At 38.9% G+C, this 72,089-nt stretch overlaps 1 pseudogene; it reads right to left on the reverse strand.

Annotated features, from left to right (window-relative positions):
- Positions 1–32,879: 32,879 nt before the first annotated feature.
- On the reverse strand, positions 32,880–33,555 carry LOC149207810 (peroxidase 17 pseudogene; annotated as a pseudogene).
- Positions 33,556–72,089: the final 38,534 nt, after the last annotated feature.

Here is a 72,089-nt window from a genome sequence, read left to right on the forward strand (position 1 = left end):
GTGGAATTGATCTTCTGGCTATAAAGGATTGTGAATTATTAAAATCCACTGTAATTCTGAGCTCAATTGTAGACTGAATCTGTCTTTAGAATGTGTGGAAAGACAAGTGAGATCAGTTGTTAAGTATTTGTCATTACAGAGAAAAAAATACTACAGATCCATTGTGGGTCTTTCACCTCTGATTGTGGATTCTGTTGCATATGTTCTGTCTATGTAAGAAATACAATCGATGAGCCAGTGTAATTGACAGAATTCAATTATGAATTGAAGGAGTCCTTGTACCCAAGCCTCTGTAATTAAATCAAGCTCGTTGTTGAGCTACGAATGGTGTAAAGTTGTTGTGTTTCAATATTGCAACATTTTGAGATGGAGGTATTTATCCTTCAGCTCACCGTCCATCGTTTCAAGAGACTGAATGATTAGAATAATCTGGATTTGGTAATTTTTGTGTGGAATGCGATTCTAATCGCATTAAAGTTGCGTCAAAGGTAATCGAAGGTATGGGGATCACCTTTGTTCGGGATTGAAATCCTTATCACTATGATTGTTGGTTGAAATAGAAAGCAAACCTTTATGTTCATTATGTAAATACAAGTTTAATTTATGCTCTCTTTATTAACCAAGTTTGAGATGGCATTGAATGAGGATCATTGGATCGACATAAGTGCACTCAACTGCGTGTAAAGTCCTCATTGAATATAGGTAATTATGGATTGTGCCAAACTTATAATACCAGTGAATTGTGTGTGAGAAAAGCTGAAGTATGAGGATCAGAGTTGGGATTTTGTGTGGAAGAAAGGTAGAGCAACCATAGGTAGTGTTTACAATGCAAAGTTGTGTTGAGAAAAGTGGTTGTAAGCTTGGAAAGATCGGCGAATCCGTATCAACACCGAGTTGAACAACACCTTAATGATGGCATGATCTTAGCAAGAAGGTGAGATAGCAGATGAAGGGAAAACGTTAATCCACAACATAGCCAAGAAGGGAGTTCTATTTTTGAACCAATATTCTTGTTCATGTTTTGGAGTTTAGTTCCTGTTCCAACAGTTGTGTTTCCGCTCTGACTTTCAATGTTCTCACACATCTAGAAAGTCTGAAGTTAAACGAGCAAATGAGTATTGAGGAGCATTGGGTTGATATGCTTATGAGTTCACTTAATCACACCCAGGTATTTTGGAAAGCATAAAAAAAAAATTGAAATTAATCCTTCCATGTTAATTTTATGAACTGATTTTTAGGGGCAGTTTTATGGAATAGATTGGGATTTGAAGGACTTGAGTCTCTTTCTTGAGACTTGGGATGTAGCCTACTGTTTTCAAGTTACTAATTATAGGGGAATTGACATTGTAGGTCATCATAGACCCAATGGAATTGGAGGTAGAGGAGCTTCGCGATGGAGTTGAGGAGTTAGATGTTAAGGAGGGCAAGCCTATCACATAGCTCTCGGTGTATATCCCTCCGCAGAAAGGGAAAGCCAAGGTAACCATGGACCCATATTCAGGAAAATTCATGATCTCTACACTGCTATTACCAAAGGAGGTAGTTTTTGAAGGTGCGCTCTTAGCGCGCATCCCAGTGTTGAAGATGGAGGATTGGGATCTCGCTGACCATGAGAAATTCCCTCACTTGGCCACCAATAAATACATGACCAAGATTTATTATGAAGAAACTAGGGTCACAAGGCTGGAACCCATGAAATGGGTCAAAGGTGTCGAGCAGGCCAAATTATTGCATATGCTTTCTGTGACACACTTCGACCGGTCGATTATCAACATTGTTTGTGTGTGTGTGCTGCTTGTGTTGGTGCATGATGGGTGCTTATGGCTAGGTGAACCCATCCATATAACCAATATGCTTATCCATAGAATTACGAAGTTTCCCTATAAAGGGGCAGACCCAGCCAAGGAATTTGGAGGAAAGAGAAAAGAAAAGGAGTTAGTGGATCGAATGAAAACTGAATTTGGGTTGATCAAAAAGTTTCACAGATATTCTATCCGCTCAATTCAAGACCAAGTAGTGTAGTTTTCTGCCCAAATTTTATCCGGGAAGATAATAAGGAAATGTCGCACAGACAAGGTTCCAACGCCAATCATTTTGTTGGCTACAAAGTGCGCGAAGGGGTGCAGTACAACTAGGTGTAGTACCTATGCAATTAATTCCTAGCGAACTATTGTGAAGCATAGGAGGATAGCAAGGCATTTCACTATGCTTAGATCCTGTCACTAATTTTATTAGTAGCATGGTGATTTTTAGAGAATAGTTAGTTTCCTCCATAGGAAGAAGACTTACTAGAGGTAGCGAAGTTTGCTTCACTTTGGGTGATGAAGGATCCAAACAGGATTATGGAATCAAAAGGTTTTTCGATATTGGTTGAGATGGACCTATGCATAGTGATAAGTCAGTGGCCAAGGTTTTCTCCAAACTGCTTTAAGAAATTGTGGTCCTTCATGAAGTTTAAGGCCAAATTTCATAGTCTCTATCCGAGCAAGGTGAGACCCTAAGAAGATCTAGAACAAGTTTCCATACCTAGTTTTAGAATTAGATGTGTAGGAAATTGTGGGGAGTTAGCCAGTGGAGTGGCGACAACCCACAAATGTTGGTGCAGGTACCAGTCAGGGTGGAGAAAGATCTACTGTGTAGACGAAAATTGAAAAGAAATGAAAAGAAGCAGCATAGTTAATGGCATGGGCTGTTGGGCAGCGGATCCCCCCATAACATGTTTTTGGGGCTTGAAGCTCGAATTTTGGTCAAGTGTAATGTAAAGATCCCGTGAAATGTGGGCACAAAGCACAAAGTAAATGGTCAATTCAAAGGGTTGTTCGCCCTTGAAAATATAAATTAATATAGTGTAATGTCGGACTACCCATGGTCCGCGAACCATGAGATTGTATAAATAGAGCACGGTTCTAAGATAAGATAGATAGTTGTTGGGTGATGAATTATCTTTGGGTCCGTAAGTCTGAGTCTTGGGTGGTAGTAGTAGGAAGAGGGCCTGCAGCTGAGTGCGTAGAGGCCTAGTAGAGTCCGCAGCTGTGTGCGTGGACCCTTGCAGCTGAGTGCACAGGGAGGAGTTGGGATTATACTTGGACAGAGAATTAATAATAGATAAGTTGATTCTGAAATATTGTGTTTCTATGCTTCTGTTATATTTATGCATCTCTTTATAGCTTTATGATTCTACGCACTCGTTATGAAGGTTGAATGATTAACGAAAATATTGGGCCGACGCAATTAAGTTAAGATCTATAATAATATCATAGTAAGGATAAAGGATCTAGACAATACCTCTTCATGCTCTTTATAGAGCTGCGTGGAAACAGTTTCACAAGTTGCAAAGGATAGATGGTTGCGCGGAGCAGCGCAAGTCCATAGGATCAGTTCATGAACTTCCTAGATTTCATCAAGACATCACTAGGGTGTAGAAACCTGGTTCCAGCACCCTCCAATACTACCTCTAGTGAGACCTCAGTCTGCGTACCACGGACTGTTGCCGAAAGGGCTGGTAGTTTTGGGATTTGTTTAGCTAAATCACTTATGAACCTGGGTCAAGCCCTAACAAGCTAACAAATGGTTCCGGTGTTGGGACCGGGATCTACCTAAGGGATGTCTGATGTCATGCCATTGGAATCCAACAAAGGAGGAAATTGAAGAGTGGTTGGACAAGAAGATTCACAAGTTCGTGACACAAGAAAACAAAACTCCGCAGGTATCTGAGAAAAGGTGGCTGGATCACTATGAATATACAGAAATCCATGAGATGTTCTTCGTGTCCTTTCCTTCTTAACTGTATGAGTGGATTGCGAGGTTAGTCGACAGCCAGGGAAGGTGTAAGCTTGGCTAATCGATAGTGTGGACTCCAGAATTAGTGCGCAGACTAGAGGCATCAAATGATAAGATCGTGTGATCTGTGGACCATTGGCTTGACCCGATAATAGGGGGATTTATCATTGAGCTTTTGATAGACACAACCGTGAGCTACAATGAAGCAAAACAATGTTCTCTCAAGGGACCATGAGGTAAGTACATTAAATCTTTGAATACTTGGATTAAGATGCTATTATTGTTAGATGATCCAAAAATAATTTATTATCATAGGTTATAAAATTGAAATAAAATAATTATTTTAATTATGTGAAAGTGAGTTATGCGAATACATTAATGTTTGGAACGACGTGGAGCAGAAAGATCTACAAAGGTAGTAGGGAAGTAGGAAACAGTCCCTTAATTTCACCTTCATGAGAGAGCGAAGAAGAGCTTGCTCAGGTCTCTCCGAGAAGTGCGTTTAGTTTGATAAGGCAGCGCATTCTGTAGCTACCACCTCCACCCACGCCACCACTTGCTTCACCTCCTTCACCTCCATCTCCACCCACTCCAACCCCACCAACCCCACAGTTCAGCATGGCGAGCGCGATCAAGCTACCCATATTCAAAGGAGTAGGGAATGAGGATCCGGACCAGTTCTAGTTCCTGGTAAGAGTGGTGTGGGAAGCACAAGGGGTCACAGACGACAACATTAAGAATGCTACATTGATGAGAGTGTTGAAGGATCGCACATTGACATGGTATATCAAGCACTCTATTGACCACCCAAATGCAAGAATAGCAGAGATCCAGAATGCACTGAATAGAGAATTTAGCCAGATGAAATCAGAGACACAGTCAATCATTGGGTTCAAAGAGATCGTGATGCTTCTAGGTGAGACCCCCTAGGATATATATCAATGGATGAAGAGTACGATCCACAAGGCTAATATGATGCTCATGGATGCACAGCATCGCACATGGTTTGTGGCATCTCTAACACCACACCTGAGGACAACGCTGTCGCAACAGAAACTTTCTACCCAGGCCGAAGCGTTGGAAATGGTGATGAGGTTGCATGAGACATCGATATAGGATCCAGGGCTGGGAGTTTAACAAATCCACGTGCAACTATAGAATCTCTGCCTAGAAATGCAAAGCTTAAAGCAGGATAGGGCACCGCAGCCAAAGGCATGTGAGGAAGGTGGATTGGACCCCAGCCTATAGAATTCAGATAGACACGTGAGGCCTCGACTGAACCGCGGGGATGGCGCATGTTGAATTTCAGGGGCGAGGTCGAGGACGAGGAGGAATGGGGCTAGGAAGACGTCATGGACAGTTAATTTGTTACAGTTGCGGAGGACCAGGGCACTATGTTCGTGATTGTACCAACTCAATGAGAATATCTTGTTCATAATGTGCTCAATTCAATCATGAAGCAGTAGATTGTCCTACGTTGATTGCACAGATGTACGAGAAAGGGGTACTCCAGCCTCCTCTGAATCAGAATATCCAAATGATGAAATTTGAACCGCACGAAGAAGACCCAAAGAACATGATGCTTAGAACTAGTGCGACCACAGGGGAGGATAAGGGGAAGCAGCCCAAGGAAGATACATGGGTTCGCAAGGCTCCTACAAGGGAACTCGATTTTGACCTAGAATGCAGAAAGGAGACATTCATGGAAGCTAAGAAGAGCTTCGTGGAGGCCTCTACTTCAAGTAGTAAGGATCAATCACAGCCACTGATGGTTCCTTCTATGTTTACTACCTTTTTGGAGACATGCATGAAATTGTTGCATGATAATAAGGAAGTTAAGGGACGATACGAATTGATCACCAGGTGTGCAGTGTCAGGGGAACCGTGCATATTCAGGAAACTGGGAAAGCATACATTGTGAATCGGGAGGGAAATGAGAGTGATGACACATATTGGCGAATATGAAATGGATCAGGTAATCTTAGAACTGGGTTTGAACACGAATGTATTGTCAAAGCAGACATGGGAATGCATGGGTAAGACTATGTTACAGTGGTGCCCTATTCAATTACGAATGGCGAACCAATAGAAGATTTTTCCCATGGGGAGGTTGCAAGGGGCAATAGTTGATATCGAAGGTGCGAGTACACAGATGGACTTTGAAGTAATAGAGATTGTCGATGATAACAATCTGTATCTTGCATTGCTAGGAATAGACTAGGCCACTGACATGAATGGAGTCATCAACCTAAAGAAGCAAAATATGATATTCGAGAAAAAGTCCCTACGCGTACTAGTTCTGCTAGATCTAGCCAAAGAAGCATGCTACGCTGAACCTGTGCACAATAATGGAAGCGTCAATGAGCTGAATTATATCTACAAGATAACTACACGAGATCAGGATTGGGTGAATCCGACTGTAGAAGGAAGGATCTCATGGGAACGTGTAAGTTCCTGCACTCAGATTCAGACGAAGAGGACGAACGCTGGCACAATTGGTTGAACGAAGTGACAACACTGAATTGAAACATGATGATTAGATCACTGCATTGCGTAACAACCCAGGCCTGAGATCTACCAACATGTGATGGATTGATCGTGGTGGATGAATTCTTGAGCAAGTTTGAAAGTGAAGTACTAGAACAATAGCGGTTGGATGCATTGAAGTGCATGCTATACGTGACACCTCCGCACTGGTGGGCAACACATCAAGGAAATTTTTAAAATTGGCATGGATGTAGAAGGATGATGCACCTACGATTTGGGAAACCGCTACAGATATAAGATAAATATGATGGATGAGATGACCTGTGCATGCACCTCACGAAATGGACCAAGGCCTATGGGGAAGAACCTCAGCCTGAATGGGTGCACTTATTCTACCATACCCTAGATGTCATACCCATGAATTGGTATATTGAGATGGAACTCTAACATGGTACTGATGAATGGGATGTCTTGCATGAAGGATTTTTGTTAACATTCACATTTGATGACCGATGGTCGGATACTATTGATGATGCACTGTAAGCCATAAAATCCACCATCTTCAAAATACCACAAGAACCACAGCAAGTAGTTCAACCAACATGGGAAACCCAATTAAGCAGTGCCCTAGAATGTTATAATGTGCAAGTAGAGGAGGATGATGACGACCCCCGAAATATTAATATTGCAGAAATTGAAGGGTGTCGTGAAGTTCGAGGACCATCAATTGAGGATCCCGACATCGCTGCATCGCTAAAATCAAAGCAAGTAAACATTGGCACACATGTGGAGCTGAAGTACGTGATGCTTGGGGTCTATTGGGATGATGCTACAGTGGATAAGGTTGCCAAGTTACTCCACAAATATCAAGATTTTTTCCCGACCAAAATCACGGACTTAAAGCGGATCATTGATGACTTAGGGATGATGAAGATCACTCTGAAACCAGACGCAAAGCCAGTTAAATAGTGACCTTACCATTTGAATCAAAAGTATAAAGAAAAGGTCCACAACGAATTAGACAAAATTCTTGTAGCTGAATTATTGAACCAGTGGAAGACTCTGACTAGGTGAGTCCCATGGTAGTACAAGAGAAAAAACAGAAGGGCGAAATTAGAATATGTGTGGACCATAGGAAACTTAACGATGCCTGTGTTCACGATCCATTCCTGACACCATTTACAGATGAAGTATTGGAGAATGTTGGAAGTCAGGAAGCTAACTCATTCATGGATGGCTTCTCCGGGTACCATCAGATCAAGATCGCACCAGAATATAGAAGTAAGACAACCTTCACAACCGAATGGGGTTGTTTTCAATACACCGTTATGCCCTTTTGACTGAAGAACATGCAAGTGATATTTTCAAGCGTAGTGGTGGCCGCGTTCAAGGAATACATCCACAAGTTCTTGGAGGTCTATCTAGATGATTGGACTTTATTTGGGTTAGTTAAACACCATATAGCAAGATTACATTTGATGCTAGATACTTGTCGACAAAACCAGATTATGCTAAATCTTAAAAAGTGCACCTTCCTCATCCCCTGCTCGGCCATGTGGTCTACAAACAAGGCTTGATGGTGGATCCTCAAAGATTGTTGTTAGTCTCAATCTGGAAGTGCTGCGAAGTGTCAAAAAACTACACGCTACATTGGGGTACACTGGTTACTATAGAAATTTTATCAAGAGCTATGCACTAATAACGGTGCCAATGGAAAAACTATTGAAAAAGGACGCTACATATTGTTGGAATGATGATTGTAGGAAAGGTTTGGATGTTCTCAAGGAGAAAATGGCATCCACTCCCATCCTAGTCTCCCCAAAATGGGATGTAGAATTTCATGTACATGTTGATGCATTGTGTATTATGCTAGGAGCTGTACTTACGTAGGTAGACACAGAAGGTGTGGATCACCTGATTGCTTTTTTTAACTACTCTACTACTGAGCGCGAAGGGTTGGCAATGGTATACGGACTCCAGAAATATCGACACTATTTACTTGGTGGGAAATTAAAGATGTATACCGATCATTCCGCGTTGAAATACCTAGTGAACAAGCATGTGTTGGGGGGGCACATATGTATATGGATGTTACTGTTTCAAGAATATGACTTTGAAGTCATCATAAAGCCGAGATGCCTAAATGCAGGACCAGATCACTTATCATGAATTGAGACAAGCGAGGAGCCAAAAAATTTGGAAGAAGGACTACCTGATGCATAGCTCTTTGCAGTGCACATCGCGGATGGCCACTTCAAAGATATAATCTAGCTTTTAACCACAAGGACTGCACTGAAGGAATATTCAGTCTAGCAGAAGAAGGAATTGGTGGTGCGTGTAGTGGACTTTTCTATCATTGTAGGGCACCTATACAAAATGGGAAACGATGAGATATTGCGAAGATATGTACGTAAATTTGAACGACGACAGGTCCTCACGAAACCACATGGGGGGGCTGTAGGAGGACATTATGCACGACGAGTGACGGCATAGAAGATTCTTCACACAGGGCTATGGTGGCCAACCCTACATCAAGATTCAAAAGCACACTGTCAAGCCTGTGACAAATGTCAAAGGACTGGGAAACCATCACGAAGGGATGAGATGCCACTCAATCCATAGATGACACTGCAACCATTCGAAAAATGGGCAATCAACTTTGTGGGACCAATAAAACCTCAGGGAAAGACGGGTGCACACTACATCATTACTGCGAAAAAATACCTGATTTGATGGGTGGAAGCACAACCAGTTAAGGATTGCGCGGCCACTACAACTGCGAAATTTTTGTTTGACAACATATTGACATGGTTTGGTTGCCCGAAAATTTTAATGAGTGACCGCAGGATGCACTTCCTGAATGAAACCATCAGTGAACTCACCGAGGAATTCCAGGTGTATCATCAGCAAAGTACATCATACCATCCGCAAGCTAATGGGACAGTAGAAGCATTTAATCAAATTTTTGATACTGCGCTGACCAAAGTATGTAAAAGGCAATGAAATGACTAGGACCTATGCATACATGTTGTATTATGGGCATATAGAACCATGTGCAAGAAATTGATGGCTTAAACACCTTTCAAGTTATCCTATGGCATGGAAGCGGTCATGCCAATGGAATACATCATACCCAGTTTGCGAATAGCAATAGCTATAGGCATGTCAGATAGCAAAGCCTTAGAAGAGGGACTCACACAATTGGAAGAACTCGAGGAAGAACTGATTCTAGCGGGATTCCATTAGTAGGTACAGAAACAGCCCGAGAAAGCCTGGCATGATCACCATATCAGGTTGTGCACATTAAAGGTAAATGATTTAGTGTTGTTGTATGACAGCAAGTTCAAAAAATTTCATGGGAAATACAGAATGCATTGGTTAGGACCATATGTGGTAAAAGAAGTCACAGACGAAGGCGTGGTCCAGCTAGTCAAACCTAATGGATAACCCTTCCCAGGAAGACTAAATGGAAGTCACCTGAAGCCCTACATGGGTGGGCCAGCTGTCTGACTAACTGACCAAAGCATAGTCCTCGTGACCCAACAAGGCAGACAAAGGTGTGGGACTATAAACACAGGTACTAGAAACCGGCATCAAAGTAGAGAATCAAGTCAGACACAGATGTTTCAGAAGAAGAATTGAAGCATATCCAAACAATGACAGCATAATACACTATAGACCTTCACTCTGCACAGGCACAGTTAGATAGGTTTTACGCAAAGATCGCCGCACCAGCAAAATGACTCAGGACGAGCTATGATGATTGTGTTGGGGGCTAGTTAGGCAGCGGATTCCCCCATAGCATGTTTTTGGGGCTTGAAGCCCGAATTTTGGTCAAGTGTAATGTAAAGAGCCCGCAAAATGCGGGCACGGAGCGTGAACTAAATGGTCAATTCAAAGGGTTGTCTTCCTTTGAAAATATAAATTAATATATTGTAATGTTGGCCCACCCATGGTCCACGGACCATGGGATTGTATAAATAGAGCATGGCTCTAAGATGTAATATAGATAGTTGTTGGATGATGAATTAGCTCTGGGTCTGTAAGTCCGAGTCTTGGGTGGTAGTAGTAGGAAGAGGCTCTGCAGTTGAGTGCATAGAGGCCTGGTAGAGTTTGTAGCTATGTGTGCGGACCCCTGCAACTGAGTGCGTAGGGAAGAGTTGGGATTGTACTTGGACAGAGAATTAATAAAAGATAATTTGATTCTGAAATATTGTGTGTCTATGATTACGTTATATTTATGCATCTCTTTACAGTTTTACGATTGCACACACTTGTTATGAAGGTTGAATGATTAATGAAAATATTGGGCCCACACAATTAAGTTAAGATCTATAATAATATCATAGTAAGGATATAGGATCTAGACAACACCTCTTCACACTCTTTACATAGCTGCGCAAAAACAGTTGCACAAATTGCGAAGGACAGATGACTTTGCGTAGCAGCGCAAGTGCATAAGATCAATTCATGAACTTCCTAGATTTCATAAAGACATCCCTAGATTGCAGAAACCTGGTTCTATCACCCTCCCATAATACCTCGGGTGAGACCTCAGTCCGCGCACCGCAGACTATTGTCGAAAGGGCTGGTAGTTTCGGGATTTGTTTGGCTAAATCACTTATGAACCTGGGTCAGGCCCCAACAAGCCAACAAGGGCATTAGCTGAGCAAAGGAAGAAAGAATCCACTACTAAGGTAGCTACTAAAAAAGAGTGTGTTGAGAAAGAGCGTGCTAAGAAAGAGCGCACCGGAAACCACGACACAATGGAAGTTGAAGCATCGACTTCCCATCATACTGAGGAACAAAAACTGTCCAAGAAGGGTGGAGATGGAGGGGATGAGCAGAGTACTCCCTTCACATTGAAGAAGCGGACTAAGAAAACAACATCAAGGCCAATGAAGAAGCACAAATAAAACAAGAAAGCATGCATTCACCCAATGGTCCTCAAAGAAGGGGACCTCGATGAAATTGGAAATAAGGTCAGAGACACCACAATGAAACTATGGAAACAATTTGAACAATAGTACATATAGACACTAGGGAGTGTATAGAAGGATCTACATGAATTGCAGATCCAGAGAAGAAGAATTCAGGTGAGTGTTGGACAAGCGAGTGGGGTTCAAGCGAACCTGCAACAAGTGAGAGAGGTCGTGTTTGAGATAGAAAGGACTCTAGACCTCAGAGTCATCTCCTTACTAGAAGGTACAATCTATCCAGAATCAGAGGAAGACCACTCCGAACTGGGACAAATTAATGGCATGGGGGTGAACTTAGCCACACTAACATTTTAGACCCTCCATGTGCTTCATAAGGGGGTCTCAAACAAGCTTCGAATCAGAGAGAAACATGAATTAGTAGTGATCAATGACATTAAGTTGAACAATGAACATATATTCCCTAAGAAGGATTAGGCCTTGAAAGAAAATGAAGAGCTAATAGTGCGAAGTTAGAGCCTGGAAGCAGTAATTACAGGTGTGTAATTCATTCTCAGAGTTACATATTTCAGAGGATGCAACAACTACGAAAAATATTAGGAAATTGGTTGTTGTCATGTGCGAATCTAAAGATGAAATAGGCCTATTCACTTTTGATTTCTATATGAAGATAGCGGAACTAAAGCTGAAACTACAGTCGACTACTCCACCAAAGGTTAGGGAGCAGCGCGATGAAGCCATCAAGGAGCACATGACTACTCTAGAGAATGCAGTCAAAGGCTATGAATTCCTTTCTAACAATGTCATGGAAGTTATGGGACACTATTAATGAGGACCCAAACTTATAGAGATTGAGTACAAAAATCAAAGAGGCTGAGTAGAAATATGATGAGATCAAGGCAACTGCGTGCACATTAGCAGCAGCGCTTCATGCGCCTATAGGAAGCGAAGATGATACAGGCACAAGTTTAGGAATTGTAGAAAAATGAATCATTGTTAGAGGCTCAACTTCAACCTTGTAGAAAATAGGACAAACATATTTCTCATACTATTTAGGAAAAATTGAAATCTTTGTAGTAGACTCATAGGACCATGTGCCTTGCGGTAGAGGTACCAACTACAGAAAAATTGGTCGAAGAGGTGAAGCAGGTTGTAGTACAAGGCATTGCAGAGCTATAAGCATTGAAGTAGGATTTCAATGAGCTCCGCCACAAAGTAGAGAAGCCAACTGAGTGAGTCAAGGGAGAGTCACCATATTTGTGTTGGGGGCCTATTGGGATAGGGTCCCTAGGGTCAATTTTTGTTAGTCTAATTAGTTTTTGGTTATAATTTTGTAAAGAATGTAAAGTCTCCACGAAATTTGGAAGCAGAGCATGCAACTAAGTAAGAGTCAAATGGGATTTAGCCCCTTGAATGGGTAGGTGATAGGAAGGTTTCGAGACTCACCCATAGGCCATGGGCCATGGTATTCTAATAGAAAGGCTATAAAGATTTGAGTCATAACAAGTGTAGGAGAATAAATTTGGAAAAAAAATCATTGTAAGGGAAAGGTTCTAAGGAAGGAAAGATCTGTTTCCTATACTCAGGAAAAAGGGGAAGGCTCTTGCAACTAAGTCTCCAGAGACCTTGGCAAGTCTGCAGCTGAGCGTGCGGGCCCCTATAGCTGGGTGCACAGGGTAGAAAAGTCTATAAATTGAATGTTGAATCTAATAAAGACGATTTTGGGTTGTTTCAATTACACCCGTGCTTTGTGCTTGATATTTTCTTGATTTAATATATCTTCTTTCTATAAACTATTTCCTATAAATGAATGTGTTCTACTAGGAAAATCTATTGAATATTTAATATTTATGCATGAAATAAGTAGAACTATTTTTGTGATGATATTAACTAGATCTGTTATGATAATTGTTCGAGCAAATAGATCTGCTCGAGGGAAGATCTAGGGTTTCCAGTGATTAAGCGAAAATAGTGAATATGTCTCTTTTATGTCTGATAATCTTGATCATGTACCTTCGCAAAGACCTGACGGTCAATTGGATAGAGTTGCAATAGTAGATAGAAGGAAGGTATAGATCTATCTGAAAGCATACCAGAGCTATAAGGGCTTCAACATACACCTCACATGGTCTCTGGATGCATAAATTTGGTTGTAGCATCCCCCAATACTACATCGGGTGATATTAGAGCCTGCGCTACGTAGGTTGTTGCTGAAAAGGGCCAACAGGTAGGGTTTTGTTGGTTGGTGCAAATAACTCTAAACATTGGTTAGGCCCCCTTAAGCCAACAATCCTACCACTTATAATGATAAATATGGAATTTTTGTTGCTCCTAGCCTTCCACAACCTACAAGGTTGACACTACAACAACTAGAAGAAAAAAGAGAAAAAGGGATTTATTATAGTTGTGATAGAAAATACATTAATGGTCATTAGTGTGCTCAGAAGAAATTAATTTACATAGATGGGAAAGAGGAGGAAGAAAAGGAACAAGAAACATCAAAATAAGATGATATACACTAGGAAGCAACTCCAAAGAAAGAAGAAATGAATATGACCATATCTTGTCATGCATTGATAGGACTTGACACTCCTCAAACTCTCAAGATAGAAGGACATATCAAGATGAAAAAGGTAGTAGTGTTAATTGATTCAAGTAGTACCCATAATTTTATTCATTGTAAGATAGCGAACGAATTTAATTGCTTCCTATATCTAGCACCAAAGTTTCAAGTAATGGTTACAAATGGAGGAACCATAAATTCCTCTGGAAAGTGCCATAATATCAAGCTATCCATGGGAGAATGTGTATTTAATAGTCCAATGATTTCCATTACAATAGGTGGTGTTGATGTTGTACTAGGAGTCCAGCGGTTACAATCTTTGGGCATGATAGATTTTAATTTTCAAGAAATTTTCTTGAATTTTTTTGGGGAAGGAAAGGACGTTGAATTAAGGGGTGTCATAGGGAAAACATGAAAACTAATCATCTCTAATGGCCTAAAAAAGCTTCTAAATAAATAACAACAAAGCTTAATATGTTCACTAGAGGTTCAAACATCGAAATAATCTATTTCTTGAGATCTCCAAAAAGTCTTGGACAATCATTCTAAGGTTCATACAATGGAATATCACATCAAGCATCAACAACAATTTCTCCAACTCTTAAAGGATAACCTCACTTTGGTGCATAATCAAATGAAACAACAGGCATACCAACATTGCAGCGAAAGAAGTTTTGATGTAGGCAACTTGGTATATCTACAACTACACCCATACAAACAAATGTCCCTCAAGAAATCTAAGAAGGATAATAAATTATCGTCAAAGTACTATGGTCCTTACAAGGTGTTGCAAAATATTAGTAATATGGCATACAAATTGGAGCTTCCTACACCTTCCTGAGTGCACCTAGATTCCTTGTTTTAGGCTTAAACAAGGATATAGGTGACAAGCTCCCATTTCAAACAATATTTCCAAAACATGACGAGGAAGGAAAAATCATATTGGAACCTAAACAATTCACGGAAATAAGAACCCAACAGCTATGAGATTGATCAACTTCAGAGTATCTCATCAAGTGGAAGAGCTTAACCACTCAAGATTCTACATGGGAGGGTGAGAATTTTATACAGAAGAATCTAGAACTACTCAAGTGTTGAGGGTAATACTTTTTGAAGGAGAACAACATGTTAGATCCATATACTACTAGTGTATCCCCTTATTGTTATTAGTGAAACCCCCTTATTGTATTTTTGTTCTCATGCGGTCCTCATATTGTTATTATTGTGCCCCATAGAAGCCCACTATTGTTATTGTTTTGCCCTTACATTATTATTGTTATGTCGACTCTAATTCTATTGTGACCCTTAGACTCCTATATACATAAAGGAGGTCTTGCCATTTGTATCATCCAATAATTGTTCATTTGTGTAATGTAAACGAGGTTGCCCCCTCCAAGAGGCTTATTTTGAAGTTGTTGATCTATCTCTTCTTCTATTTTGTGAGTTGGTTGCATAACAAATTCTATATAAATTTTGTGTTAATTATTCAATCCCAACATCCATAATGGAAAAAATGTCAATAATTTAAGTTTTAGTTATAATCATGGATGAAATTACTAATATGACAAGTGGTGGATACAAATTTTAGATTAGATTTGGGTTTGGTTTGCATTAGTTATAGTGAATTTGGAAAAAAATCTGATCATAGGCACATACACCAACCTTGTTAGGAGCTTTCACATAAATGTAGTTTACAACCACAAAAAAAGCATACCATGTATCTGTTCAAAATTTAGCTAGTTACCATTTGGAAAAAAATCAACACTACAACATTTTTTATAAAAGTAAAAGGATATACATACACTGTCTTCACTATTTTATACCCTCAGCCTTTTCTTCCGCTGTATTTGTTCCTCCAAAATAAATCTCTAACTAGCCCAACCACACATTTTCTTTCATATTGCAAAATGTTTCATATATCATCTTTGGTGTGAGCCAAAATGCCTTCTCACCAAGAGGATGCCTAGATTGGAAACGAGTACCAAAGTTTTTCCTATGATTGAATTCCATCCATCATTTTTTGGGGGGAACTTGTGTATTTTACAACACGCAAGAAGGATTAATTCAAATGAATAAAGGGTGACATATATTTATTAAACTCAAAATCTTTAGTTAACCACCCTTTATTTCTACTTGGTAAACCATTATAGAGAATATTGAATTAGTGGGATTGATTTCTCTTCATAATTCATATAAACAGAATATTTCTCTTTTTATATTTATGGGCCCACATTATGTCACAACTAACATCTCTCACATAACAAATACATGGTAAAATACTTTCTCAAACTAGTGTATCCTTAGGTTGGGTTGAACAGGAAGAAGTCATGGGTGTGACCACTAGAGGCCAAGATTTTAACAATAGAAATAGAATACAACTAACATAGAAAAGCACTAACCATACTATAACTACTAATGCAACTTTGAAGAACACTTTCAACATGTAGAATTCTATTGTTTCTACTCCTCGAAAATAATTTCCTAATGTTGTTCAAACCTAAAAACAACCCCAACAACATTCTCCTTTTGTTGGTATGACATAGTGGTGAATTGGAAACCACCAAAGCCAATGAAACCATTATTTATGTGATAAGATCCCTAAAAGAACTAGAAAATATGCATGGATATATAGCTACCACTTCTCAAGCAATAATACAACCTCAAGATATGTATTACGTAAAAACTTGACCACATTCTACAACAGGAGGACAGAGGCTCATTTTCACTACAAAAAAAATGAGATAGGTGGTGAACTATACATGGTTTTAAAGAAAAAGAGTTTTGTACTTGTTTTATCTTAGGGAGCGAAGTAAGACTTGAGTTATGCATGTGGACAGAGGTGAATAACACAAAACGATCTCGCCAACAATTGTTTGGGCACGAGGATTAGGAAACAATGAAATGTGGTAAATCTAATGCATGGGAATATTCTTGGTCTTGTCGTGCCACTTTACCTATAATGAAATGGTTTTCTAAGCTCAAATATATGCACAATGAAATTTCTCTTAGCCCTTCTCTGCTACTGGGTTTCTAAAGTAGAGTCATGTTGCTTGCAGGGAACATGACTTACTTTTGATAAACCTGAGTTTCAACAATGTGAATTATCACACACATACAATCAATGAAAGTTTTAGTGACACTAAATAACAAACATATTTTTCTGACAAATAGTTCTAAGATCTACGAGAAGTAGTGAGACCTCAAATGATTATTTAAGATAGAATTATGGTTTTGGAGATTCATGCTTGTGGGACAACATTTATGTTCCACATAGGATTATTTCCATGACTTGTTGTGACTTTGTTTCTTGACCAAAAGTCTCAATAAGATTTACTATGATAGGGAGTAGCCACATTGTAGCTTTTATTATTGTTTATAGTTTATAATAGTCATAACCCTTTCTTAAGAAATAGAGATGGACTAGGCTCATATATGCAATAGGGAAATTTGGGAACCAACAAATTATATATTTAATTTTTTTCTCAATGTGCATAATCCCATTATATATTTGATGGTACGTGGAAACCATTGAATATATGAATCTTCATCAATGGGAGAACCATTGGATATTCGACTCTCTACCGATGGAAGAAAGCATCGAAGATATAACACCGCTATCACACACATTTTTTCTACAGTTGATTTTCCAATGTTAAACCGTCGGATGCTCCCATCAAACTAGAATAAAGTCATTGGATATTTAGGGAGGTGGAGCTATAACACTCCCATCACACAAAATTATTTTACCATCAAATATCTGATGATTAACTATCAGACTTGATACTCCATACCGACAGAACGAACCATCGGTTCCCGTCGAGCTAGAGTAATAAGGTGTTGAATATCTGACGTTAAAGCGGTACTGTTTTTCCATCTTAGGTAGAGGATATTCAATTTTTTTATATCCAAAGAATGTGGGCGTTGCAACCAACATTTTCCCCGTCTCATATGTAATGCAGGTGGGCATAACAAAATTGACCTCAAAGCGTCATATTTTTAATGACATTTTCGGCCATTTTTGGCATTAGCTATTCGACATTTTCCCATCAAATATTTGATGCTTAATAAAGTTTTAACTATTTGACACATTGCCAGGGACGATTTTCTCATCTCTAATGTGTCATAAAGCCAATGATAATAAGTCAAATACCCTATGAATATCCATCATATTTTGGCCCCATTCGTACTAGTTTACTCACAACATGTATTTAACCTAATCTCAATCAATTCTTCCGATGGCTCTTTTTTGTATTTTAGCACTTATTTGAAGACATTCAAGGATGGTTATTGTAAAACAACTTAAAATATACAAAAATGAAATCTTAAGTGATTATAAGGAAATATTAACAACTACTCACAAAATTTGATATCAACCCTTTTCTTCATTGTCGCCTTGTTCTATGTGTTGAATGGGTTCCATTTTGTTTTCTTTTCTACAAGAAAATACTTGAAAATTAGTATGTAATGCCAAATTATTTCTTTATATGTACCTAATAGAAAAATTAAATGATTACATACATTTGAAGCACATTTTTGTTGAGATGTCTCCTCCTGTGATGCAATTATGTCCATTTATTTTACCATATCCTTGAACACTTTTTTGAACTTCTTAGTGGCATGTTTCAAATATCATCTCATCGATCTTTTTGGATTTTCATAATATTTTTGAAAAAATAATAAACTATTATATTGATATATGAAAATTAAATATAACAAAATTAATATTAATAAATGAATACTTTGTAGTAATATATACATATAATTCTATAAAAGCATTTTAATTAGGAATATTACTTTTTGAATTGTTTTTTTTTTTCATATGTTTTTTCTATTGCAAGTCTGATAGGTCTCATTGACTGTGGCTCTGGAAATGTTTCTCGTAGTTTAAATATAACTTGGTTATTGGAATCGTTTGATTGATTTATACATTGTAAGTGGAAAGTATGTATTTATGTTCATTCCAGTTATCGCTCATAGTTTTGCCAAACTTTTTCCCCATTTCATTAACCTACAACAACACTCGAGATGAGCAAAGGACCAATTCGTTGCTCTTTACATGTACTATAGTTTTTATTTTCTTAAAAAAATATGATTTTCCTCATTGTTGGTCCCTATAGAACATGAAACGTATGTGAACTAATAGATTGTTTGAAACATGTTATCTAATATTCTTAAGTATATTATGAATAAAAATTAAAATAAAAAACTCATATTGAATAGTATTTTTTCATTCACCTGATTCATCCTTATGCGATTTTTCCATCAAGATTGTATTCTCTTATGCCCTTATATTAGAAATAATCGTATCGAGCTTCCTCATTTTGTGGCTCTGGATGACAAACACTAACCAGTACATATTAATTAAACATACATATAGTTCAAACATATTAATTTTGTTAAGAATTTACAAAGAACTTGCATTTTGTAATTTTTTGGATGTGTTATCATTGTGTTGATTGGTATTTTTGTTAATTGAGGACTTCTCAGAAATGTTTTGATCAATATACAACATGTGTCATTCAATACAAAAGCCATTAAATATAATTCGTAAATAAATCACATAATTTTAACCTAAAAAGAGGTTTGGTAACTAGTGCACTTATGTGCATAAACGCATTAGGGAATTTAATTCTTGAGCACCGAGGGTGATTTTTTTTTTAAATAAATTTAAATTATGATGGCACAATATGTAATAATAAAAGGACTGTCATCACAATAAGAAACTAAAATATAAAAACTTAAACACAAGTTTTTTTAATTTAACGATGTTATTTTGTAGTGGCACACCAAAGTGTTATATTAAATAGGGCACACTGATAAACATATTTAAAAAAATAAATACACAAGGCCGACAGGGTTTGGATCCAATTCAATAAGTGGTCACCTTTCTTTACATGTCAAACACCTTATATAGTAATAGAAACCCATTAAATCTAATATGCCTAAAATGAAAAGTCCTAATTATGAAGTGTTAGAGAGAGCTAAACCCTAAGGTGAAATTTTTCAATCGCATAAGCAAGAAGAAACAATGGTTTAAGGTAACCATTGTATTTTTTTTTCTCTAAGTTTTAATTAAATGTAAATAGGAAGAGAGATTGTAAAAAAATTTATTAGTAAAATCAACAGTAAAATTTTTACTATGCAATTTTTTTTTTTTAATTTTAATTAAATCTAAAAAAATTGTAAAAAACGTTATCAATAAAAGTAATAGTGGAAATTAAAATTTTTACTATGCGAAGTTTTGAGTGAATCGCCATACCTTTGAAATTCTAATCTTCTGAATAATTTTGTTATTCTAAAGTATTCTATTGCTCCATAGTGCTCTCAATACGTCTCTCTTGAAAATCTCTCCCTTGAAATATTTGGAAAAATAATGAAATAATGAAACATTTCTTACTATTTGTAAGACTTTATGAAATTAGTTTTCAAAAAATCAAATGCTTCTCTTTTTCAATTTGAAAAAAAACAAAGTAACACTTATTTTTTTGCTTTTTTCAAAACATCAGTGTGTTTCTTAATACAAAGCACCGGTGTGTTTACTAGTAACACAAACCGATTAAGGTAACTTATCGGTGCACTATATTTTTTTAATGGACAAATATAATAAAATTCTTGTTTTTATTTTTGAAATCCTGGAAAGTAGTGTAGGTATATTTTTAACTCATTGATGTAGTTAGTTTTACAATAGCAATGATATGCTTTAACAGATACTTGGATTTTTTTTTCACATAAAATGTCATATTCATCTCAAATTATCCTTTAGGATGCATCCACATGAGTTACAATTGTTCATAGTATACATTTTCCACTTAAAGTCACCATATTCTTGAAAAATGTTTTGAAAAATATATTGAAATTTAGATTGTAGTTATATGGTTCTCGAAATTAATTTTAGGTATGTATCCAAAAAATTACTATTGATATTGCTCAAATTCATGGAGGAAATCTCATAATATCAAATGGCCAATTCTTCAAATTCCATCTCATTCCATATTTCTCAAAGTCCTTTGTGGAGTTTTCCCTTTCCATCTCCAGTAAGTTTAGATTTTGTTTATATTTCGATTATGTAATTGAATTTATTTTTTTTATCCATGTTAATTTGAATAAAAATGTATCCAAATTTGTAGGATCCTAATTCAGAATCGAGTTCATCTGCAAAAGATATTCCACCAATTTAAAAATGTCGAAAGCTTTTATCAAAAGCATCATATCGCCAGGAATTGGCAGATGAAAATGGAAAGTTGCTTTATCCTACCAATTGTCACATGTCATCTTTTAGTTGAAATCTTGAATTAGTGATGGTAATGATTGTTTGGCACAATGTAATTTCAAAAAACCAATTGCATTCTGCTTACTAATATCATCGATGTACTAATGTTAAAAAAAATTGAAACTATGATTTAGTGATGATGATGGATCCACCTACCACCTTTTGGTGCACCCCACTACAATGCCAAATCAAGAGAAAGCTACATTAAGAGAAAAAAATGGAGAGGAAGCATACCATGAATGGTTGAATCAACCACCTATTGAATTCCCACTATGTCCAGATTCACCAATTAGGAATGACTACAAAAATAGTAGTTATTCATCAGAAGATGGCAATGGAGGCAACTAAATAAAGGTTGGTATGGACGATTACTTACGGGATATGATTGTCATGGAGAAAACGTTGTTAGATGCATTCCATAAATATGGGCTAGGGGATGAAACTCATATCACTAATATATTTTTCGAAAGACTGAAATATGCTTCCACCACCCCTCTCTTTGGACTTGGTGACAAGTCAAAGTCTACCCAGCTGGGGACAATAATGTTACTATACAATTGGAAAGAAAATTTTGGGATATCAAATGCATGTTTCTCAATAGTATTGAGGTAATTGACTATGATAAATTCCCTTATATTTTGTTAAATCTTGTCACACAATCATAATTTAAAATGGTCGATTTTATGAATGTTAAATATTAACCTTCTACAATTATATTTCCCACCAACTGCAGCTTATTCAAAGATAAGTTTCTTCTGATTGATAATGTCTTTCCTAGTAGGTGAAAAGAGGAAAATTGGTAGTTGAAAATGTTGGGTATATATCCTTTCATATATTTCCAAATAATTGTATTCTATATAGAGGAGAATATGCAAAAAAAGAGATATGTCCAAAATGTGGGCATGACGGATACCATAAATAAAAAGCAAGGGTAAATCACATGGCTCCCTTCAGAAGGCATTGAGGCACATGCCTATAATCCCAAGGATTTAAAGTTTCTTTCATTACATAGAATTATCTATGTTTTAGGGATGGCATGCCTCACACAGAACTGAGTCGGGAGTTATGTGAATCTAAACGGGTTTAATAGCCATGAAGCACACAGAGGATATATGGACCAAAAAATTCAAGGATGAAATACGAAGTCTACACTGTAGCCATGTATGGTTTCAACCCATATTCCCTCCAAAGCACCAACTATTTTTTTTGGCTTGTAGTAGTGATCAATACAAATATCCACCCATGGTTGTCTGTGAAGAATGAATATCTTATGTTGGCTCTCATAGTCCCTGGTAGAAGAAAAGTGAATAATATGGATGTCTACTTACAACCATTTGTAGATGAATTGAAGGAATTATGGGAAGGGATATGTGTATACGATGTAGCAAGACCCATCGCAATAGAGAAGAGTTTTATGTTGTATGGCATATGTTCTTAAACAATAGATGATTATCTAAGCTTAGAAGTTTTATCTATTAAATTATATGTTTATTGATTTTTTTATATGCAACAATATTGTTGCGCATATTTATTTAATTTGTTACAATTGTTTTGATATTCATGATCACTAGCATGCCTTATATACAATAATTTCATAGGCCTTGTAACAGAAGGATATCATGGATGTAAATGTTGTGGACCTTCTTTGAAGGCTAGGTGGTCCAACCACCTATGAAAGCCAGTGAATCGCTGCTCTAGGGTATTCCTCCTAGAAGAGCACCCTTACAGAATAACAACATCCACTTTCAATGGTAAAATAGAGAGAACCCAAAGTCCTGCAATAATGAAACCACCTGAATCACTTAGAGCATATGAGAGAGAGAAGGAGAAGGAGATTACAAAAATGTTCAATTCAAATAGGGAGCCTATGTTTGATGATCCAAAATTATTCGACAACTATGTTGAGAAATTTCCCATTGTGATGAAAAGCAAATATTTTTATGAACTCCCATATTGGGAAAATATTAAGATTCTCCATTTACTAGATCCCATGCATATATTTAAAAATGTTTCATCTTCTTTATAGAGGCACATATCATCGAAAGAAAGTGACACATTGACTATTAGGAGAGATCTTAATTCTTCAAAAATTAAAAAGAAACATTGGCCAAGGCAAGAAAGTAGATGAGAGGTTGTTCCTTCTTGGTCTTTAAAATAAGGTGATGTCCCATTTATTTTAAATAAAGGTGATATTTCTTTGTTAAATAAAATTATAATGGTTGTGAGGGCGCCTTATTTATATGGGTCTTCACTATGACTTTTCTTCACTATAAAAGACCATTTGTCTGGGTTGAAATCGCATGACCATTTGAACCTTCTAAGAGTACATATGTCAAAAACATGATTTTATTATTGCTTATTAATTTTATGCCATGGGATAAAATATAATTAATTTTTGTATGTGTTTACTTTGCAGTGTCATTATCCTTTGCTCATGCATGGGTGTGTGAACAATGACTTCCCCCAATACCTACAATGTGCCATATCTAAATTACTTGCATTTTCATGCTGGAATGCATCAAAGGAGATTCATATGGATAACATTCTACAGTGGCATGAAGAGATACCTAGAATTTTTTGTATGTTTGAGAAGCAACTGTCGATGATTTTCATGGACTTGCAGGTTCCTCTTATAATTCACTTAGTAGATGAGGTTGAATTATTTGGGGTGGTTTTTTATCATTAGATGTTCTTCTTAGAGAGGTACATGAATAAACTGAAAGGTTTTGTTTGACAAATGGAAAAACCAAAGGGGTCTATCGCAGAGGGGTACATATCGTATGATTCTTTCTATTATGCTAGTAAGTACATCAAGGATATCGAAAACAAACTACGTGCGGTGATTTGGTACAACAAAAGGAATGAAGATAAAAGAGAAGGGTATATTATCAAAATGAATGGAAAAATTAGCATGAAAAAGAGTAAGAGACTTATCATTTATCAAATTTCTAGACAGTAACTATTCAAACTAAACTTCATAATATATATTTTGATCTCATATGTACTATATATGTTGGTTTAATTTCATTAACAAATTTAGAAATTGAAGCCATCAACAAATTCATTCTTTACAATTTGAAAGCAACACAGCCAGGGGTCGCATTGTATGAATAGAAGAGGAGGAAATGGGACAATGACATGACATAATTCAGATATTTGAATGGTAGAATTGTGCCTTATCCTGGTCATTTAAAAGAAAATATGACAATGATATGCCCTAATAGTTTGGTTGTTGACCAAGTCAGAGAGAAATGCGGTGCATCTGGTCATTACCTGCACGTTGAAGAGGATGCAATAAACATAGGGATTGGGTGCAAAAACTTGATAATAATATATTTATATACATTTTTAAATTCATAATGCATATTTGAATTAGAACTTATATATTTTATATTTAATTATGTTCAGGTTATTAGACACATGACACTGTGATTTTTTCACTTTTTTTATAGGTGCATTTGTTCCCATCTATTTGGGCATATGGATATCATTTTGAAATGAAGGATGTCGATGATGGAAACATGACAGAAGACTGTGGAGTTGAATTCAAGTTCGACCAATCTAGTCATGTCATCCACTACAATCAAAACCTAAAACATGGGACGTTAGGTTATGCCAAAAAGATACAAGAGATCAGTGAAGTGGACTTCTCTTCATTCTAATGTGTTATTTTCACGTGCAAGTGGTGGGGAACCTTTGATAGGAATAATGTAAAGGAAGATCATGATAGTGATCTATTATGTATTAACCCTAGAAAGATGTGGCATGAAAGTAGGGAACCTTATGTTTTCCACAAACACTACAACCAGGTGTATTTTTCCCAGTTGTGTTGGATAGGGATTGGTGGTTTGTATTAAGTCAAACCCTAGTTCTAAACATATTTTTAAGAACAACATTGATATCATGCCAAAAGAGGAAGATAATTAGGGTGATGACAATGGAGAGTGATATGTAGTTGTGTTATTTCATCATTCATAATATTATTGTATTTTTTTCTTTATTTCCTTAATTATATCGTTTTTTATTTTTCTTGTTGGCATTTTATATAATTGGTAAGATTCAAAAACATTTTTGTACATTTTTTTTTCAGTGGAAATGTTTTTACACTTAATACTAAGTATTTTCAATTGTGTAATTTATAATTTAAAAATTACAATTTTAACATATTTGTTTAATTCTAATTTTGTGATAAGTTTAATTTAGATTTTGTGATAATTTGGTCTTCAACTTATTTGTTTGTTAGTTTACATAATTTTATCATTGCTTTTGGAAATTTTTAAATTATGCCCCAATGTTGACTAAAACCACAATTAATGAAGTAATTTAAAAATCTGATAGCAATCAACTTACAGAATAATGACAAAAAATACAAATATAAGAAGATTTGCATCCATAAAATTTTAAATCCAATAGAATTCTTATGATTGGAGATTGTAACTTTTTTATAATAACAACTTTTAGCGTATAAGAGTCTATTCAAAAAGAGAAAAGAGTAAAACAAAAAATAACATTTATTCATATGTGATTGTTTTTTGGAAAAGGATTTAGCTAAAATGAATATGTGTGAACTATCTATACAATAGGAAAATATGTATGGTAAATGTACAATTATAGTTTCAACCATATTAAATTTTGTAATGTATAAAAATATATTTGCATTTTTTATTTAAAGTAAGTGTTTTTTAATTATAATCTCATATATAAAATTTTGATATAAGTTCACCAATATATAATCTATAATAAATATCTACCATTTCATAAAAATAGACATCATGATGCTAGTAGTCTAACAAACATAAACATCATATAAAATACACATTCAAATTCACTAACATCATCTAATTATATAAACCTCTAGCACATATGAACGTCATTAGCTAGAACACAAATCTAATAATTTAATAGGGTGTTATCACTCAGATTTTCCCAGAAGTTGTAAGAAGAGGGAAAGGGGTCCAAGGTAACCAAAAACCAACTTTTAGGTACAAAATCTAGCCAAGATGTATCCAGAGAGGGCTCTCTCTTTAAGTTTTAGCTTTGTTTTCTATATTTTTTCTCCTTCTCAGGAGTGGGGTTATGAGTTGAAGTCTCTTCTAAATCAACTTTTGGAGGTTCTTCCACATTTCATTTGGGAGGAGGAGAAGTGGAGGGTTGTTTGTTATTAGTTTGATTCTTGGAGACATCTTCAATTATTGGATTAGAAGGATTAAGGTCTAATCTAGAAGGAATATGTATAGGTGTAGTGATTGTCTTACCTTTCATGGGCTATTTTGCAATTTTCTATTTGTTGGCTTCAGGAACATCAATTCTTCTACTCCTCAAGTTATATTTCTTATTGACTACATAGATGGCGGTGTCATATCTCTCCCTCAAGTCAAATGATTCACCTGACTGAGTTTGAAATTGTTTGAGAATATGAGCCTCTTGATCCTCTTGGGTTAGGAAAACTTGTTGTTCATTATTGGGTCCCATTAAATTTATTTGAGTTCCTCTACTGGTTCATCAGAATTTAAGGCTTTTGCATAATTCTCCTGGAATGGGGGCCTAATGTTTTGGTCTGGACTAGTTTTCCTAGTGTTCTGGTTTTGATTTTTTCTGAAATCGGGATTTCTCCCTGTATTGGTTGGTTGACCATCTGAAGGAGCTTTCCTTTCAATTGTTTCCACCCTATACCCTACCCTATCCACTCCTTTGATAATAGCATCTAATTTCTGTTCAAAGGGTGAGGATTCTTCTTTCAATGGTATTCTCCTTTCACTTCTAACCTTGGCTCTTTTAGACATCGGGCTGGCTTCAACATTGACAGCTATGCTTTTCATGTCTTCTAAAGTGTGAGGAGCTCTTTCTCTAGGCTAGAAGGCCATGTCAGAATCAAATCCATCAGGGAATTTGATTAAAGATAAATCAGGAGGAGGTATGAGGTTTTGAGGGACGACATTATAGACATTGTTGAACCTAGTGCAGTAATCCTGCACAGTTTCTTGTGTTCCTCTCTTTAGGTTTTTATATTTTGATAAGATTTGAAGAGGATCTTTCTTTTTCTCTCATCAATTTAAGAATTTTCTATAGATAGTTTATAGGCTGCCTATACTATTTGCAACTAGTGCTCTAAACTAGGTTCTGACTTCCCTAGTCAGACTTTGAACAAATATTCTCATTCATACTTCATTAGCATCTATTTCATATATTTCAAACTAATCGGTCATCCTTTTGGTATGTTGTTGGGCAGTGTAGGTACCAGTACCATCAAATGGGGTGATTTTACTTTGGTAGTCTTGGGGCATGGCACCTAAATTGGCTGGTAATACCAAGGGAGCATATATGTTTGCCATTGCAGCAGATAATGATGAAACAACAGCTGGGGTTGGGATAACAACAGGTGTTTGAGTGGTAGATGGAGGGGTAGAAGGGGTGATTTGAGGTTGAGATGTATGAGGAAATGGTGATGAACTTGCAGAGGTAGTAGTAATTACACAGAGATCGGGTGTTCCTTCAGAGGTAAGATCGGATTGTATTGAGTTCTGCAAATGTCTATCAATAGATGAATTGATAACTTCAAGCTGTAATTCTTCAATGAACAATGGGTCTGGGATTAGGTCAATTAATTTAGAATCAGAAGATGTCCCAAACAGAGAGGTTTCAAAATTTTCATCAAAGGGTTCGTCTTCAGGATAAATCCACCTAATAGGACAGGATGTTGATCTGTAAGTGGGCCTAGAACTGATAGAACTTTCTTGACTTTGTTGTCTCCTAAGAATTCTAGGGATCAGATTAGGATTTTCAAACACTTGTGGTGGATTGGGATCAGGATTAGCTCTGGTGTAACAAGTCCTTTTTGAAGCCAGATTTTTAGGTTGTGTTTTTGGTTTCTCTTAATTGGTATTAACAAACAACTTCTATGGTTTTCTTTAAGAGGCTTTAGATATAGGATTCAAACTTTGTTAAAGATTTATTTGACATGAGGAACTGGTCAAATTTTTGGAAACCAAATATTCAGTTCATAAACAAAACAGAGATTGACTGAAGCAACATTCATCTAGTATGCACTTGCAGAGCAAGAGCAGTTCAAAGGCTACCTGGCTAACTTCAAGCTCCGTCTGTAGTTTATAAAGCAAACAATAATCACAAACAAACAAAATTTTTGTTCCCCAGCGGAGTCGCCACTATGTTATCACTCAGATTTTCCGAGAAGTTGTAAGAAGAGGGAAGGGGTCTGAGGTAACCACAAACCAACTTTAGGTACCGAATCTAGCCAATCTGTATCTAGAGAGGGCTCTCTCTTTAAGGTTTAGGTTTGTTTTGGAAGATATTAGGCTAGTTATGAAGGCTTTTGGGGTTTTGATTGTATTTGATGGTGAAATACAGTAGCAGAGGGGTAGGACTGAATATTTTAGGCCATTGGGCTGATGGAGTCAAAGAAGATGGCTCAACTGGATTTGGTTTTTCAACAAAGAATGGCTTCACAGGGCAAGATAGCTAAACAAGGAGAAAATAGAGACTTGAAAAGATGGAATGGACTTAAAAGGGATGAAGGGAAATTAAGAATCCTTCAACATGTTTTAAGAGAGGGAACTTGGATGATCACCAATAAAAAGCAATTAAGGATTTTTTACTAAATGATCAAGATGAGTAAACTAGGAAACATGAGCAATTAAGAATTCACTGCTTATGCTAGTTTAGAAGAAAAAATTTAGAATAAAAATGATTGAAGATAGATTGCACTTAAGCACTTTATGAATTATTCTTTTTCGTTTCAATATTTAGATATGAAACACAATTGATATAATAAAAAAGAAAACAATAACACTTGATATATAAAATACTTATTTGTCCAATGTTTGACACATGAATCCTGTGAAAAGTCCTTTGTATTAATTCTTCATCCAACCAACCATACAAGATTTTTCCAACATCACTTTATTCCAAAGTAATCAGTTTTACAACAATGTCTAAGAATCCACCCTCAATACTCTGAATGAGGGAGTATTTATACAAAAACTTACAATAAAATATCTCATAACAAAGAGAGATATATTATAGGATGATTAAGTATATGTTACATGAAAATAGAGATAGATGGTCTTGTAGATAGAAGATAGAGGCAAACTAATGGCTTGATATCCCTATTCTTGTGAATGTGTTGGAGGCAGACCCTATGATTTGGCATCTTGTTGTCTTCTTTGTAATTTTGTTCTGGCTGCTCTGCTTTTCATCTTCTTACTAGTACTCTTTTACCTGCTCTGATACTCTTTACCTGTTCTGATCCTTGTTTACCTGTTTGATCCTTGTTTACCTTCTGTTAACATCATTGATTATGGTAAAAAATGGAAATTTACCTTTTTACCAAGGGTAAATCAAAAAATTTCTGTCATATCTGTCCACCATTTTCCTTGTGGTATTCTAGTCCTTTGAAGTTTTCTAAGGATCTCATAAGCCTTGGTGTATTTGAAAAAATTAGGCTGAACTGGGAACATATGTTTTATTTCATGCTCCACATAGAATAGGTTCTCTAGACTGTCGAAAAGAACTCTGCCTATAGGTAATGCCTTTGGTGCAGCTGCACTACCAGATGAGTTGACCTGGTTGTCTACATACTTAGCCAACTTGTCAACATAGTCTATCTGTGTCATCAATTTTTCATTGATAACTAAAGGACTGGGAAGTCCTTTACTCTGCAATATGCCAAATTTCTGCATAAAATCATCAATTTCCTCTTGCATGTTTAGGTATCTTCTTTCCAAATTCTGAATTAGAGACCTTTTAGTTAATACCTTCTTGATTTCTAGAATAGTTCTTGTTCTATCTTGAATGCCCAGTTCTTCAAGCTGGTACTTATTCTTGGTATTCAAAAAATTTATTAGTCTGGTAGCTTCCTCAGGCATCCTTCCTAATTCTTCCTTAGTTCTCTGGACTTCTTCAAGAGCTAGCTTTACCAAATCAATCTACTAAAAAATTATTTGTATGGATGGCCAAACATCATTTATTGATTGTGTGATGTAGGTCCAAAGAATCTTCCTAATATTTGCTAAGGGTTTATCAAATGTGAGGTTTTTTTCTAATGATTTCACCTTTTGTTCTAACCCTTTGTTCTCCCTCACCTATTCTGCAAAATTTATCTTTGAAAGATCATATTTTTGTTCTAAGGTAACAAATTGTTCTTTTACCTTTTGTAACTCTAAAACATGGAGCTTCAACTCCTCCATTGAATTTATCAATTCTTCTATTCTTAGACCTGAAATCCCTACTTGTGTTGTTCTTGCTGTTGTTGTTCTTGCTATTGCTTCTCCTGTGACCACTGGGATATTTGGTGCCAGAGCTGTTCCGAGTGTTGAGGGGACTGCAGTGGAAACTACTGGAATCACATTGGGAGGCTGAGAGGTCGACTCTCCCTTCTTGTCCTTCAATGATTTTTCTAGTTCTTGTTTAGTCTCCTTCAGCTATTCATTAAGCTTGAGGACTAATTCCATAAGCTCTTCTTCAGACCTTTGTTGTATGATCTCAGTAGTTTGTGGATGCCTTGAAGGAGGCAACTTTAGCTGCTTTCTTAAGGCAGCTATGTCTTCATATTTCTTTTTAATTAAGGCTTTTGCAACCCTCACATCTTTTGGATCATGGCCCAATCCAATGATCAATTCTTCTAAGGATTTAATTCTGTTGTCTTTAGCCTGTGAGGAGGCTTTCTCCAGCTATAGTTGGGTAGTTGTATTATTCAAAGAATTTTCTAGTCTTTGGGCCATCATGGCCTTACCAGTCAATGTAGAATAGACCATCTCCTCTATCTGTTTGTGTAACTCAATATGATCCAAGGGATGAATGTCCTTTGCCATGACCTCAAAATCAGTTTTGAAGTAATCTGCAGCTGATTGAGGCTATTGCACTTTAGGTTTAAAAAACTCATTAAAATTTTACCTTCTTTGATGTCATAGGTTGACATTAACCTATTTTGATTAGTGGGAGCCATTTTCAAATACTAATTGTAGGCCTGGATCCTCAATGGCTCATTTCTGGCTTTTATTTCTTTAAACTTATTTTTGATATCTAGATTGTCTTTTCCTGGGGGCCTGAAAGATGATACTTTAGCACTTTGTTGTCTTTCCAGCTCCTGTCTCTATGAGCTAGAAGGTGTCCCACCTACTGGAAAAGTTTGATGACTATCTACACCTTCTTTTCTTTGACTATCAGTAGTCTCTTCGAAAAAATCTTCTTCTAAAAGAGGATTTAGCCTGTGCCTCTTAGCACCAGGCTGTTCTGAGGGTCCACTGGCAGGGGTAGCTACTTCCCTATCTCTTTTTTTGTTCTTTTCCTCATTCAGAGGAGTCTGCAGTATTGGGGGTTCTCCCACATTGACTTGAGTTGGAGGAGTGTGTATGTGGGATAGCTCCTTGGAAGTTTCAGGCTGCTTAGACATTACCGACCGTTCTCTAGCTTGAGTGCTTGTCTTTGTTTCTTTACCTTTAGAAGTCCCTGTAAGTGGTGTATTGGTCTGTTGTGAGTGCTTTTGAGAGGTCCCAGCCGTTGAGGCACTTATCCATGATGCTAACTTCTAAAAAGTCTCAAAATGTACCTGTCCAAAAGAATCTAGGTCAAGAGTCTTTTCAATATCTTTCATTACATTTTCTATGTTAACCTACTCACTATCAGTTTCTACTAAGGTCCCTTCCCTCCATTCATCCATGTTTGAAAATTGTTCAATATCTAGGATTCTGTGGTGCCAATATGGTGACAGCCTATTCTTCATCCTTTTATCACAGATAAAGCTATGAGGGTCATATGGAACCGAACCAAAACTTTTGTGTAATTTAAGATAATCTTCCAGAATTCTCTCTGCTTCTTTCCCTGCTTCTCTAGTGTTGCAGTTGAAAGGGCCTAATTGATGTTTGATTATGATTTGAGCTTTATTTTTGGCTTTAGTAAAATGGACCAGGTCTGAGTTTATCATCTGCCTATAGTATTCCAATGCAAACACACTCATTGGAACATATTTTGGTAACTTGAAAGGGGAAATTTCACACCCATACATCCTGATTTCTGTATAATTCTGGTATAAATACCAGTCACCCACTCTATACTGCTTGGAGAGATGAAGGATCCTTTTAATGTCACTGTTGGACACCTAATCCTAAAGGGTTAGCGTGGAAGTTGAATGGACAAAGCAGTCCAAGAGACCTTGGGATCTGAATCCCAAGAGTCACCTATTGTACTATAAATGTACATCTATTGTTAATAAAAATTGTACTCAATGATTTATCTTTCCATCTGTCTCGCTGTCCATGTGAGTTTAACATGGTATCAGAGCCACTTGTTTTTCTGTGGCCTGTTATGTGCATGTCAGCACCTCTGCCCATAATTCTGTGCTCCCGTGAATAGTGCTGGCCTAGTCTTCATTACCTGTAACGCTCCATTAATTGTGCCTGCCTGTTCTTCTGAAGACAGAGCGTCATTACACCTGCACCTCTACTGTCTGACAATTCTCTGCGCTTATCATCTATGCGTTTTCTGCCATTCTCAGTCTGTCCCTCTCCCATCGGTTTCGTTGGTTGCTCTGCGATAACTGTTCTAACGCCTCTCTTGATTATTTGACTTCTCAACGCTCACTGTGGTGACTGTGCGCTCAAATCAGTTATACCCTTGCTCCTGAAATTACAGTGGTTTGATGCTCTGCATTATTCTATGTAACACACTATCCTGCGTGCTACTCCGTGACCAGCACTCCTGGCATTTTGACAGTCTTTATTGACGTAACGCTCTTTCATTTTTATTCTTGTTGGCTAGATTATGATGAATGTAGATATTATTCATGGGATGATATTATTTTGCTAGAAATTAACTATGGAACTAGAAATCAGAGGACGAGTTTATCAAGATACTCCTTGTATGTTAGCTCGATGGTAGGGTCGGCCTGGCCTGTACCGCTCTGGTTATAAAGCCTGTGGACTATGGAAAAGCACCGCGCTTTCCCAATCGTGTGAGAGCCCGAGAGAGCCACCAAATCTTTGACAGAGAGGCCGAAGCGTTTGAATAATTGGATGAGAGCTGTGGCGTTGGCTCGAGGACTGGGCATTATCTCATCCGAATCCTCAAGGCTGGCAGTCAGGCTGTCTTTTCTGCCCAGAAACACTTCCCACGAAGGTCCACCAGTCAGAACGACGGCATCCCTTGCTGCTATGATGATGATGTCCGTGCAAGAAACAGTTCCCGCTTCACTACGAAATAACAATGGGAGTCACTGTTTCATATAACGAAAGAAAATTGTGCACCTTGGAATCAAGCAATTGAGAGTAACTGATGAGCAGAAACGCTTCCCTTTCATTTTCATAAGTATAACGCGCCGGCCCGTTTCTCAGAACGCTGTCAATAAGAGATGGATTATCAACTTCAGAGCCGGCTACCACAAAAATCTTGGCAACCAAAGTGGCGCCGCTGTCAAGCAGGATTTGGCGATCGTAGGGCTTCATGCCCTTCGGGATAAACGTAGAACGCAGCACATCCAGACGCTCTAGATTGCCAAGGTTGAGCATCATCAGAGAGGGTCCCTCGTCTCTCAGCGCCGCCTTCGGCACACTTCGATGCTTTTGAGGACCACGGCGCCAACATCGAGTTTCTAAACGTTATCCTGGAATTTGAACGTTCTCTATGTCCCTAGAATCTATTCGTTTCCTTTGTAAAAATACATCAAGTCTGCACACATTGTTCGAGCCTTTGAAATTTGGAATTCAAGATTATTGTGAAATGCATGAATGTGTTGAAGCAGTAAGTTATTTACAAGTTGACTACATTGTATTGGTCGAGCATTTAATACTGTGAAGGTTTGTCCCTCTGCTAGAATTTGGAATGTTCGTTGCATTGAAATAATTGTGTGTTCGCTGCATTATAATGATTGTGAGACCGTGTGCTTAGAGGTCTACGTCTAAATGGTATGCTGCAATGACAGTGCGTTGTGTGTCTTGAAACTCGGTTGATGGGTTGCAGTCAGAGATGTTTACGTGAATCTAGCGTTGCTGCTCCCTACGGGCTTGAGATCCAAGCAGTTTCATTCATCTGCAATTGTAATATCACGCTTGGGGATTTCTTCGTTGTTGCCTTTCCACCAAAGCCGCAAGTTTTCTAGACTGTCCAGAAGCAGGGACTGCAGATAATATCACTATACACACCGCTATATGTAGCAAGGCAGACAGTCGGTGAAAAGTAAAAACCGATTGCTGTGCATCCCTTGGTACATTGAGAATTTAGAGGGTCGAAAGCACTCAAAGGTGCGTTGGTTGATGGGCAGAGACAAGGTTTGATACAAACCTACTTAAGCTAATTTTGATGCTGTAAATATTCATTGTTGGCCATTTAGAAAACATTGCTTGTATCTTTATTTGATCAGTCATGGAGACTGTTTATATTCTTTAAAGTTGCAGCAATTTGGCATTATTTAAGAATTCATGTGGAGTATTGTGCGCTGTATTTGAATGCTGGACTTATAAAACAGCATAGATTATTCCAGCAGAGAAGTATATGTGCTCTATATCGGTTTGGTTTCTACATTACAAGTGATGTTTTTTATATTTGGAATATTCAACATGCTGTGATTTGTCTAGCCGTATTAGACAGCTAAGCCTCCATTTCCATTCATCAATATTGGCGACAGACGAATATACACTGGGCAATCAGATAAATCATTATCAAAAGCATGTGTTGACACCTCTTCTGGATCTGGAATAAAAACTTTGGGTCAACTGTCAGCAGAAACGCATAAATATCAACCTAGAGCTGATAGAGCAGAAAAAGCAGTGCTACCAATTTCTGCCAGTGGTTGATGTACATCTCTAGCCTCTTGCTCAGGTTCATTGATAGACTCAAATTCCTTCTGCTCTGCAATTATTGACTCCTTATGGTATTCAGCATTCAGTACTTTTTCTAGAAGTGATACCCTCTTTCTAATAAACTCAAGGAGCCTCTTTTGTATATCTCTTAATTGGGCAAGAAGACTCTCTGAAGATCCAGCTTGAGGCAGCTGGCTTCTCTTCTCAGTTGCCAATATTGCAGTTGTTGCTGCCCCATTTGGGAAACTGTATTTAAAACTCATTATAGTTTCTGTTCCTTGATTCATTTGCTGCACATTTACAAAGGATTTTTCTGTGTCTTTGTACTGAGAGTGGGTGTTACTTTTACTCATTAAGTCATAGTTGTAATCAGTCTTTTATAGGGGTGTAATTTTGACAATGAAGAATATGCCTCGAATTACTGAAATATTAGAGTTCTTAAAAACTCTCATACATTCCTCAGATCATGATACAGTGAGAATAAGCAAAGCTTCTCTGGTTGATATTAGAACCTGTTTGTGTAATGTACAAGAGAATATTGAGTTTTTGCAGCTTGAGACAAAGCTACAGCAGGAAGAATTACAGCAGTGGAGTCATCATTCTGAACCTGTTCCTGTTCAGAGGATTGAAACAGACTCCCAGAAACAGCAAGTCAATAATGTTACTGTTCATTCAAATAAAGCAGCAGTTGTATATGCAGATGCAGAAACTCAGTCTGCACTTCCCAAGCCCATCATCAGACCTTGGGAACAGCTTGTCCACAACAAGCACAAAACTGGTCTTGGATATGACAAGGACTTGTCCTTTCATATTCCAGACTATGCCAAGCCCATTCAGTTTCAGAGTGCTGGATTCATTCATAACAGTTCAGCTGCTCCTCATGACAGTTCAGCTTCAGCTGTTCCAGACTCTGCCCCTCTTCTACAGCAACAACAACAACAAAAACAACAGATCGTGAAATGCCAACACTGTGACTGAGTTGGCCATCTGAAAGATCACTGTTTTGATCTTCATCCATGTGAGCACTGTCATAAAACTAGCCATCCTTCACACAGATGCTTCAGAAACAAACGTCCTGCAAGAACAAAGATTCATCTTGGATGGATCGCTTCTTGGCAATGGGCATCAACAGCCAAGAAGATATTCCAAACACATGTCAGAACTTGTTCTAGAATATTGAACAGTCTTGCAGTTGAGTTTTCTCCATCTTCTCACCTTGTATCTGATAGGGGGGGAAATGATGGTCATCTACAAGCTTCAAAGTCACATCACGCGAGCCTGAGCCACAACCTGCCACACCAGTTTCAGAGTTGCAGCCAGAGACAAAGATGCCCGTGAACAGATTGAGAACACTTCCTCTAGCAGAAGACTCCAGCTTCTTGCCATTTTTGGAAGAGTTCAGGAATTGCATTAAGCATTCCAGAGTTGTTGGTCATCCTTAAACCATCACAGGTTGAGACTTCCCTTTTCAGGTTGAAGTTTTACCTTTTATGCGGGGTGAGACCTCCCTCTTATGGTTGAAGGTTTCCCTCTTTAAAACAATAGGATCACTTCCTCTAGCAGAAAACTTCAGTTTCTTGCCAGTTTTGGAAGAGTTCCGGGAACTGCACTAAGCGTTCTAGTGTTGGTGGTCATCCTTAAACCACCGCCCTTTATACCAACATTTCATAGAGCACAATCAGCCTAGTGCTGCCATGCATTCTTTGCACATTTTGTATTACAGCTCTTTTCTTGGACTCATACATAACCCTTCGGATTAAGGGGGGGAATGTTGGACACCTAATCCTAAAGGGTTAGCGTGGAAGTTGAATGGACAAAGCAGTCCAAGAGACCTTGGGATCTGAATCCCAAGAGTCACCTATTGTACTATAAATGTACATCTATTGTTAATAAAAATTGTACTCAATGATTTATCTTTCCATCTGTCTCGCTGTCCATGTGAGTTTAACAGTCACCATTGATCCTGGGAGGGGAAATCCATGTCAATAAGGTGGTTGCTGGATGAACAAACTGATCAATGAACTCATTATATGAGTAAGGGGAATTAAAGGATTCATGGAAAATGGAAGTCCAAAAGATAACAGACCTTGGATTGCCCTTGGTATCAAGTTTCATGAGATTGAATGGCAAATTATCTGACTGATAATAAAGCATGAGATGATATATGAAGGTGGTATATTTGAAAATCCTTTCTTTCCCCAGTCTCATGAACTGGTCATGAATTTTATCAGCAATAAAGGAGGCATAATCATACTTGATAGCAGGGGGTTGTCCAAGAGTAAAGATTGACAACAACACTAGGGTTAACTCATCAACATACTCACTAGTGTTGAATCCCATAACTAAAGATATCATATCAACTATGGGTCTTCCCATATATGTGAAGAAAGTTTGCATATAAGGAGGTGAGCCCTTAGGCTGATGTTTCTGTAGTATGAAATTCTGACAAAGGCGATTAAGTTCGGATTGAGATAATTTAGTTGATTTCTCAAGTAAATCTCCAATGGAAATGGGGGTGAGAGCTTGACTGGGGTGAAATTGTAACATCTCATTTATTGATTCAACAGCTATTGTGAAGAGGACTGTTTGATTGTGAGACATAACTGCTCTGCGGTTAGGGTCATAATTGGCATGGCATTGATGAATTATATCAAGGAAAACATGGACTGAGGGGAGAAAATATATGGGAAGATTGGATTCCCACAACCTTATGATATCATAGAAATTCAAGTAGTCATCTCTACTTTGGAAAAGGAATTTGAGGTGATTTTTATCAGTGGTAAGGTCTTTTATTTGGAAGTCCTTATCTACCAAAGGCAGATAGTCTAAATCTTGATGAGGGGCATTAATGGGTGCAACATTCCAAGCCACCGGGGTTTCCATCTTTGGTTCTCCTGGATTCAAAAGGAAACTGTGGTTTTCTTTGTGAAATGGTCAACACAGAGGCTATGGGGGACTTAAATGACGAAAATAATAACTGAATTATAATGAATTTGGGCCTTTTTTGTCAATTTATAGTGGATAAGAAGTATTTGCAAGGTTTTATCGGGAATTCGATAAATACCTTTATTTGGGGCATGAGCAATGAAATGAAGGGACTGGGTGCGGCTGGAGGGTTCTGGTCGGTGTCAGATACAAGGTTTTGGAGCAGGTTGGCGACTGAAATCTCAAACTGGTTGACCTCGACGTTCTTTTGCATGGGCGCACATGTTTACTAAATAAGCAATGAAAATGATTAGTTTTTGTTTTATTGGCAAAGTCAAACATTGAAGGGTTTTTAGTTTTTAGACTAGTGATGTCAGTGGTAAATGACATGATGTTTTTTTTTGTTTGTGGGAGGGCAATAAACAATTTTATATCGCACTGCTTATGGGGAAGGGCGGTATTTAGCCTTGAGCTAGTGATTCCATAGATTGGTTAATGCGTGGCAGGGTACTGTTTATGAAACTGCTTTGTGATTGTACGCTAATGTGAGGTCACAAATGGTCGCGCGAGATGTATAATGGCCGTTAGATATTGAGGACATGATCGAACGGTTGTCGGGGAATATGAAGTGATGGGTTTATAATGGAGGCGAGCCTAATACATTTAAGGGTTAATTAATCACATTGGCGGCGACGAGATTGGCTGGTAAGGTTATTAATTAACCATGAGGGTTAATTAATCCCATTTAATGGAGCAGAGGGTTGAGGTTCTTAATGGGTTACTGAGTAACTCATTAAACCTATTTTAAAACAGATTATGGTTATATTTAACCGGGGCCAGGATATATAATGTTTTCGGGATTATTTCATAATTAAATAATACGGGACTGGGTAAACTTTATAAGGGATTTATAAATTAATATAATTTAATAGTTAATATGTCATAATGAATCAAAAAAGCGCTACGTATAAAACATCTAATGTGTGTATTTAAACTTAGGCTTAAAGTGAAAAACAGTTTTATGAGAAATATTGTAATTTTCCTAAGTAAAATAGAATTTTACTTAGGAAAAGACTTATGAATATGAATGGATGATTTATGAATGGTTTTAAGTACTTAGGCTTTATAAACTATTGGGCCGAGGGTCCAGTCCCTCCAGAAGTCAGATAAATGCTTTGAGCCCCTCTAATTTAGCAAATACCTTAGTACTTAGGGAAATTAGTGAAAATTTAGGGAAAATGAGAAGGGGAGTTAATTATTCTGACTTTGCTTTGCTTGATATGTTTTCAATAGAATACATGCCTTGGACTTGTGATGAAAGTAAAATATTAACACATTTAGAGTCATCATTCATCACATATAATTCTGCAACCATCATCTACCTACCCTACCTACTTTAACCTAACATTTTTACTTCTTTATTTGGGTGCACTTAGACTGGCAAACCCTTATCAAACTTTTCTTTTCTTTTACATGGGAATGCTTATCTAAGTCTACACTTATTACATCCGAAGGCTCAAATTAAACTGTTGAGCTCCTTTTTCACTCTACCTATCTACTTATCTGCCAAGATTACACTATTTGGTCAGATATTTATTCTCTATTTCTACAACATGAAATTGAAATATGAACTAGCCAAGCTTAAACTATTTGACTATTCATAAATTGTGGCATAAGTTGACAATCTGCACACAATTGTTTATTATACAAAAGTAAAAAAGTAGTGGCATTTAGGCTCACACACTTTCGTTTGGTCTTTCTTTTTATTGGGGTTCATTTTCTTTTCATTTTTTGACCATTTTTTATTCTTTTTACCCTTTGATTTTTCTTTTAGGGTATACCCTCTTTACATTTTTTAAACTTTTTGTTTTTTTGAAAATATGGAAAACCTTTGCAACAAGGAAAAGTATGAACATATTACATAGCTCATCAATTCAATCATGATATATGACACCTATTGGTATAGGGGCATAACACAGGACATCATCATCATGATCACATCTAAAAATATCCCATGCTAATTGTGGAAAATGCAGCAAGAAATTCCTAATTTAATTTTCCCTTGAATTAAATTAGGAGAAAATTGAAATTCCACATCACAAGACAAATTGAATGAGTTAATTGGGTTGCTATCACTCGGTTAGTTTAGTTAATTCGATTTAAGGGCTTAAATTCAGTTGTGTACAGTGATTCCTAAAGTTTATGAGCCTAGGTTGAGTTGATTTCAGTTGTAACAAATTAATTAAGTGAAATTGAGTCAAGGTCAGTTAAACTAGTTCCAATTGTTTGAGGAACTAGTAGGAGGTCTAGCAACGGGGTGAAATTTTAGTTTTCAACCAGTTAATTGATCAATAAACCTTAATTAACTCATGCATGCATGAAATTTGAGTTACCATGTTGAGATTGGAGTTCAAGGGTAGTGTACTATCAGTTATATAATTATCCAAGTTGTATAGGTGGTGCATGCAGTCAAAGAAGGGGCCTACATGGATTGTGCAATTCAAATTGGGAATTTCCATAACTAATAGGGGGCTAATTCCTTGTGGAACATGGCAAGTAAACAGGGACTTGGGTAGGCTTGGATTTTGTTAAGTATTGACTATATCTTGTCTAGGAATCAATGGGATAGATTATACTAGTGCAGAGGTTGCTCGGTCTTGAGCAAGCATTGTATTTCTTCTCTATTTTATGACTAATGCAATACATATAGGAAGGGGTTTTGAGTAGTTTATTTCCCCATAAATAAATCTCCAAGCATGTGTGATTGAATCTTATCTCATGTTTATGTTGTGATTTCTTGATCGTTTAATTGTTTCCTCTGATAAGTAGAGGAGATTCAAGTCTTTTGTTTTAGGAAATTACATAAGAAGTTTGAATATACAAGGATATTCTACATGGTATCAGAGTAAGAATCACAATAGAAGAGAAGAATTTGAGTTTTGCAGGTGAATTTAATTTGAAACATCATTTTTGCAGAGCCAAAAGGATCTCAGTCCATGAATTGAGGCTCGAGTATTCCCTTGAGAGTAGCTCAAATTATCTTTCTTGGAAGGACAAGATGGAGGAAGTATTGGAAGATAACGAGCTGAAGGAATTTAGAGACGATGATATTCCTAGGCCTCCAACAATTCATGCTTGAGATCTTGTAGAAGGGAAGAAATGTGTGGCAAAGGGGAGGAGCATCATACTAGAAGGAGTTCGAGATCATATTGTATTGAATGTTCATGGGAGGGATACCCCATATGCAATGTGGCAAGCCTTGAGAGACTTGTTTTAGAACAAAAATGACCACAGGAAGTTGGCACTGAAGGACAAGCTTTGGAAGATCTAGATGGAGAAGGGAAACACAATACCATAGTACCTAATCAGATTCACCCAATGTCGGGATGAACTTTGGAGTGTTGTTATTATAGTTGTAGGACATGATTTGGTAAGCCTAAAGATTCTAGGCCTTTCCAAGAGCTAGAATAGCTACCAGTATTCAGTAAATGGGAGGGAGAAGATACTAAATTGGGAGTGATTATGCTCCGACTTGGTTCAAGAAGAAATAAGGTGGAACACAAGAGATAGTACCTCATCCAAGCATGATGATGGGGATAATTGTGCCTTGGATGGAAACATAACTAAATGGAAATGGAATAAATCCCAATCCAAAGGGGATTCCAGTTAGGCTAGAAAAAAGAAAGACTTCTTAAAGATCAAGTTCTTTCACTGTCATGAACTAGGACACTATACCACGAAGTTTCCACACAAGAAAGAAGGCAACAAGCCCTCAGGAGGAGTAGCAGGTGAAGATCTTGTTTCACAATTCAAAGTTTATTTCACCCTCATCGTTTGTACAGTGAGAACCATGAGGGGTAGTGTGTGGTCTCTAGATATTGAAGCCTCATTCCATATGGCGGGAAATTGGGAATTCTTCAATGACTTGGAGGAGAAGGACCTCAAGACGCATATCAAAATGGCAGATGATAAAAGGTATAATGCTATTGGTATTGGTGTAGCTACTTTTAAGAGGGAGTATGTCTCCCTTATCAAATTAAAATATGTGATGTATGTTTGGGGTCTGAAGAAGTATCTTATTTCATTTTCTATGTTGGAATATTGTGGCTATGATTTGATATTTAGCAAAGGAAAGGCTTTACTTAGACACATTGCCACAGGACAAGTGAAGTGAATAGGGGTTTGGTTGAAGAACCTCTACCAATTGGAGGTAGAATATTGTGCAGCACTGAGCACAAAAGTAGTGGAGGTGTAGAGCCGAGACACCAATGAATTATGGCATAGAATATTGGGCCATTTCCACCATGGATCCTTGAATATCATGCAGTATATTTCTACAGGACTTCCCAAGGGTGCACTAGAGCAAAGAGATACATGCAAAGGGTGTAAATTGGGGAAGTACACAAAATCCGCCTTCAATGAGTGGGACAGTAAAGAGCAAGCAATCCTTGAAAGAGTTCACTAGGAAGTGTGTGGACCTTTCGCGATAGCCTCCATGGCCAATCACATGTATTATGTGATATTTGTGGATGATTTCTCATGGAAGTGCTAGTTCTTCTTCATGTAGAGAAAGGACCAGACATTCTCCAAATTTGTTAAGTTTAAAGAACTTGTTGAAAAGATACTGACAGGAAAGTGAAGGTTGTTAATATCTATAGTGGTGGAGATTATGTGTCGAATGAATTTAAGAACTTATATATAAAAGAAGGCATTTGACAGGAGCTGATAGCACCTCATAACCAATAGCGGAATGGGGTGGTTGAGAAGAAGAACATAAGTATTATGGGAGATTCATGGGACATGTTTTATGATTAGAGTTAACCATTGCACTTGTGGGTGGAAGCACGCAACACAATTGTTTATTTGTAGAACAGGAGTCATCATAGGATTCTTGGCATGAGCACACAAGAGGAAGAAATTTTAGGGAAGAAAGCATATTTTTCACACTTCAAGATTTTTGGATCATCAATTTACTGTCATGTTTCCAAGGATGAAACGAAAAAGCTAGAGCCTACAACTGAGTTGGGTATATTTGTGGGGTACACTGATACACCTCACAACTATCGTGTGTACTTTTCATCTCTCAGGATGATAGTTTTAAGAAGAGATGTGAAGTTTGATGAGGAGAAGGAAATGAGGTGTTCCCTTGAGAGGGAGCTTTGGTTGCATTTAGAGAAGGAGATTTTTTCTCCAAAGGAGGAACCTCAGGAAGTTTTGGAGTATCCACAAGTAGAGGTACAGAGATTAGATACTTCCACTCAAGCAAAGACATATAGAGATGGAAGGAAAGCACTAAATAATATGACATATTATTGCATCATGCTAGAGAGAATGTGGGAGCACCCACATCACAACGAAGGAAGAGGAGGTTACCAGATCAGTACATTGGCTACATGACTATGATGCGTGAGCTTGTAGAGATTGAGCCATCCTCATTTGTGGAAGAAATGCAGAAACTAGTATTGGTTGATGCCATGGTAGAGTAGGAAAATTTTAAGGGTTAATATTCGCAAGTGAGATAATTTTCCATGTTTTTCTTCAAAAAAAAAAATTCTCCAATTCCATTTTTTCTAAAAAAAATTTGGCTAAATTTTATAGCATAAAATTATTATACCTTAAAAATCGCAATTTTTTTGTAGAGACTATATAAAAAATTATTGAAAAATTGAATACTTTTACAAAAATGTCACCAAACATTTTAAAGTTTGCATAATAGGGATTAGTAATAGTCGCCAAAGTTTCTAAAGTTTAAGATTAATTCCATGCTTAAAAGTTTCCCTAAGTATGACTCAATTATTAGAAACAGTGTTTGGGAAGTGGTCCCAAGGTGAGAGGACAAGTTAGTGGTGGGATCTAGGTGGATATACAAGGTGAGCAAGTAGTAGATGGAATGATCGAGAAACACAAGGCAAGATTTTTGGTCAAGGGGTTCTCTCATGTGGAGGGAATTAACTATGAGGAAACCTTTTCTCCAATTGCAAGGTACTCTTCAATCATATCAATTCTAGCTCTTGTGACACAAATGGGATGGAAGATACATCATATCGATGTGAATACAACATTCCTCAATGGATTGATTGAGGAGGAGGTGTACATTGAGTAGTTTCAAGGGTTCGAGATCTTCGACAGAGAGTTGCATGTGTGAAAAATCAAGCGAGCATTGTATCTATTGAAATAAGCACCTTGTGCTTAGTACAACATGATTGCCAGTTATCTAATCATATTTGGCTTCACCAAAAGTGAAGTAGATGTAAACCTTTACCATATTGTTGTTGAAAGCAAATTGTTGGTTATAGTATTATATGTCGATGATTTAATTTTAACCGGTGTTGAGAGGTTCATCAAGTCTTGCAAAGAGGATTTTGCAAGAGAATTGGAGATGAAGGACATATTGCTCATGCATTATTTCCTTGGTATGGAAGTATGGAAAGGAGATGGGGAATTGTTTGTATCTTAGGGAAAGTATGTCAATGAGATGTTGAAAACGTTCCACATGGAGAGTAACAAACCCATGGAGACTCCTGTAGCAGAGAATTGAAGGAACATGTTTCTTCAAGTGAAGTAGTGGAGGCTATCATCTAGAGGAAGCTTGTGGGTTCACTTATATATTTTGTTAACACATGACCAAGAAGTTTTTACGCTATTAACCAACTTAGTCAAGCTATGGTTAAGACAAAAAAGCATATGTTGAGATACCTCAGAGGGACCACTCATTTTTATCTTTGGCACTGGTGGACAGAGGGAGTGAAGTTGTAAGGCTCCACAAATGTAGACTGCATGGGTAGTCCATCAAACAAGAAGAGTATATTAGGAGGAATTTTCAATGTTGGTTAGCAGTAGTTTCTTGGTACAACAGGAAGCAAAAATTTGTTTCACTCAACTCAACAAAGGTAGAGTACATGATTGTTTTCCAAGAAGTATGTGAGGTTATCTAGATGAGGAAAATCCTTGCTAGATTATTTGGTTAGATGATGGATGCTACAGTGATTTAATGTGACAACTAGAGTTGTATCAAACTCTCTGAGAATACATTTTTTCATGATCGGTCCAAGCATATTGACATCTAGTATTATCATCTATGAGATTGTGTGTAGAGCAGAATCATGTTGTTGGAGTACACTCTTATAGAAGAGCAAGATGTAGATATTTTGACAGAGGCATTATCAAGATGAAAATTCAAGTTCCATAGAGGGAGGATCAGGGTAGAAGATAATTTTTTTCTTAATGAGAGGGAGCGTTGAAAAAGTAGCAAGTAATTCCTAATTTAATTTTCTCTTGAATTAAATTAGGAGAAAATCGAAATTCCACATCCCAAGACAACTTGAATGCGTTAACTAAGTTAGCTTAGTTAATTCGATTTGAGGGCTTAACTTGAGTTGTTTATAGTGATTCCTAAATTTTAGGAGCCTAGGTTGATTTAATTTCAGTTGCAACAATTTAATTCAGTTAAACTAAGTTAAGGTTAGTTAAACTAGTTCCAAATATCAGAGGAACTAGTAGGGGATCTAACAATGGGGTGCATCTTCATTCTTAAACCAATTAACTAATCAATCAGCCTTAATTAACTCATGCATGCATGAAATTTGAGTTACCCAGTTGAGATTGGAGTTATAGGGAAATGTACTCTCAGTTCTATAATTATCCAAGTTGTACAGGTGGTGCATGAAGTCAAACAATGAGTCTATAGGGATTGCACAATTCTACTTGGGAATTTCCCTAATTAATAGTGAGTTGATTCCTTGAGGAACAATGCAACGAAATAAGGATTTGGGTAGACTTGGATTTCGTTTAGTATCCAAAGCTTGTCTAAGAAGCAGTGAGATCGATTATACTAGTGTAGAGGTTGCTCGGGCTTGAGCAAGCATTGTATTTCTTCTCTATTTTTGGCTAAGGCAATACATATAGGAAGGGGTTTTGAGTAGTTTCTTTCCCCTTAGATAAATCTCTAAGCATATGTGATTGTTTCTTGTCTCATAATTATGTTGTGATTTCTCGATCGTTTAATTGTTTTTGCTTATAAGTATAGTAAATTCAAGTCTTTTATTTTAACAAATTACATAAGCAATGTTAATCTACAAGGAATTTCTACACTCATAGATCCGAGGCTAATTATATTTGTTTTCATTCATCTTGTTAGAATATTGTATAATTGGTAAGATATTAAATTTAAATTTAAATTGGTAAGAGCTGCTATAAATATTAAATTTAAATTGCTTGAAACTTTCGTTTCTTTAGTGATAAATTAAATTTTATTAAAATAGAATTTTTAAGTCATACTAAATCTAAATTAATTACAAAATGGTTTGTCTTAGGTTTTTTAATTTAACAATAGATTGAATTTTATAAATAAACTTAAAACACTATTTTTATATTTTTAAAATAAATATTATTGATAATATTATTGATTGCATTTTATTATTTATTAATTTAGACATTAGAAATTAAAAAAAATAATTATAATTAAAAACTAAAAATACATATTAATTTAAATATTATATTTTAAATAATAACTATAATTAATAAATATATCTTTCAGTGATGGTTAACTCATAGTTATTATTAATGAATAAAATTTAATTTATTAAATTTTTAAAATCAAATTAATTGTAATGTTATTTTTATAATCCAATATTTTATGAACATTGTTTTTAACCATAGTTGATTTTATAGACCAATAAGTTATATATTTTAATTTTATTAGAAATATTTTGAAATTGTTATTTAATGATTACATGTTATATAATTTTTCAAAAATAATTGCAAAGATTAATAAGATATTGTCTAACTCTTGTATTATAAGTATAGGCAACAACTTTATAATTTCTATGCTTGACTATGACTAGAAAGGTAGTTTTCTTTAGAGGTTTGTTATTTTTTTTTAAGGTAGTTCACGGACACTGGGTGGCCACTACATCCTCGGAAAAATTTAGGTAGATCAACCCGAAAGGATCTACCCACCGACCAAACAAGTAGGGCCAAACCGCAAGGGTGTCGAGGATATTTGACCCCGTGACCTCCCAACTGGAGAGGTACTTAGCAATGGGAACTTGACCAACTGAGCTAGTCCTTGGGGCTAAGATTTGTACAATTTAATTTTACGTAAAATTGATTTTTTTTTTTGTAGTGACCATTTTTTAAACATGTTTTATAAATACTTTTTTTTCTATGTTTTCCATAGGCAGGAATTATGTTGCTTGCAACCCTTATTTGAATAAGAATTTCATTAGAATGAATATGGACGAACTATTTATGGTAATTTTACAATTATAGTTTCAACCATATTAAAATTTGTAACACATAAAAATATATTTTCATTTTTTATTTAAAGTAATTTATTTTGCATATAATTTCATCTACAAAATTTTGATATAAGTTCACCAATACATAATCTATAATAAATATTATTTCATAAAAATAAACATCATCACGATAACCATCATCATCTAAAATATATATTCATATTTTCTAACATCATCTAATTATATACACCTCTAACACATATAAGCATCATTAGCTAGCACACAAATCTAATAATATATCAGGGCATCATCATCATGACCACATCTAACAAAACACAATCATTGTCTAACATCATCACCACATGCATCTTCAAATATACATCTCATGCTAAATAACTGCTATAACATACACATATATCTACAAGAAAATTAAATCAACATATCTAATATGACTTAACAATATACACATCAACACCAATATATAAATTAAGTACATCTACATGAAAAGAAAAATTGCACTATATATATACAAACAAGTGAAATAACTATTATAAAATATCTGATACAACAGTACTAGTGGAGGTATTGTTTGTAGTAGAAGATAATGGATGGTCAACTCCCTCAATAGTCAAAGTATGAGGCAGAGGGGGAGGTGGAGTTCTACCAGAAGGATCACCACCCTAATCATCATTCTATCGGGTAGTACTGGGTGGAGACTATGTATCTATTGCATGGCCATCCTGCCTTACTATTAGTAGCCTGGTAGCTCTCATAATATGATGCATAAGACTCATCATATCACACGAAAAGTCCCTCCAGAGCTCCAGGAGCCTAGGATCTGCCTCAATGTCTCAAGTCATCATAGAGCAGACTCTCTCCTCAACTAAAATTCTAGAGAGACAGTCACCCAACTCCATCCTAAATCTATTATCATCCTTACACAGCCACATGCCCACAAGTATCAACATCCAAGGACATCCCTCATTCGTTGCAGCCTAAACCATCTCTTCATCTGCATCCAGTGGGGGGAGGAGGCATGTCCCTAAAGAAGGAGCCAATATCCACTAAATATATAGTACCCAACAATAATTAGAAAATTTCATTAAACAAATTAAAAAAACAAGTTAAAGAGCGTTCTAGAACAAATCTTATTCTAATTAACTAGGAAAACAAAATGAACTAGATTAATTTAAAGAAAACACTATTATTACCTCTATCATACGTTGTCTCATCGTGTGTGAAGAGGATGTTGGGACATTGTCACCAATTTGTTGGACAGTTGGCATTGTCGAGATGGCTACTGCTAGTGAGTGTGTTGCCATTAATGTGAAGAACCATGGGAGAGATATGTTATATAGTTGGCATCATCTCATAGTTGGAAGGTTTGTTGGAATTGATGTCAACCATATTAGACTTAAGGTTGGGGGCAACAGATGTTGGCATAAGCTTAGGGGGAATCTCATGGTTGTTACAGTCTCTTGTAGAGAATCATCATAGTAGTAGGCTTATTGGAGAATCCATAAAATGGTGACCATGATGATTGGGAATCCCATTATTTGGAGGATATTTTTCCTCAAGAGATAAAATCAGATACTCTTGGAGACACACAATTAGACAAAGATCGAAATTTTTCTTCCAGTGGTATGCAAAAGTCTGAAAATGGTCTCCTGGTTTGAGAGATAGAGCCAGTCAAAGATTAGGAGCACCAAATTTAAATGTAGCCTTGTGTTGGCTTGAGGGGGCCTAACTTGGGTTCAGCGTTAGTTATCCAAACAAATCCCTACACTACTGGACCTTTCGACATCAGCCTGTGGATCACAGACTGAAGTCTTACCCGAAGCAGTATGGGGGGATGCTGGAACCAAGTTTCCGTACCTAGAGATGGTTGTGATGTCGGTTTATTCTGGATATACCTACCTTTGTGCAAGTTTCTTAGCCCTCTGTTCCACCCTTCATTACCTTCACAAAAGGGTACAATTGGCTTTCGCGCAACCCTAACCTGCGGCTCAGGGACTTTCATGTTGCTAGGTAGTGCACTGCGATATCTCTGTTATAGACATTTTTGTGCCTTACAGCATTGAGCATGAAATTTCCATAATCTAAGGGATCCAAAGTCCCTAAACATGTTGTTTCTACCCCTAGAGGAACAAGGCTAACAAACCACAGCAATTCACAGAAGTTCTCCACCAGAAACTACTCAAAAACAAGTCAATTCAGGATCATTTCAGTGGCTACACTAGCTGTTTGCGCTGAATGTCAAAGCCAACACTGGCTACCTGCGTTGAATGTCAAATGGAACACTGGCTACCTGCGTTGAACGAGAGTGGACAAGTGGCAGGCTCATTTCTCAAGGTGTCAAAACCCAGGAAGCTTCCAAAATGACACTTGCCTCAGGGAATTCGACTGGTGATGAGTAAGAGGTTCCAAATCTCCAAGTGGAAGCAAGAACCTCCAAGTGGACTCAAGAACTGACAGAGGGAGAGGACACTAGTCAGATCTCAAGCTGACTCATCCTCTCTCCAAACATCTATATATGGATCTCTCCTCCATGAGATCTAGAGGCTGGAATTTTGTTATTGCAAAGAATTGCTGTTGGTTTGAGACTGAAATCATTGGGTGCTTAATGCTTTGAAGGGGGAAAAGAGAGGAATTCCATTTGCTGGGAAGGAGATGCTGGATTGGAGCCCTCTGGGTTGTATCTCTTCCTGAACCTTGTTATTCATCAATAAAGCTATCTTGGTTTCTCCTATATGCTGGTGTATTTTGATGTATGAATGTATTAGTGTATTTGGTTTATTTCTAATCCTAAACTAGTTATGAATGTGAATATCTGTCTTTGTGTAGTGTTCTTCTCTTGTCGCAAGTAGTTGTTCTCTTGTCGCAAGTAGCTGTTCTCTTGTGATCTTGCAGGAAGTTGAAGCTGGATAAGCAAGAAGGCAAGTAGCTGTGAACCCCCAAAGAGAAGAGAGACCAGATTGAGGGACAAACGAAAGACACCGATAAGTCCATTGATCTCTCTTCTTTCACATTTCATAAAGGAAGAAACTAGAATAGCTGTACTCGTTTGTTGCTAAGGCATTGTCACACCTTAGGTGGATAGGATCGTCCTGCATAGGCATTTTTCCCCACAACAAATTGGCGACTCCACTGGGGACATTTGTTTAAGTCATTTTATTTGTGTTTCTATCATTGTTTCTTTGATCCAATTGCTGGACTTGTCTATGATCTGAACAATGGACTCACAAATGATTTGATGATCCTTGTGATAGATCTTAGTAACCCTTCAAAGCATCCCTTTGATTGCACCTTGCTTGTTGCTTTTATTTGGCCTAAAACAGTGAATTAAATAGCAATCTGTGACCCAGAACCTGAGGGAAACGAGAGTTTCTCCTTCAACGCAGACCCAGTGAAGGGATTCTGCATTTCAACGCAGGTCTCGTGAAGGCTACCTGCGCTGAATGTCAAAATCCCTGTGTTGAAGTTGCGCTGAACCAGTTTGCTCTTGTGCAGCTGGGGTTCTCTGCTCTGTTTTGCCTTGTTTTGATCTCTGATTTTTGCAGCCTGTAACCAGCATAGGTACTAGTCTGATAACTCCTTTTCTCTGCTTAGATTCCGCCTCCTTTTGTACAAAAAGACTGTGAGTGTTTTTATTTGTTTGTGGTGTCATTTACAGTTTTCCTTTGCATGAGTGAAATAGTCATCCTGTAGCCCTTGATTCAGATCTGTTGATTGTGATCTTAGAAGAGAGTTCATTGGCTGTTTGCAGATTGATTATACATTTACTTTTGCTTATTGGTTTGAATTTGTCTCTTTTAAGTGTCGAAACAAGTCTTTATTTCGAAAATCGTTAAGTGTTGTAATCTCTTCTATCTTCTATGATTTCGAAAAAGTAAACTTGTTTGTATTTATCATTTAAAAGCAAATTCAAAGTTGTACAAAAAGCTTTCTTTGTAGGCATCAATACTAAGAAAGCGGAAAACAAACACCTGCATTGTGCATTTGCATTTGATAGTTTGCATGTTGGATTTAGGAAAAGTGCATTAGAGTGTGTTGATTGCTCTTTGAGAAAATATGGTGTCTTTCTTTTCCTTTAGTAGCTAGGATTTTCAAAGTTGAAAAGATATAAAGCTTGCTTATCATCTTTAGACTGCATTTAGGAATTTGTATCATACATCTCGTGGTGAAACTCAAAAGGCAAACTTTAAAAAGATCAACCTAAAATAAATTGAATGAACTTAACAACGCTTTGCAACATAATGCACAACATAGAGGTCTAGGCTAGAGACGTGTTCCGGCGTCGTTAAGCCTGGTGACTGTCGATCTCGTGGATGGTGGGTGATTCCTCCTAAGGGACGATAGCGCCAGTACAGATTGTGCTCCCAAGTACCGTCGCGTATATATTGGGAGACCCCTATAGGCATAAAACCTTTATCCTCAGGAAGCCGTGTCGGCCGCCCTACTAATCGCAATGCACTGAACACAACATTCAGGAAGATCGACCGCCCGTACCCTAAAAAGTATTATGCGGTTTTGCGAAAAGTTTGGCACACCCTCTGCCTAGAACTCCAGAGCAGTTCCTTTTGGCCTTTTTCAGACTCTATAACGGAAAAAGTCCATCCGAGCATTTGTCACTTCGGGCTCGTTAAAACATCGAAGGAGACTAGAGTCATCTTTAGCTTTTTCGCGACTCTTTAAAAGTGAAAAAGCAAGTTGTGTCTAAAGCGTCGTTAAAATTTATTTTAAATGGAACAATCACCCCTATTCCTGCATTGATCTTTAGGTTGAAAAAATGGAGCACACCAACCAAGGAATTCCCCTTGGTGGAAATCCTAGTCCCTTCTCCTCTTGGGGAGATGTCGGTGCGCCCCACATGGCCACATTGTCGCTTCCAGGACTGACAATTGGCCTGCCAGTTTGGCTCTTTTCAACCAATGTTGTTCAGAACACCACCATTCCTGAATAGTCGAGTCAACAGTTAGACTAGACCAGAGTTGCCAACCAGCCTTCTACCTCATCTAACTCTTCCTCTCCTCCTTCCTCTTCGCTTGACGGAACTGGTAAAACAAAAAACCAAGTTCCTAAAGAGAGGAAGGAAAAGAAGAAGAAAGAGAAGAAGAAGAAGGAGCCAAAGGCGACTGGGGGCAAACAAGGGTCGTCTGACAAAAATCCACACACAACACTGACCAGGCCTAAATCGCCATGTGTCATATGTAAGGGAGACCATTTCCATAGAGATTGTCCCTGTATCCCTCGAATACTAAGGGACTGGTCTCCCCGTTTGCACAATTCGGTAGCATCAACCTCTGATAGCCATGTTGACTGCTCACCGTCGACTAGTGAAAGTGAAGTCCCAGGACAGAGAGGGAAAGCTAGATTTCCCTGCAAACTGTGTGAAGGTGACCATGCCATCCACCGTTGTCCCTTCTTAGACGAGGCTAAAAGAGTTCTGGAAGATCGCCCGATTTTACGAGCGCAACTTCCTCCTGGATATCAAAAACTCCTGCCAAGTCCTTCACTAGTTGAGAACCCGGCTGGCCCGCCCAGGTGGTCAGCCGAAGCACCTATCATTGAAGATGAACCGTCTGGATCCATGCCTAACGAAATTCAAAAGGTTGATACGGCAGTTGACCCGGTTTTGCCTTCAGAGGCTCTATCTTCGAATGATACCATCACAGAGGAGAATAAAGACGACACCGTCCAAATTCTCTTCATCAACACTGACTCTGATGAACAAGGGGGCAATGCCCCCATTCCTTTATCACAGGAAGGAAGTTCGTCAGAGCGATATCTGGCCGTTTATTCGGTCCCACCACCAAGCAACCTGGTTGTGTCCTTCGACTGGAACCAACTAGGCAGACCCCGGTTGCCAGCAAGCATACCATTCAGAATTATCGTTCAAATATACAGAATGGTAATGGCTGGCACCATTATTGATGAAGGGGCATCTGTGAGTATCCTTTCCTCTATTGCTTGGAAAGCACTTGGTTCGCCAGCGCTTTTGCCTGAAATGAGAAATCTATCAGGCTTTGATAAAGGAACCAGTCGACCTTTAGGGATCCTCCCCAATGTGCCCATAACATTGAAAGGGAAGACCGTTCAAATGAACGTGATGGTCGTTCAAGGACCCTTGGATTATAACCTACTCCTTGGACGAGACTATATATATTGCATGAGAGCTATTGTCTCCTCACTCTTTAGAGTAATGTGTTTTCCGCATGAAGGAAGAGTGGTCAAGCTCGTGGACCAACTTTCATTTCCTGGATCACGCATCGCAAATAGTCATGTACCATCCCTAAATGGTCTATTTACGCAAGAAGTGTCTCAACCCACGGTCCGTCCTCCTGATGAGCGCGAGTAATCCGGGAGGATATGACTGGAACCCAGGGGGCATGCGTCCTGGTCTACTTCGGCAGGGAAACTTTGGGTATAGGGTAGGTTTCCGCGGGAGAATATGACTAGTCCATACCCCGTCCGTGGTTGGAAGAGGGGTTGTTCTGGAATAAGATTCTCTTGTCAATGTTACGTGAGAGGGTGGGTCTCGTCACTCACCTTTGTTTATTTCGGTAGACATTGCCGAGGAAGTGTTTTGTTTGAAAGATTAACGAGAAAATCTTTGGGTAACCTGAAAGAGGTAAGCCTCTCTCGTTAAAACAATTGTTTTGACGGAAAAGAAGTAGAGGTAACTTTGAAATCGTACTTTATACTTGGGGGCATGCAAACCTTTTGGAGTACAAGAAAAGAGCGGTTATTTATCTGTTTTTGGGGTTAGCCGTTTCCTAACTTGCATAAAGAAAGGATGCGGAGCAAAGCTTAGTGAGATGAAGCTCCGTAAAAAATAGGATCTTGATGAGACACTCTTATCTTATGACTGGGTATTGAGCAGTTTTAGCACAAAGTTCATGCTCGTTAAAAAATAAACACAAGATCCGAGCAGTTTTAGCACATAGTTCATGCTCGTTAAAAAATAAACATAAGACCGAGCAAATGTTTCCACCCGCGTTTAAGCTCGTTAAAAAATGAACTATCCCAGTAAATAACCACTATGAATGTAATATCATCAGCCATTAAAGCCTTGGTCGTGTTTGCACCGTCACCTCCACTTTTCATTTGGTCGATCGTTCACCTCCATATGATTGTTTACCCATTTTTAGGAACAGCTGCGAAGAGTGATTTCACCTAGCCATCCTTGTGACACTGCCGTGATTGGAAAATTCCAACCTGTACCTGGAATCAGCTGCTAACCCTGTTCATCACTCGTTCCTCAAAAGATGAGTCTTCTTTAAGCTCTTTTCATCTGACTCGTAAAATATGAAAAGATTGTCGAGTCCTTGGCCTTCCAGCTCGTTGAAGAGACAGGAAGAGCTATCCCTCCTCTATATTTTAATCTTTTTGGACCTCAAGGATTATTGCACAAAAAGATTGAGCGCTTGTTTTATTCGGCTCGTTAAAACTATCGAAAACTCATCCCTTCTGTATTGTTTTATACTTTTTCAGACTTAAGGGATTAGATGACGAAAAAGGACTTTTGGAGTTAACTTTATGTACCTTTTCAGACTCTCTAAAAATGAAAAGGACCGAGTTATCCTTGTCGTTAGACTCGTTAAAACCATTAAATAGTGACAAACTTGTCTTTAGACGAGAACGAGTTTCACTATCGCTAGGCTCGTTAAAACATAGCGATGGGCTTGCCCGAAGGGCAGGTTATAGAACAAGCATATGTTATCCTCCTCAAGCTTGACAAAAATAAAGAGGTATTGGTCAGCAATGACTGGGGAAAAAATTGGGAGAAACTAAAGAAAACTTTGATGGTAGCAGGTCGCTCTTGAACATGACACTTTTCCTCCGTACCACAATCGGGTTGGGTTGTTCCATTCACCGGTCACATCCATGGTCTCGCCATACCATCCATATTTGGGGTAATGCTACCAATCCATCGCATCAGTGTCGCCATATGTTCAAGAGAAGTCGTTCAGAAAAAGTCAACCGTGTCCCATCCACTGCCATACATTATCCTTCATCCTTTCATGACCGCCACCCTGAATCATATGTCGCAGATCGTTTTCACCTCCATTAAAATCATTAGCTCCATTCCATGTCACTAATGTGGGATTCATTAAGGCCCTCCTTTGATGGATCACTTCTTGTCGACATCAGCTCATTATCCAAGAAGTTGATCTAGGAACAACCCCTTCAGTACTTTGAAGCTTGCATGCCACAATGGCAAGCTTCTCACTTCCGGCGACAGGTATACATCAATGACCTTCGACCGAAACATTTTGCGTGGTGTTCGACGCCAAGTCCTTTATTCACACCACGTGAATTGTACTGCAGTACCTTGAGGGTCATTATCATTATCGGTGATTCCTCTCGCGCTTGTTAACGGTTTTCCTCATTGACCGGTAATCAAGCGATGTCTTTCCATGTTCGACTTCAGAACAATTCTCACATGGATCGACTTGTACTTAGAGTGAAGATCGAACGAGTTTGAAGACCCCGGATCTAGTTTCATCCATCCGGGCTACGATATATTCAGGAAAAATAAAGACATTGACATGTACATCATTGCAGCAGATAATCATCCTACTCAAAGGATGATAATTTCATCAAAATTATCAGTCTACCATCAGACGATTGTCTGTTCTATGTACAGAAAAATGAATTTATAAAGCTGAGCATGGGAATGCCCGCCTCAGCTAGATCATGAAAGCAGTATGAAAAATAATGTATTGTATTATATCTTATTACAGGTCTCCTCCCAGCATTGGATGAACTTCGGATCCCCCTGATAAAGCATTTCGCCCGATAAACAGCCTCATACTTTAGGGGGCAACCGTTATAGACATTTTTGTGCCTTACAGCATTGAGCATGAAATGTCCATAATCTAAGGGATCCAAAGTCCCTAAACATGTTGTTCCTACCCCTAGAGGAACAAGGCTAACAAACCACAGCAATTCACAGAAGTTCTCCACCAGAAACTGCTCAAAAACAAGTCAATTCAGGATCATTTCAGTGGCTACACTAGCTGTTTGCGCTGAATGTCAAAGCCAACACTGGCTACCTACGTTGAATGTCAAATGGAACACTGGCTACCTACGCTGAACGAGAGTGGACAAGTGGCAGGCTCATTTCTCAAGGTGTCAAAACCCAGGAAGCTTCCAAAATGACACTTGCCTCAGGGAATTCGACTGGTGATGAGTAAGACGTTCCAAATCTCCAAGTGGAAGCAAGAACCTCCAAGTGGACTCAAGAACTGACAGAGGGAGAGGACACTAGTCAGATCTCAAGCTGACTCATCCTCTCTCCAAACATCTATATATGGATCTCTCCTCCATGAGATCTAGAGGCTGGAATTTTGTTATTGCAAAGAATTGCTGTTGGTTTGAGACTGGAATCATTGGGTGCTTAATGCTTTGAAGGGGGAAAAGAGAGGAATTCCATTTGCTGGGAAGGAGATGCTAGATTGGAGCCCTCTGGGTTGTATCTCTTCCTGAACCTTGTTATTCATCAATAAAGCTATCTTGGTTTCTCCTATATGCTGGTGTATTTTGATGTATGAATGTATTAGTGTATTTGGTTTATTTCTAATCCTAAACTAGTTATGAATGTGAATATCTGTCTTTGTGTATTGTTCTTCTCTTGTCGCAAGTAGCTGTTCTCTTGTCGCAAGTAGCTGTTCTCTTGTGATCTTGCAGGAAGTTGAAGCTGGATAAGCAAGAAGGCAAGTAGCTGTGAACCCCCAAAGAGAAGAGAGACCGGATCGAGGGACAAACGGAAGACACCGGTAAGTCCATTGATCTCTCTTCTTTCACATTTCATAAAGGAAGAAACTAGAATAGCTGTACTCATTTGTTGCTAAGGCACTGTCACACCTTAGGTGGACAGGATCGTCCTGCATAGGCATTTTTCCCCACAACAATCTCCCAAATTAGGCTAATTTTCTTACTTATCTTATTAACCGATCTTAGTTAACTTTGTGTAAACAAATGTTCTTACCTGCATTCACTTAACCAACACATTTACATACATTTTTGAATCATATAAGAATTATAAGTGAAATTCATACCCAACATAAAAAGATGCATCAACTAGAAATAAAGACGCGGAAATTGTAGAATACTTCTCTTTATTCATAATTCCAGATGATTACAAACTCGGCCCACCCTGCACACTCAGTTGTAGGGGTCCATGCACTCAACTGCAGACTTCTATCCTAGGGCTTAGCACACTCAGTTGCAGAGACTCTATCTACGCTACGGCCAAAACTTAAACTTCTACCTCAGAGCTATCTCTCATACATCATATCTTCGTATGTCTATCTTCTATTCTTGCTATCAAACTACTTAGCGCTTAGCTCTATTTATACAATCCCATGGTCTACGGACCATGGGTATATCATTTACAACCGACATTACATCTCCAAAATAAGGGTGGACAACCCTATGACTCTTTAGCACCTATGCACTCTGTGACCACAAAATGCAGAGTCTTTACACTTGGATTACAAAATTTGACCAAAATATGGGCTTTTAGCCCCAAAACTACCCTTGGGGGATCTCGTTCATGACAAGCCCCCAATACAGACATTGTGACTCACCCTCGAGTCACTCTGAAGGTGCGAAGATCTTAGCGTGAAGACCTCCCAGCTTCGTTTGGATGACCGCAACCTTGGAAATGCACTGAGCGGCCACCTGTTGGACTTCTTCCACTCTTTGGTCAGTGACTATCGTTGAACTGCCACCCTAAATGTTATGCTGAGTTTCTTGCAGTGTCGCGAGATTTCCTTCAATGGAGGCTGTGATCGTTATGCCTCGTCTATCCATGGTTATAGGCGCAATTTTAGGACCGCTTCTTTGTGCCGAGCGGCATCCACCTATTACCTAAGTGCCTTTGCCTCCTGCATCCATGCAAGCCTCTATGTAAGGGAGACCATTTGCAAAGTCCCTTTGACCTCGTCATATCTTTGTTGTAGCTCATGCACCACTATCTTGAGGCGATCTACATTCGAGTCCTCCTACAAGGTGTTTAAAACCTCGAATTACTATTCAAAATGTCATTTGCAGTATGCTACTGCACTGTCAACTACTGCTATTTCTCTTGTAATAGCAGTGGCACATTGTTCCCTGACTTCCGACAAAGTTGAAGGTTGAGCCCTCAACAGCAATTCTGCAATCTACAGGTTTAGCTCCAGTTGAATCCTAGCCATCTCTGTCTAAGTGTCGTGCACCCCTATGGCCAACTTGTGGACGTGCACCTCAACCAATTCTTTTGCCTGAATGTACAACTCCAGGATCATTCGGTAGGCTTCCTCCACTACCTGCATGATTTTCTTATTGTTTTCCATTGCCTCATTGCGCTATGGGCCCAACTGCTCGATATTGATGCGTTGCTTGCTCATCACCTGTAGAGCATGACTCTCCCAGGCCCTATGTTCCGCGGTGACTCCATGCTACAAGAGGTGGAGCGTCTCTTGAGGGAGAATGGCCATATTCAATCTCAACCTTTTTAGGCTATTAACAATGGGCTTTTCGGCCTCATTTTCTATTGTAAGTGCCCCATCTGGTAGCAGTATCACATTGGTCACCCTTGATAGCCTGTGGAGTGTGAGCCTACAACTCTTACAGTTCTATCCAGAGAGCCACTAATACCAATTGATGCTGCTCTTCGAATTGTTGGAGGGCCTCCATAGTGATATCCCTCACCATTTCTCCAATATTGTGAAAGTCCCCCTCAGTGAGAGTGATTGGGTCCAATGATGTCATTGAAGCCTTGGTTTTCTTCTAGGACACTACCTTCTCTTACGGTCGCTAATGCTTGAGTTGGGTGGATGTCATCTGTGGGTCTGGGCCACCTTGTTCTGTCAGCTCCTCTATTTCTGCCTCAGCCCCAGGCAAAGGTGACATCTATCCTTCATGCACTTCTCCTCCTCTCTCCTGCTAATCTGCCAATTTCGCGGTGTCGCACGCTGCCTGGGTCTTAGCCTCCACTTCCTCCTTTCTGCACTTCTCGGCTAGCTGCGCCATTCTAAGCTTTGTTTCTTCCTTCTTATGCTACGTGGCAGACTTGTCCATTTCCACCGCAGAGCCTGTTGCAGTGCGCCACTCTGATAGCCGAGACTTGAGGACTGCAAAGATAACATCATATGTTTCCAGATAAGGTAAACTATGCCATGTATTCATGGGTTCCTTCCAGACCCTCATAAAGACATGGTGGATATCCGCTTTGAAATCTACAAAGCTCTACAAACTAGCATATACTATGGGTGACAACCACAGCTTGTGATTGATCCCCATCCTGATACTCCTCTCTATCAAGATCCAAAAGATCTTGCTTTATTTTACACGTTGCGCATCCTTGGTGGCCACAGTGAAGCATACTTCGCTGCCTCTAGAAGGTCCGACGTGACCAAAGGGAATTGGCTATCCTCTGGCAACTCTCATGCCATCAGTACAATCGACAGCAAGAGCCATGCATAATGGAATGTCTTGCCCTACTCTTGTGCCTCACACATTGGGCTGATAGTGCAATCATAGGCATGGGCACCTCATCTGCACAGCACTTCCACATCACCTTCCATGCTAATATTTGCGTTGCTACCTTGACTATAGGGTTGTTAATGCTGGAGATGGCATATGCCCGCTTCTTCTTCTCAAACTTGAATTTCTTCTTCATAGCTTCCGTGAGGGCCAACTCACCACCTTTTCCTTCTGATATATTGGTTGGATCCTCCCTTCAGTAAGGTAGTCGTGCGATCTAATGGATCAAGTGGTCTATGATGGGAATGGTCTCCTCCAGCCACAAACACCCATCACGCACCGAGAAAAGCAGCTACCTAATGATGAAGACAGTCACTGGGGCGTGGTGGTAATGCGGTATCTAAAGCAAGCTGAGCAGCTTGACTTTCTCTACACCCTTGAGCCATGTCTGTGGCTCTAATTTGATCATTCCAACAGTCATGTCAATCAGTCATCACATTATCTGCTCAGTCGCTAAATGTAGAAATTTCTTGTGATCTGCATGTAGGTTTTAACCCCGTACAGAAATTACCTACATATGAATTCTAAAACATAGAAAATAAACAACGTGAGAGCATAACATATAAAACACATATACACAGAGATTTTCCCCTAGATCCCAAAACTAGGACTACTAGCTTGATTTTTCATTATGTTTGTTTAAATGTTACAATACATATTTATACATGCCGAAGCATCCAATACCATGGACCAAAAATCATCGCGTCCAAAACCATGGACCGAAAACCATCGTGTCCAAAAAACATGTGCAAAAATCATGCACAAAACCATAAGTGGGTCCGCCCAACCTAACATAGGGTTACGAGTACCCGTTAAACCCCCTGTGACCTCCCCCCTCTAATCCCCAGTTAACTATGTGGGCTATTTGTGGAAAGAATATAACACAACCCAACACTGCGAGGTCCCAATCTTTGAACTTTAGTACAGGAACCTGCCCTAAGCGTGGCCCCTCAAAAACAACGTCATCTAGGAGCAATGGAGTTTGCAGGGCACTCTTGCTCTCGTCTATGTCCTTTGGCACCTTGGACTCACCCTTGCGCAGAGGAACATATTCTGGTAACCTGGTAATAGGTTCCGCACCCTGGGTTTCAACTTCCATTTCCAAATCCTCCTCATCCACTAGGATTTCTTCAGATTCTTCCTCGTCTGCCTCCAGATTAATGGCCTTCCACTTTTCCTGCAAAGTGAGCTTGGTACTCTATGGGTTTCTTGGTGAGATGTGCACTGGTAGCATAGTCTTCTTATCCTTCTTTGGTCTCAGTGTCCTCGATGATTTATGGACTTCAACTACCACTTCGACACTCTCAAGGGCAACTTCTACTACCTCAATTTCCAGTGCACTTTACTCAGCTGTCACCACTTCTGTGTCCATGGCTTCCATGGGTGTCGACATCATTCTATTCAGGAAATCCTATGTCTCCTTCGGCAATCTCTCAAACACTAAACTTGCTCTCAAAGCCTCAAAATTCACATGGTCCATACATAGCTGATAGCACGACAATTGAATTTTCAAAATGCCAAGTGTTTTTCGCTAGATAGCCACTTGTAATTTATAGGACCTTCTTAATTCAAATCTGACCATTCGCCCCACATTTGGCCCATTAATGCTATATTGGCAATAGATTTTCAAGAATCTAATCCATAAATTTCGCCTTAAGTGCCTGCCGCTCACTCCAGTTGGCCACAATCCGACCATGAAATCGTGAACAGCGACATTAACGGTCACTTTCTGGGGAACCTACACGTTATTTCCACGAGTAGTGCATCTACCTTCATGCTGTCACAGGCCCTATGACACTTCCTTGCTTCGCGCATTCCTGAAATCGTGCAGCTCCCCAACCCGGGTAGTGTAGTTTATAGTCCCGTGCCTCCTTTCAAATTCCTAGAGCACTAAGACTATGCTAATTTCATTTAGTCACATGGCCGAACTGCCAGTGTATGTCTTCAAGCAACTGCCATTCACCTTTCCTGGGAAGGGTTTTCCATTTAAGTTGACCAGTTGTACCGCTCCTCCATAGGTAATGTTCTTAATAACATAAGGCCCTAACTAGTGCATCCTGAATTTTCGGGGAATTTATCAAACTTAGTATCATACAACAAAACCATATCATTTACCTTAAATGTGCACAGCTTGATGTGTCGATCATGCCATGCATTTTCATGCTGCTTTTGGACCTGTGTGAGCCTCTCTTCCAGGGCTCTGCGATCCATCATACCTATGAGCACTATTATGCATAGACTAGGCGTGATGTATTCCATAGGCATTATGACTTCCACACCATAGGCAACCCTGAAAGGGGTTTGTCCCATGAGCTTTTCGCATGTTGTTCGATAAGCCACAATATTGTAGGTATGCGTAGGTCCCAATCACTTCAATTAGCATTACAAACCTTGGTCAGTTTGTTTTCAAGCACTTTGTTGAATGCCTCCACTGTCCCGTTAGCCTGTGGGTGATAAGGTGTGCTCTTCTAGTGATATACCTAAAATTCCTTCGTTATTGTTTTGATCGTCTGTCGTGGCGAAAAAAGTCGTTTGTGCGGACACAACTGACCTCCCTAGGAGTCTAAACTCTCTAGCGACAAACAAGACAAAATGGAGTGATCTTTCTCTAAATATACCTTTTAAAACATGAAAACTACAAGTGTTTAGGCTTACCTTATTCCAAAACGCGGTTGTTGTAGTCCGTCCTTGCCGATCTGGATGAGCTCCTCCTTCAAGTCAATTCCTGCAACCACAAACAATCAAACAATTACCAAGCACTTGCATTTCATATAATAAAACATATATTCAACATGCAGACCAAGGAACACATGAAATAACTCATTAACACAAGCTATTGAGAAAAATAAACCAGTTTGTATTAATAACGAAACAAAGAAACTCTTACAACCTGGCCTTGGTGTTGTGCAAGTTCCTCCCAGGGTCCATCAAGGGTTTTCCTCTACTTTGACAAAGCTCACCCACTTCCAAGTAGAATCAAGCAAAGACAATCTCTCCTCACAAGGTTCTAAATGGGAGTCCTAATTCCTGCAGCATTTACCCAAAGAAAATGTATAGCTCCAACCTCTCCTCCCTCTGGCTCAATGTCTTTATTTATAGTGCTGTAAAGAGGTTATTCAGGTCCACCATCAATGGGATAATCCCCCTCTTTGGGTGGGATAGCTCCCTTATTGATGGGATAAGTTCCTCCTTAATAGAGATACATGAACCAACTGGAGGCGCATCCAATTCATCAAACCGACCTCTAGAAAGTTCTAGAAGTAACCACAAGTAACTTTTTTAAGATGAAACTCGCGCATTTTGCCTTTTACAGAAGGACGCACCTGTCCCTTAACATACAGAGCGTCCAAGGACGCACCTTTTGTGAACATTGTGAGCGTCCCCGCAGGTAAGGCTAGAGAAAACCTGCGACCCCAGAGATAAACATATTTTTGACAAGACTTTCTCTCTTCTTTGAGTTTGAGATGGATAGCAGAGGCATAAGACTTGCCTAAGAGGGTAGCATGACTGTTGATTTGAGCCATACTAACTGTAAGTGGTCATGGTGACATTTTTTAGTGTAACAGATTGCCCCCTAAAGTGCGAAGCCTGGAATAGATTTAGGGTTTTGTAATTCTAGGAAGGGTGAAGTGCTTTATCATTTCAAGGATTGTCTTGTGGATGACCTGGTTGGAACCTGCAATTTTCAACACAAAATACATGTATAAGATTATATCATCACTGAGGTAGGCATTCCCATACTCAGATTCAAAACTTTAACTAATGGACTAACTATTCTGATACAGGAATGATCTTGCAGTACATTATTTTTATAGACTTTTGTAGACACAGTATGGACGCAGCCATCTGTTTATGATTAGTCTACATAGATGATGAATACAAAACTCCTCGCAGCCTGGATGGTAGAAACTAGATCCAGGGTCTTCACTTCTACTTCCCGAATTGGTACGATTCTAGCCATGTGATTAAATGATTCGATGGCGAACATGTTAGAAACCACTTGATTACCAGTCGATGATGCAAACTGTTAACAAGCGTGAGAGAAACCACCAGTAATGTCAATGGTTCTCAAAGTACCAAGCACAACCCGTGAAATGTGAATAGATGTTTTGATGTCGAACACTTCACGGAATCCTTTGATCGAAAGTCAATGATGTAAACTGACGTCAAAGGCGAGAAACCTGCCATTGATGCATGCAGACTTCAAGGTGCTGTCGATTCCTAAGTCATCTTTCTAGATAATGTGTCGATGTCGATAGAAAGCGACCCGTTGCAGGCAAGCCCGCAACACGAAATCATTGTTCAAGTTGAAGAAATGTTGCTGTAAGGACTGACTCAGGGATGGTCAAATGGATGACAAGTATTTTGCAGATGAAAGTTTTTGCTTGCAGACCTCTTGAACACATAACGACACGACAGATGGCTTGGTGACGAATAACTCAAAGTTAATCCCCGGAACCCGGTTAAAGACTTTCAAAGTGGTTTGGTCAACTGTGAGGTAAAAGATTTCCCAACCCAGGTGAATGAAAAGTGTCGTGTTCAAGAGTGGTAATAAAGTTTCTTTTGAGACAAAAGGTAACAAACAGGTTCATTCTTCTCTCTTTTCCCCCACCATTTCTGGCAAGTACCTCTTTATTTTTAACAAGCTTGAGGAGGATAACATATGCTTGATTATAAGCTCATCCTTCGGACAAGTCCAACCTAGTTTAAATTCGAACCCTAGGAAGGAGTGGTTCGTTCCTGTTTGTAATTGAACAGGTCCTTTACTGTAAAAGTTTAACGAGTCCAGTATAGGAGAAACTCGGCGTTTTTCATTTTTAGAGAGTCTGAAAAAACAAAAGGAGACTCTACGTTGAACTTTTTCGTATATTTGTGTCCCTCAAGCCCGAAAAAGTATAAAATAATACCTGGGGGAACCGCTTGATCTTGCGACCAAGGAGTACTTTCATAATAGTGTCGTTGACCTGAAAAGTAAAAAGCGATCAAGGACACGTCGTTTTATTTCCTTATCGAGTTCGAAACGACAAAAACCCGGCGATCTTTTCCTGATTTTGCGGTCAGAAAAGAGCTAAAAGGGGACCGTCTTTTAATTCCGTTTTAACGAGTGTAAAAGAAACGCTCGGCGATCTTTTCATGTTTTAGGAGTCAGAAAAGGGCTTAAAAGATGACTCTGATATTTTTGTTTGCGAAAAATTACAATTTCCCTCGAAACCCCTTTGTCCTGCACAAAAGCAACACATTACTCATACCTGTTTAAAATAGGCAAAAATACATCGAAAAACATCTTTTCATGGTAAAAAATGAACTAATTCATCCAAAAAACCTATAAAAAGACCTTTTACCATGTCATTTTTACCGTTTCACTGTTGAGGTTGAAAAAGGAGCTTTTGACAAGAAACTTCCCGTGGTCGCTGCGGAAAATCCGACCGTCGGAATCGAACGCCGTCTTATCCAGGTATTTTACACATCCTACTCTGCATTTCTATCCGTTTAGAATCAATTTTTAGGTCTTAGTTTCATTTTTTGGGGGGGTTTTGGTTTTGGAATGCGCCTCTCGGCGGACGCGGGTGCCCTTCGGGTGACCCGCGTCCCCCGACTTTTTCTCATACAGGAAAAAGGTCGGAAGACGCGGCCCGCCTTTAGGCCAGCCGCGTCCGGGCGCCCTGTGCTACAAAGCCGGGGTGCGTCTTCCGAGAAGTGCGCATTTCAAAACCCCAACTCCCTCAAAAAACCACCAAAAATTCCCAAATCAATTTCTAATTGCTATTTTTGATGTGCAGGGTATTAACCATGTTAGATTGGAGAGAAAGAGAGCATGTAGAGGATGATGAAGTTGCAATAAATCATCAACCTTCCCTGGATGCCCTAAGAGCATGCGGATTATACAAATATTGGACCATACCGGGCATGAGGGGCCAGGTAAGATTCTTGGAATGGCTGGTTGAGCGATGGAACGTTCAAGAACAATGCTTTTACATAGGAGGGCACCAGCTCGAGATAGAGCCCTCGGATGTATACTTTCTCACTGGCTTGCCGAACAGAGGTGAGCAACTCAGTCTTGCGGGGACTAGGCCGGGTGGCCAATCCCTTGATAGTCTCCGCGGCGAGTGGTGCACACCTGGGGCTCACCATTCAAAAGGCATAGAGATAAAACACATCACTTTGCCGGAACTCAAAGTCATAGCGTTCACGGTTACCAGAATTTGCGGCGCGGCCGCTTTACACATTGCTTCCGGATCCCAAATGCGGATGGCAATTGACTGTTACCAAGGCACCATTTTCAACTGGTGTGAAGCTGTGTCGGCTCATATGAAGAGCCAACTGACCAAGGCAAAGAACGGACGACTAAAGACTTTTGGATATGGGCCTCTAGTCGTGAGCTTTGCCTTGGAGAGAGTTCCAATGCTGATCCCTCAGCAACTCACTGTTGATATCTTGGGTCCTCGGGAGCCAAAGCTGATACGATGGGTTGCGGTGATGGCCCGGCATCCTGACGAGGGTGCGACAGTGGTTCGATTCTCAGATAGTTATTTTCACTGGTTAGAGGACCAGGTTTTTTGATACAGGACTTTCCGTATGCCGGAGTGGATTTTAGAGGTGATCCGGACATGGTTCTTCCACCGGGAGAACAATGGGATGACAGAGGTACTTTTATTTTCACAAGTTCTCTAATTATGTATTTTTTATTTTTCATATATATCGTTTCAAAACTAACAGTAAAATTTTCAAAATGCAGATGTTGGTCCACAGCGTCCAGCCAACCTCCGGCCTTTTGATAGACTACATCCAGCTGCACCGGTACCGGCCCCACAGGACGCGGCTGCGGAAGTACTAGCTGAGTTGGAGCATGATCTAGAGCGTCTCACGGCAGATATACCTGAGACTACTATGGATAACATTCCTACCCGGCTTCAGCGCTTCGTAGTCGCGGTCCCCGGACCGTTTAGGAGATTTTTGCGTAAGGTAGCCCACGCAGTGGTGTCATACAGAGAGCACCACCAGTGATTGACTAGTCACTTTGTAGTCACATGTGACATTTTGACTTTTTGTACTATCATTTTGCCGATCATAAGGTGTTTTCAACCTATGATCGAAGACGATGTATATATTTTTTGACACACTTCTATCTATATATATCACTATTACCGGCTTATCTTGTTTAACATATGTGATGAAATGTTTTTAAATTTACTTGCATGATTATCGTAAATGTCTGTCCAACATTCGAGAAGCAATTGCATCTGCTAATGTATTCAAAGACCTTGGAATATGTTGATATTCAATGTAATCAAATTCACGTTCCAAGAGACGCACTCTCAAAAATAACCTTAATAACACAGGATTCCTAATGGCATAAACTCTATTAAGCTGTAATACAACAAGTTCAGAATCTAACCTCACTGCCAAACGTCGAATTCCAAATGAAATAGATTCGGATAATAATTCAATCACTGCACTGTATTCTGCAATGTTGTTCGTTGTTTGACCGAGGCTTACCCCATGCATAGAAACTAACTCGTCAGAGGGCGAATAGATAACCCAAGCTGCGGAAGAGATGTTCTGTGTATTACGACAAGCACCATCAGCAAATCCAATATATGTTTGGAGAGGCGTCGACATCTGCAATATCAAGAGTAAAACCAAGATAAGCCAGAATAACGACGAAAAACCACACTCTCTAAGCTAAGCACACTGACTAAACTAACACACTTGCTAGCTAGAAAGAAAATCTAACCTATCTAAAAAATTCTCCATTCCCATCATTTAAGCATAATACCTCTTTAGGTAAAGTCCATTTCTGGGTTTACCCAAAGAGTCCCCATCAAAGTCAACTAGCTCATAAGCCCCTTTTGCTAGCTTTCGCTTTACAATGTAGGGCCCATGCCACATGGGAACGAATTTTCCGGCACCTAGCTTATCGTTAGCTTGATCATATAATAGTACTAGGTCTCCTTCCGAAAAACTTCGAGGGGTTACATTTCTATCATACTGAGCTTTCATTCGTTTCGCGTGAGTCTCGATTGCCAATGTAGCGTCACGTCGAGTCTCATCTAATTTAGCCAAGTACAATAAACGTGTCTCCTCTTCGGAAGTAGCTGGAAGTAATTCGACAGCCATTTGAAGTGATGGGATTTCGCATTCAATGGGTAACACAGCTTCTAAGCCATAAACTAGCTGGAAAGGAGTGAACCCTGTTGAATTTTTCACTGAGGTTCGGTATGCCCATAGCGCTGAAAATAACATGTTGTGCCAATTCGACCGATGAACACCAATGGTTCGTCGGATCATGGTAACTAGAACTTTGTTGATAGACTCAACCAAACCGTTGGCTTGCGGATAATAAGGAGTAGAGCTATCGTGGCGCAAACCAAGCTGGCTTGTAAGCTCAGTCATCATGACATTTCGAAAATGGCTCCCATGGTCAGTAATGATTGCTTGTGGGACACCAAACCTAGTTATGATATGATTGAATACGAAAACTGCAGCTGTTTTGCCGCTTGCGTCGAATGTAGGCATCGCCTCGGCCCACTTAGTAAAATAATCAACCGCAAGGATGATATACGCATGCCCCCCGGCCGAGTGAGGGTTACAAGTAATAAAGTCGATACCCCATTTGGCGAATGGACCAACGGCAATTATAGGGTGGAGAGGAGCAGGTGGAGCGTGCATCTTGCGATCAAACACTTGACAGTTGTGGCACTTCCTGACTGCAATGATACAATCTTTAAACATAGACGGCTAGAAATAACCAGCGCGCAACACCTTCTGAGCTGTGGCATACCCAGACATATGACCGCCACATGCTCCAGAGTGACAATCATTCAAAACCCTCTCAGCCTCTTCGTGAGTTAAACAACGTCGAAAAACTAAGTCTGCCCCCCGGCGGTAAAGTGTATCTCCAATAATTTTGTATGGCTGGGATTGAAACCGAATTTTTCGACGTTCCGCTTTGGAAGCTTCAGGCCGAAAGGTTTGGGTTTGGAGATAAATGATTATATCCCCGTACCACGGATCTACAGTACTGATAAGAAACAAAGATTCGTCCGCAATGGACTCCTCTGCCACAGTCTCTGTGTCAGCACTTGGGAAATCACACATCAATTCCGCAAAAACTAAGGATTTCTTAGACTTGGACTTCTCGAACTCCAAGTCGAACTCTTGCAGGATAACAATCCATTTAGAGTACTTGCCCCCTAGCAGTTGTTTTGTCAAAATATAGATCATAGGGTTGCAATCCGAAATAACTGTAGTTTTGCGGAGAAGAATGTAGTGACGGAAACGCTGGACAGCTTGAACGGCTGCCAGGGCCAATTTCTCCACATGCGAATATTTTAGCTCAGTTGGATTCAAGGTCCTACTAAGATAATATATCACATGCTCCGCTCCGAATTCATCTTCTTGAACTAACACCATTCCAATGGTGGAATGCGAAGCTGCGAGGTATAAGAAGTAGTCTTGGTTGTAGTTGGGAGGATGCAATAACGGTGCATGGGTCAACGCGTGTTTAAGTGCATCAAAAGATTGTTGGGCAATCTCGTCCCAAAAGAATTGTGCATTCTGTTTCAACAACCGTGTAAAACCTTTAGTGACCTCGGCGTAGTTTGGGATGAATCGGCGTAAAAAGTTCGCTTTCCCTTGCAAACTTTGGAGTTGGCGCAAACTCGAAGGAGGAGGCAATTTGATGATAGCCTCGACTTTCGAGGGATCGACGCGAATGCCGGCTTTTGAAACAACAAATCCCAGCAATCGACCTGTTTCTATACAGAAAACACACTTGTGGGGATTCAACCGAATTCGATAATGCCTACACCTCATAAAGATTGCTCGTAGGTGGACAAGGTGATCAGCTCGATGTAAAGAATGAGCATGCAAATCATCGAGATAGGGTTGCACAATGTGCTTGATATCATGAAATGCATAAGACATCGCCCGTTGAAAAGTGGCCCCGGCATTCTTAAGCCCAAAAGGTAACTTGCAATAAGCAAATGTCCCCCATGGACAAATGAATGCCGTTTTTGGTTGGTCGGCAGGTAGAATATTGATTTGATTATAGCCCGAAAAACCATCCATGAAGGAAAACATTTCACTTCCGGCACAATCATCAATAATTTGATCGATATAAGGCGTAGGATAGTTGTCTTTTGGACAAGCTCGATTTATATCCCTATAGTCGATACAGATTCTTATTGTTCCTTGTTTCTTGTTGACCGGAACAATATTCGATACCCAATCCGTTAACGGGATCGGATAAATGAAACCTGCTTTCAACAGCTTTTCGACTTCTGCTTTAATCGCAGCCGCTTTTCGAGGGTGAATTTGACGCAACCGTTGCCGGACGGGTTTAGCATCCGGGTAGGTCTTTATTTCATGAATAACAATGGCAGGATCAATTCCCGGCATTTCCTCGTAAGACCAGGCAAACACGTCGCGGAATTCTTGGAATAGGGCCTTGTAAGTTTGGATTTCTTCTTCAGTACATGCGGCACCTATATGAATGTTTTCCTCGATTCCGGGCTTCACTGAAATATCAATGGGAATAGTACGAGAAATATTCCCTAAATTCAACTCTGAATCAGAATGTTTCGTTGGATCCTGAGCGTCTTTGACATATTCAGCGGTATAGATAGATGAAAAATCATTTTCAAATGCATCATCCTTAGGTAAAAACGAAGATCTGTGATGGAGATCTTCCCATGGTAGATCGTCTACACTTAGGATTTCGCGAAGTTGTTCGTCAGATGACACGACTTCGGGAAACGTTATCCGTTCTAAGGGTGAGGTAAAAAGTGACTCTTCACTGACCACATTCATTTGGTCGACTTCGGTTGAATGAAAGTCAGTAAAAGACATGAGAGCTTCATAAGCAATTTCATATGGACTCAAAGGCATAACATCACCGAGTGAGTCTATCTCAGAGTCAGATGGGACGAACCAAGGATCATCATAAATAATGTTTTCTGATGTAATCATATGAATGGTTGCAAATGAAGGATCTGCGTTGAGTGGAGGGAGAGGAAAAGTTCCCAGTAAACCGGAATCCTTAACTAAACCTACACCAACATCCCTATAAGGGATTGTCGTTTTACCAACATGCTGGATACTCTCTGAAGAGGCTGGGTCGGATGAAAAGTATGTCAGCTGATCAATAGTCACGATCTTACCGTTGTGTGGAAACTTAATTACTTTGAAGACCGATGAAACGACCGCTGTCATAGCATATGACCAACTTCGACCCAAAAGAAGGTTGTAGTCTAGAGGGGCATCAACCACTTCCACATCCAGACTAACGGTTTTACCTTCAACCCCTATAGGCAATTCTTGTAGAATACCAAACGGACGGAACCCACGGCCATCAAAGGCCTTAAGGATGGTGGGGGATTGGTTCAACGAAGGAGAACCAAGTGATCTCCAACATTGAATCGACATAATACACGTAGAAGCTCCCTCATCAATCACAGTCCGATGAATAGGCCTGTTTTTGACTATCACTGGAATTTGGAAAGCCATTTGATGGGGGAGACGTGGTGTACTATTTTCTAGATCAAAGATCATTAGGTTCGGGTCCTGAACATCGACAGCTCCGATAGCCGACAAAAGCAATTTCCGTTGTGCTGGGCATGATTGCAGCACTTCGAGTGCCGACATTGCTGAAGGTGAAACAGCTAAGTCCTCAACAATGTTGTAATTCTGGGCTGCTCTCGCATATGGATTGAAAGCAGACCTTCGAAGTACACCCTTGGCGGGCGGCTTAATCACTAAGTCTGGGTTAGGTTTTTCGATCTGTAGTGGATCGGAACCAGGAGCTGAGGTTGATGGGTTAGAGTGAGAAGATTCTGCTTCCTTGCCATCAACAGGAGCCTTACTACCATAATCTTGCGATCGAGTCGCAATCCTCACATGAGACATCATCAAAATGGGTTCTTCACTGGCATTCGAAGAAGAACCTATCATCTTATTCTCCTGCTCTGGAAATGGATTCTTTAACACAGCAGGAGTGGGAGAACCTTTGACTATTTTTACAACCTCGGCCCGATGAGGGCAATCTCTCGTAAAATGATCCTCTTCACAAATAAGACAAGGATATCGAGGTTTGCGTTTTTCGTCATTGGTTTCCGACTTTTCAGTTTTCTCCTTTGGAGCCTTGTCTGCTTTAGCCTTCTTCTTTCCTTTCTTCTTTCCACCGTTTTTTGGTTTGGCCGTAGATGACTCTACAGCGTGAATGTCGGCGGTGAGTTCAGGAGAAGACTCTCCTGTCGGAGAATCAGGCAAAGTGATAATTGGAGTAGTTGAAGCCTTGGAAGACTTCTTCTTGCTCTTCGTAGTCACGATACCAATCATACCATCAGCGGCATGAGATCCCGAAGGAGCAGCAGCGATTTGATTCGACTTTGGAAGATCCGGAATTTTCTCGTGTAACGTACCCGACTGAGTGTAAACTAAGTCAAGGTATTGTGCCTGAGCAATGACTTGCTCCTCAGTAACCACTCCGGCCTTAGCGACATCTTCAGTAATCTTCGGTAATAATGATTTGACAAACCATTCAGC

Source organism: Pinus tabuliformis, chromosome 1_2 (assembly GCF_031772625.1).
Source record: "Pinus tabuliformis cultivar Carrire ecotype Pingquan chromosome 1_2, CPIR1, whole genome shotgun sequence".
Taxonomy (NCBI): Eukaryota; Viridiplantae; Streptophyta; class Pinopsida; order Pinales; family Pinaceae; genus Pinus; species Pinus tabuliformis.